The following is a 72,089-nucleotide window of genomic DNA, read 5'->3' as shown; positions in this document are numbered from 1 at the left end:
ATAGTCTCCATCATCCTTTCCTCACTGGGAAAATGCTCTAATAATGATGATCATCACACTTATATTTTCTTACAACTCAAGAATTACAACTCGATACTTAGAACAAGATATGACTATATGAATGCCTCCGGCGGTGTACCGGGATATGCAATGATTCATGAGTGACATGTATGAAATAATTATGAATGGTGGCTTTGCCACAAATACAATGTCAACTACATGATCATGCAAAGCAATATGACAATGATGGAGTGTGTCATAGTAAACGGAACGGTGGAAAGTTGCATGGCATATTATCTCGGAATGGCTATGGAAATGCCATGATAGGTAGGTATGGTGGCTGTTTTGAGGAAGGTATATGGTGGGTGTATGATACCGGCGAGAAGTGCGCGGTATTAGAGAGGCTAGCAATGATGGAAGGGTGAGAGTGCGTACGATCCATGGACTCAACATTAGTCATAAAGAACTCATATACTTATTGCAAAAATCTACAAGTTATCAAAGCAAAGTATTACGCGCATGCTCCTAGGGGGATAGATTGGTAGGAAAAGACCACCGCTCGTCCCCGACCGCCACTCATAAGGAAGACAATCAATAAATAAATCATGCTCTGACTTCATCACATAACGGTTCACCATACGTGCATGCTACGGGAATCACAAACTTTAACACAAGTATTTCTCAAATTCACAACAACTCAACTAGCACAAATTTAATATCACCATCTCCATATCTCAAAACAATTATCAAGTATCAAACTTCTCTTAGTATTCAACACACTCATAAGAAAGTTTTTACTAATCTTGAATACCTAGCATATTAGGATTATTTAAGAAAATTACCATGCTATTTAAGACTCTCAAAATAATCGAAGTGAAGCATGAGAGATCAATAGTTTCTATAAAACAAATCCACCATCGTGCTCTAAAAAGATATAAGTGAAGTACTAGAGCAAAACTATATAACTCAAAAGATATAAGTGAAGCACATAGAGTATTCTAATAATTTACGAATCATATGTGTCTCTCTCAAAAGGTGTGTACAGCAAGGATGATTGTGGTAAACTAAAAAATAAAGACTCAAATCATACAAGATGCTCCAAGCAAAACACATATCATGTGGTGAATAAAAATATAGCTCCAAGTAAAGTTACCGATAGAAGTAGATGAAAGAGGGGATGCCATTCGGGGCATCCCAAAGCTTTGGCTTTTAGGTGTCCTTAGATTATCTTGGGGGTGCCATTGGCATCCCCAAGCTTAGGCTCTTGCCACTCCTTGTTCCATAATCCATCAAATCTTTACCCAAAACTTGAAAACTTCACAACACAAAACTTAAAGTAGAAAATCTCGTGAGCTCCGTTAGCGAAAGAAAACAAAAGACCACTTCAAGGTACTGTAATGAACTCATTATTTATTTATATTGGTGTTAAACCTACTGTATTCCAACTTCTCTATGGTTTATAAACTATTTTACTAGCCATAGATTCAAAAATAAGCAAACAACACACGAAAAACAGAATCTATCAAAAACAGAACAGTCTGTAGTAATCTGTAGCTAGCGCAAGATCTGGAACCCTAAAAATTCTAAAATAAATTTCTGGACGTGAGGAATTTATCTATTAATCATCTGTTAAAAGAATTAACTAAATATAACCTTCCAAATAAAAATGGCATCAGTTCTTGTGAGCGCTAAAGTTTCTGTTTTTTACAGCAAGATTAACAAGACTTTCCCCAAGTCTTCCCCACGGTTCTACTTGGCACAAACACTAATTAAACACAACAAAAACAGAGGCTAGATCAATTATTTATTACTAAACAGGAGCAAAAAGCAAGGAATAAAAAATAAAATTGGGTTGCCTCCCAACAAGCGCTATCATTTAACGCCCCTAGCTAGGCATAAAAGGCAAGGATAGATCTAGGTATTGTCATCTTTGGTTTTAAGGAAGAAAAGAGCAAACTTGCTATCTATGGAATTAATCTTTCTATTTTGATAAAGCACATGGCTATTAATGGTAGAAGAAATATTAAGTATGTTACGGAAATTTGTATCTAAGCTAGACCTCATCTCTTTGATAGATTCGTTTTGGTAAGAGAGCAAAAGAGATGTAGATTCAACTTTCTCATTCATGGGGTGCCCAAATATGGTTTTCATCTTCTCATAAGTGTCTACGGCATCCCCTTCAAGAAAGCCTTCTTCAAATATGGAATCTAAGACATGCTTAAAAGAAGAAGGAAGGACAATATAAAAGCTTTTTAAGTAAATTTCAATTTGGTATTGAGGCACATAGCTAGCCCTGATCCTTAATAGTCTATACCAAGCATCTTTCAAAGATTCATCAAGTAAATAACAAAAAATTCTGGAATCATCTTCATAAAAATTATTAAGATTCTCATTGATAACTCCGGTAGGTTTTTCCATGGTATCCTTATTTATGAGCTTAGCAAGAATAGGAGGGTTGTCCAAAGTACTAAAACTCGGGAGAGAACCCCCAACCCTTTTTGATTCAGACATGGCGGAAGAAAGGCGAGCGAGAAAAAGAGAGGGCAAATAAAACGGCAAGGGTGAAGTGGGGGAGAGGAAAACGAGAGGCAAATGGCAAATAATGTAATGCGGGAGATAAGGGTTTGTGATGGGTACTTGGTATGTTGACTTTTGCGTAGACCTCCCCGGCAACGGCGCCAGAAATCCTTCTTGCTACCTCTTGAGCACTTGCGTTGGTTTTCCCTTGAAGAGGAAAGGGTGGTGCAGCAAAGTAGCATAAGTATTTCCCTCAGTTTTTGAGAACCAAGGTATCAATCCAGTAGGAGGCTACGCGCAAGTCCCTCGCACCTACACAAAACAAATAAATCCTCGCAACCAACGCGATAAGGGGTTGTCAATCCCTACACGGTCACTTATGAGAGTGAGATCTGATAGATATGATAAGATAATATTTTTGGTATTTTTATGATAAAGATGCAAAGTAAAATAAAAGCAAAGTAAAATAACTAAGTATTGGAAGATTAATATGATGAAGATAGACCCGGGGGCCATAGGTTTCACTAGTGGCTTCTCTCAAGAGCATAAGTATTTTACGGTGGGTGAAGAAATTATTGTTGAGCAATTGACAGAATTGAGCATAATTATGATAATATCTAGGTATGATCATGTATATAGGCATCATGTCCGAGACAAGTAGACCGACTCCTGCCTGCATCTACTACTATTACTCCACACATCGACCACTATCCAGCATGCATCTAGAGTATTAAGTTCATAAGAACAGAGTAACGCCTTAAGCAAGATGACATGATGTAGAGGGATAAACTCATGCAATATGATGAAAACCCCATCATGTTATCCTCGATGGAAACAATACAATATGTGCCTTGCTGCCCCTACTGTCACTGGGAAAGGACACCGCAAGATTGAACCCAAAGCTAAGCACTTCTCCCATTGCAAGAAAGATCAATCTAGTAGGCCAAACCAAACTGATAATTCGAAGAGACTTGCAAAGATAACCAATCATACATAAAAGAATTCAGAGAAGATTCAAATATTGTTCATAGATAAACTTGATCATAAACCCACAATTCATCGGTCTCAACAAACACACCGCAAAAGAAGATTACATCAAATAGATCTCCACAAGAGAGGGGGAGAACTTTGTATTGAGATCCAAAAAGAGAGAAGAAGCCATCTAGCTAATAACTATGGACCCGAAGGTCTGAGGTAAACTACTCACACTTCATCGGAGAGGCTATGGTGTTGATGTAGAAGCCCTCCGTGATCGATGCCCCCTCCGGCAGAGATCCAGAACAGGCCCAAAGATGGGATCTCGTGGATACAGAAAGTTACGGTGGTGGAATTAGGGTTTTGGCTCCGTATCTGATCGTTTGGGGGTATGTAGGTATATATAGGAGGAAGAAGTACGTCGGTGGAGCAACAGGGGGCCCACGAGGGTGGAGAGCGCGCCTGGGGGTAGGCGCGCCCCCTACCTCGTGGCCTCCCTGTTGGTTGCTTGACGTAGGGTCCAAGTCTCCTGGATCTTGTTCGTTCCAAAAATCACATTCCCAAAGGTTTCATTCCGTTTGGACTCCGTCTGATATTCCTTTTCTTTGAAACCCTAAAATAGGCAAAAAAACAGCAATTCTGGGCTGGGCCTCCGGTTAATAGGTTAGTCCCAAAAATAATATAAAAGTGTATAATAAAGCCCAATAATGTCTAAAACAGAAGATAATATAGCATGGAGCAATCAAAAATTATAGATACGTTGGAGACGTATCAAAGGACTCCTCCTCCTGGCGCGCCTTACAGGGTCGGCTGGCCTCCCCCTTGCTCCTTTATATACGGGGGCAGGGGGCACCCTAGGAAAGAGAAGTTGATCATTGATCTCTCCCAGCCATGTGCGGTGCCCCCATCCACCATAATCCACCTCGGTCATATTGTAGCGGTACTTAGGCAAAGCCCTACGACGGTAGCTTCGTCAACATCATCACCACGCCTTCATGCTGACGAAACTCTCCTTCGAGCTCTACTAGATCATGAGTTTGCGGGACTTCACCGAGCTGAACGTGTGCTGAACGCGGAGGTGCCGTACGTTCGGTACTGAGGATCGGTCGATCGTGAAGACGTACGACTACATCAACCGCGTTGTCATAATGCTTACGTTTAACGGTCTACAAGGGTACACGGACGACACTCTCCCCTCTCGTTGTTGTGCATCACCATGATCTTGCGTGTGCATAGGAATTTTTTTGAAATTACTATGTTCCCCAACAGTGGCATCCGACCCAGGTTTATGCGTAGATGTTATATGCACGAGTAGAACACAAGTGAGTTGTGGGCGATACAAGTCATGCTGCTTACCAGCATGTCATACTTTGGTTCGGCAGTATTGTTGGATGAATCGGCCCAGACCGACATTACACGTACGCTTATGCGAGACTGGTTCTACTGACGTGCTTTGCACACAGGTGGCTGGCGGGTGTAAGTTTCTCCAACTTTAGTTGAACTGAGTGTGGCTACGTCCGGTCCTTGTGAAGGTTAAAACAGCACTAATTACTTGACGAACTATCGTTGTGGTTTTGATGCGTAGGTAAGAATGGTTCTTGCTCAGCCCGTAGCAGCCACGTAAAACTTGCAACAACAAAGTAGAGGACGTCTAACTTGTTTTTTCAGGGCTTGTTGTGATGTGATATGGTCAAGACGTGATATAAGTTGTTGTATGATATGATCATGTTTTGTTGAAGTTATCGGCAACTGGCAGAAGCCTTATGGTTGTCTCTTTATTGCATAAGATGCAAGTGCCATGTAATTGCTTTACTTTACGCTATGCGATAGCAATAGTTGCAAAAGCAATAGCTGGTGAGACGACCATGTGACGACATGTTGATAAAAGATCAAGATGATGGAGATCATGGTGTCATGCCGGTAACAATGGAGATCATGACAGTACTTTGCAGATGGAGATCAAAAGCACAAGATGATGATGGCCATATCATGTCATATATTTGGATTGCATGTGATGTTTATCTTTTATACATCTTATTTTTGCTTAGTTCGGTGGTAGCATTATAAGATGATCTCTCACTAAATTTCAAGGTACAAGTGTTCTCCCTGAGTATGCACCATTGCCAAAGTTTGTCGTGCTGAGACACCACGTGATGATCGGGTGTGATAAGCTCAACGTTCATCTACAACGGGTGTAAGACAGTTTTGCACACGCAGAATACTCAGGTTAAACTTGACGAGCCTAGCATATGCAGATATGGCCTCGGAACACTGAGACCGAAAGGTCGAGCGTGAATCATATAGTAGATATGATCAACATAGAGATGTTCACCATTGAAAACTACTCCATCTCACGTGATGATCGGTTATGGTTTAGTTGATATGGATCACGTGATCATTTAGATGACTAGAGGGATGTCTATCTAAGTGGGAGTTCTTAAGTAATATGATTAACTGAACTTTAATTTATCATGAACTTAGTCCTGATAGTATTTGCATTACTATGTTGTAGATCAATAGCTCGCATTGTAGCTCCCCGTTTATTTTGATATGTTCCTAGAGAAAAACTAAGTTGAAAGATGTTAGTAGCAATGATGCAGATTGGATCCGTGATTTGAGGATTATCCTCATTGCTGCACAGAAGTATTATGTCCTTGATGCACCGCTAGGTGACAGACCGATTACAGGAGCAGATGCAGACGTTATGAACGTTTGGCGAGCTCGATATGATGACTACTTGATAGTTTAGTGCGCCATGCTTTGCGGCTTAGAATCGGGGCTTCAAAGACGTTTTGAACGCCACGGAGCATATCAGATGTTCCAAGAGTTAAAATTAGTATTTCAGACTCATGCCCATGTCGAAAGGTATGAAACCTTTGACAAGCACTTTGCCTAGAAGATGGAGGAGAATAGCTCAGCTAGTGAGCATGTGCTCAGAATGTCTGAGTACTACAATCACTTGAATCAAGTGGGAGTTAATCTTCTAGATAAGATAGTGATTGACAGAGTTCTCTAGTCACTATCACCAAGTTACTGGAACTTCGTGATAAACTATAATATGCAAGGGATAACGGAAACGATTCCCAAGCTCTTCGTGATGCTGAAATCGATGAAGGTAGAAATCAAGAAAAGCATCAAGTGTTGATGGTTGACAAGACCTCTAGTTTCAAGAAAAGGGCAAAGGGAAGAAGGGGAACTTCAAGAAGAACGGCAAGCAAGATGCTGCTCAAGTGAAGAAGCCCAAGTCTAGACCTAAGCCTGAGACTAAGTGCTTCTACTGCAAAGGGACTGGTCACTGGAAGAAGAACTGCCCCAAGTATTTGGCGGATAAGAAGGATGGCAAAGTGAACAAAGGTATATTTGATATACATGTTATTGATGTGTACTTTACTAGTGTTTATAGCAACCCCTCAGTATTTGATACTAGTTCAGTTGCTGAGATTAGTAACTGAAACGGGAGTTGCAGAACGAACAGAGACTAGTTAATGGTGAAGTGATGATGTGTGTTGGAAGTGGTTCCAAGATTGATATGATCATCATCGCACACTCCCTATACTTTCGGGATTAGTGTTGAACCTAAATAAATGTTATTTGGTGTTTGCTTAAGCATCAATATGATTTGATCATGTTTATTGCAATACGGTTATTCATTTAAAGTCAGAGAATAATTGTTGTTCTATTTACATGAGTAAAACCTTCAATGGTCTTACACCCAAGGTGAATGGTTTATTGAATCTCGATCGTAGTGATACACATATTCATAATATTGAAGCCAAAAGATGCAAATTTAATAATGATAGTGCAACTTATTTGTGGCATTGCCATTTAGGTCATATTGGTGTAAAGCGCATGAAGAAAATCCATGCTGATGGGCTTTTGGAATCACTTGATTATGAATCAGTTGATGCTTGCGAACCATGCCTCATGGGCAAGATGACTAAGACTCCGTTCTCCGGAACAATGGAGCGAGCAACAGACTTGTTGGAAATAATACATACTAATGTATGCAGTCCGATGAGTGTTGAGGCTCGCGGCAGGTATTGTTATTTTCTGACCTTCATATACGATTTGAGTAAGATATGGGTATATCTTCTTGATGAAACATAAATCTGAAACATTTGAAAAGTTCAAACAATTTCAGAGTGAAGTGGAAAATCATCGTAACAAGAAAATAAAGTTTCTACGATCTAATCGTGGAGGAGAACATTTGAGTTACGAGTTTGGTCTTCATTTGAAACAATGTGGAGTAGTTTCGCAACTCACGCCACCTTGGAACACCACAACGTAATGGTGTGTTTGAACATCGTAACCGTACTTTATTAGATATGGTGCAATCTATGATGTCTCTTATCGATTTACCACTATCGTTTTGGGGTTATGCATTAGAGACAGCTGCATTCACGTTAAATAAGGCACCATCTAAATCCGTTGAGACGACGCCATATGAACTATGGATTGGCAAGAAACCAAAGTTGTTGTTTCTTAAAGTTTGGGGTTGCGATGCTTATGTGAAAAAGTTTCATCCTGATAAGCTCAAACCCAAATCGGAGAAATGTGTCTTCATAGGATACCCAAAGGAGACAGTTGGGTACACCTTCTATCACAGATCCGAAGGCAAGACATTCGTTGCTAAGAATGGATCCTTCCTAGAAAAGGAGTTTCTCTCGAAAGAAGTGAGTGGGAGGAAAGTAGAACTTGATTAGGTAACTGTACCTGCTCACTTATTGGAAAGTAGTTCATCACAAAAATCTATTCCTGTGACTCCTACACCAATTAGTGAGGAAGCTAATGATGATGATCATGTAACTTCAGATCAAGTTACTATGGAACCTCATAGGTCAAGCAGAGTGAGATCCGCACCAGAGTGGCACGGTAATCCTGTTCTAGACGTCATGTTACTTGACCATGACGAACCTACGAACTATGAGGAAGCGATGATGAGCCCAGATTCCGCGAAATGGCTTGAGGCCATGAAATCTGAGATGGGATCCATGTATGAGAACAAAATATGGACTTTGATTGACTTGCTCGATGATTGGTGAGTCATTAAGAATAAATGGATCTTTAAGAGGAAGATGGATATTGATAGTAGTGTTACTATCTACAAAGCTTGAATTGTCGCAAAATGTTTTTGACAAGTTCAAGGTGTTGACTACGATGAGATTTTCTCACTCGTATCGATGCTTAAAAGTTTGTCCGAATCATGTTAGCAGTTGCCGCATTTTATGAAATCTGGCAAATGGATGTCAAAATTTTATTCCTTCATGGATTTCTTAAAAGAAGACTTGTATATGATACAACCAGAAGGTTTTGTCGATCCTAAAGGTGCTAACAAAGTGAGCAAGCTCCAGCGATCCATCTATGGACTGGTGCAAGCATCTCGGAGTTGGAATATGGTTTTATACAGACTTGCGGTGAAGCCTGTATTTACAAGAAAGTGAGTGGGAGCACTACAACATTTCTGATAAGTATATGTGAATGACATATTGTTGATCGGAAATAATGTAGAATTTTTCTAGAAAGCATAAAGAAGTGTTTGAAAAGAGTTTTTCAAAGAAAGACCTCAATGAAGCTGCTTACACATTGAGCATCAAGATCTATAGAGATAGATCAAGACGCTTTATAAGTTTTTTTTAATGAGTACATACCTTGACAAGATTTTGAAGTAGTTCAAAATGGAACAGTCAAAGAAGGAGTTCTTGCCTGTGTTGCAAGGTGTGAAGTTGAGTAAAGACTCAAAACCCGACCATAGCAAAAATAGAAAGAGAATGAAAAGTCATTCCCTATGCCTCAATCATAGGTTCTATAAAGTATGCTATGCTATTTACCAGTCCTATTGTATACCTTAGCATCTTTCTGGCAAGGGAGTACAATAGTGATCTAGGAGTAGATCACTGGACAGTGGTCAAAATTATCCTTAGAGGACTAAGGAAATATTTCTCGGTTATGGAGGTGATAAAAAGAGTTTGTCGTAAAGAGTTACATCAATGCAAGCTTTTTACATCAATCTAGATGACTCTAAGTCTCGATCTGGATACATATTTAAATTGGGAGCAATTAGCTAGAGTAGCTCCGTGCAGAGCATTATAGACATAGAAATTTGCTAAATACATACGGATCTGAATGTTGCAGACCTATAGGCTAAAATTCTCTCACAAGCAAAACATGATCACTCTTTGGGTGTTAATCACATAGCGATGTGAACTAGATTAATGACTCTAGTAAACCTTTTGGGTATTAGTCACATGGAGATGTGAACTAATCACACAAAGATGTGAACTAGATTATTGAATCTAGTGCAAGTGGGAGACTGAAGGAAATATGCCCTAGAGGCAATAATAAAGTTATTATTTATTTCCTTATATCATGATAAATGTTTATTATTCATGCTAGAATTGTATTAACCAAAAACTTAGTACATGTGTGAATACATAGACAAACAAAGTGTCACTAGTATGCCTCTACTTGACTAGCTCGTTGAATCAAAGATGGTTAAGTTTCCTAGCCATAGACATGAGTTGTCAATTGATTAACGGGATCACATCATTAGAGAATGATGTGATTGACTTGACCCATTTTGTTAGCTTAGCACTTGATCATTTTAGTTTACTGCTATTGCTTTCTTCATGACTTATACATGTTCCTATGACTATGAGATTATGCAACTCCCAATTACCGGAGGAACACTTTGTGTGCTACCAAACGTCACAACGTAAGTGGGTGATTATAAAGGTGCTCTACAGGTGTCTCAGATGGTACTTGTTGAGTTGGCATAGATCAAGAATAGGATTTGTCACTCCGATTGTCGGAGAGGTATCTCTGGGCCCTCTCCGTAATGCACATCACTATAAGCCTTGCAAGCAATGCAACTAATGAGCTAGTTGCGGGATGATGCATTACAGAACGAGTAAAGAGACTTGCCGGTAACGAGATTGAGCTAGGTATTGAGATACCGATGATCGAATCTCGGGCAAGTAACATACCGATGACAAAGGGAACAACATATGTTGTTATGCGGTTTGACCGATAAAGATCTTCGTAGAATATGTAGGAACCAATATGAGCATCCAGGTTCCGCTATTTTTTATTGACCGGAAATGTGTCTCGGTCATGTCTACATAGTTCTCGAACCCGTAGGGTCCGCACGCTTAAAGTTCCGTGATGATCGGTATTATGAGTTTATATGTTTTGATGTACCGAAGGTAGTTCGGAGTCCCAGACATAATCACTGACATGAAGAGGAGTCTCGAAATGGTCGAGACATAAAGATTGATATATTGGAAGCCTATATTTGGACATCGGAAGAGTTCCGGGTGAAATCGGGATTTTACCGGAGTGCCGGAGGGGTTACCGGAACCCCCCGGGGGTTAATGCGCCTTGTTGGGCCCTAGTGGAGAGAGAGGGGCCGGCTAGGACAGGCCGCGCGCCTCCTCCCCCTCTGTTCCGAATTGGACTAGGAAGGGGGCGGCGCCCCCCTTTCCTTCTCCTTCTCCCCCTTCCTTTCCCCGCCTAGTAGGAGTAGGAAAGAGGGGGGTCCTACTCCTACTAGGAGGAGGACTCCTCCTCCTGGCGCGCCTTACAGGGCCGGCCGGCCTCCCCCCTTGTTCCTTTATATACGGGGGCAGGGGGCACCCTAGGAAAGAGAAGTTGATCATTGATCTCTCCCAGCCGTGTGCGGTGCCCCCCTCCACCATAATCCACCTCGGTCATACTGTAGCGGTGCTTAGGCTAAGCCCTGCGACGGTAGCTTCATCAACATCGTCACCACGCCGTCGTGCTGGCGAAACTCTCCTTCGAGCTCTACTGGATCATGAGTTCATGGGACGTCACCGAGCTGAACGTGTGCTGAATGCGGAGGTGTCGTACATTCGGTACTGAGGATCGGTCGATCATGAAGATGAACGACTACATCAACCGCGTTGTCATAATGCTTCCACTTAACGGTCTACGAGGGTACACGGATGGCACTCTCCCCTCTCGTTGCTATGCATCAACATGATCTTGCATGTGCGTAGGATTTTTTTTGAAATTACTACGTTCCCCAACAGAAATTCCTATCTACCCTCAAGAACGCTTTGTTTATCATAAGAGACCGTTTTGGCCTGTCCTTTGCCTCAAAAGGATTGGGCTACCTTGATGCACTTTTGTTACTACTATAATTACTTGCTCGTTACAAATTATCTTGCCATCAAACTACTCTGCTACTTACAATTTCAGCACTTGCAGACATTACCTTACTGAAAACTACTTGTCATTTCCTTCTGCTCCTCGTTGGGTTCGACACTCTTACTTATCGAAAAGAGCTACAATTGATCCCCTATACTTTTGGGTCATCAAGGCTATTTTCTCGCGCTGTTGATGGGGAGTGAAGCGCCTTTGGTAAGTGGAATTTGGTAAGGAAACATTTATATAGTGTGCTGAAATTTATTTTCACTTGTTACTATGGAAAATAATCCTTTGAGGGGTTTGTTCGGGATATCTTCACCTCGTCCGGAACCACAATTAGCTACCCCTCAACCTACTACACCTACTGAAAATATTGAATATGAAATTCCTTCTGGTATGATAGAACAACTGCTAGCTAATCCTTATGCGGGAGATGGAACCGAACATCCTGATATGCACCTGATATATGTAGAACAAACATGTGGATTGTTTAAGCTTGAAGGTTTACCCGGAGACAAAGTTATGAAAAAGGTTTTCCCTTTATCTTTGAAGGGAAAAAGCATTGGCATGGTATAGGCTATGTGATGATATTGGATCATGGAATTGGAATCGTTTGAAATTGGAGTTCCACCAAAAAATAATCCTATGCATCTAGTTCATCGTGATCAGAATTATATATATAATTTTTGGCCTCGTGAAGGAGAAAGTATCTCTCTAGCTTGGGGGAGGCTTAAGTCAATGTTATATTCATGCCCCAAGCATGAGCTCTCAATAGAAATTATTATCCAGAACTTTTATGCTCGGCTTTCTCGTAATGATCAAACCATGCTTGATACTTCTTGTGCTGGTTCTTTTATGAAGAAGACTATTGAATTCTGGTGGGATCTTTTGGAAAGAATTAAATGCAACTCTGAAGATTGGGAACTCGACAAAGGTAAAGAGTCGGTATTAAACTTAAGTATGATTGTGTTAAATCTTTTATGGATACCGATGCTTTTCAAAAGTTTAGCACTAAATATGGACTTGACTCTGAGATAGTAGCCTCCTTTTGTTAATCATTTGCTACTCATGTTGAACTCCCTAAATAGAAGTGACTTAAATATCACTCACCTATTAAATAAGAAATTAAAGAACCGGTACCAGTTAAAGAAGAAACTATACTTTATAATGTTGATCCAGTTGTTCCTTCTGCTTATATTGAGAAACCACCTTTCCCTATTAGGATAAAGGAACATGCTAAAGTTTCAACTGTGGTTAACAAAAGCTATATTAGAACATCTATACCTGATGAACAAATCAAAGTAGAACCTAGTATTGCTATGGTTAAAGATCTCTTTGAAGAAGATATGGATGGGCATGTTATTTACTTTTCTCAAGAAGCTGCTAGAATTGCCAAACCTAATAAAAAAAGATAAACATAGACCTGTTGTTGGCATGCCCGTCATCTCAGTTAAAATAGGAGATCATTTTTATCATGGTTTATGTGACATAGGTGCTAGTGTGAGTGATATTCCTTATACCTTATATCAAGAAATTATGAATAACATAGCACTCGTAGAGATAGAAGAAATAGATGTTACTATTAAACTTTCTAATAGAGACACTATATCACCAATTGGGATTGTTAGAGATGTTGAAGTCTTGTGTGGGAAAATAAAATACCCTACTGATTTTCTTGTTCTTGGTTCCCCACAAGATGACTTTTGTCCCATTATCTTTGGTAGACCTTTCTTGAACACCGGTAATGCTAGAATAGATTGTGAGAAACAAACTGTCGGTGTTAGTTTTGGTAATGAGTCTCATGAATTTAATTTTTCCATGTTTAGTAGAAATCTTCATGAAAAATAATTGCCTAGTAAGGATGAATTAATTGGTCTTGCTTCTATTGTTGTACCACCTACAGATCCTTTAGAACAATATTTGCTAGATCATGAAAATGATTTACATATGCATGAAAGAAATGAAATAGATAAAATTTTCTTTGAACAACATCCTCTGCTTAAACGCATTTTTCCTATTGAAACTCTAGGAGGTCCTCCTGCACCTAAAGGTGATCCTGTGTTTGAATTAAAACAATTGCTAGACACTTTGAAATATGCTTATCTTGATGAAAAGAAGATATATCCTGTTATTATTAGTGCTAACCTTTCAGAACATGAAGAAGAAAGATCATTGAAAGTTCTAAGGAAGCACTAAGCTGCTATTGGATATACTCTTGATGATTTAAAGGGCATTAGTCCCACTCTATGTCAGCACAAAATTAATATGGAACCTGATGCTAAACCTGTTGTTGATCACCAACATCGATTAAATCCGAAGATGAAAGAAGTGATAAGAACTAAAATACTAAAACTTCTGGAAGTAGGTATAATCTATCCTATAGCTGATAGTAGATGGGTAAGTCCTGTTCATTGTGTTCCTAAGAAAGTAGGTATAATTATTGTTCCCAATGATAAGAATGAACTTATTCCACAAAGAATTGTCATAGGCTATAGAATGGTAATAGATTTTAGAAAATTAAACAAAGCAACTAGAAAAGATCATTACCCTTTGCCTTTTATTGATCAAATGCTTGAAAGATTATCTAAGCACACACACTTTTGCTTCCTTGATGGATATTCTGGTTTTTCACAAATACTTGTTTCGCAACCTGATCAAGAAAATACCACTTTTACTTGTCCCTTTGGAACCTATGCTTATAGACGTATGCCTTTTGGTTTATGTAATGCACCTGCTACCTTTCAAAGATGTATGACTGCTATATTCTCTGACTTTTGTGAAAATATTGTTGAGGTTTTCATGGACCACTTTTCTGTTTATGGGAAGTCTTTTGATGATTGTTTAAGCACTCTTGATCGAGTTTTGCAGAGATGTGAACAAAAAAATCTTGTCTTGAATTGGGAGAAGTGCCACTTTATGGTTAATGAAGGCATTTTCTTGGGTCATAAAATTTCTAAAAGAGGTATTGAAGTGGACAAAGCGAAGGTTGATGCAATTGAGAAAATGCCATGTCCTAAAGATATAAAAGGTATTCGTAGTTTCCTAGGTCATGCTGGTTTCTATAGGAGATTTATCAAAGACTTTTCAAAAAAATCTAGGCCTCTTACTAGTCTCTTGCAAAAGGATATTCCTTTTGTTTTTGATGATGATTGTTTATAAGCTTTTGAAACACTTAAGAAAGCTTTAATTTTTGCACCTATTATTCAACCACCTGATTGGAACTTACCTTTTGATATTATGTGTGATGCTAGTGATTATGCTGTTGGTGCTGTTCTAGGACAAAGAGTTGATAAAAAACTTAATGTAATTCATTATGCTAGTAAAACTCTAAATAGTGCTCAAAGAAATTATGCTACTACTAAAAAAGAATTCTTAGCAGTTGTGTTTTCTTGTGATAAATTTAGACCTTATATTGTTGATTCCAAAGTAACTGTTCACACAGACCATGCTGCTATTAAATATCTTATGGAAAAGAAAGATGCTAAATCTAGACTTATTCGATGGGTTCTCTTGTTACAAGAATTTGATTTACATATCATTGATAGAAAAGGAGCTGAGAACCCAATAGCTGGTAATTTATCTAGGCCTAAAAATGTGCTTGATGACCCACTACCTATTGATGATAGTTTTCCTGATGTGCAGTTAGCTGCAATAAACGTTTCTCATAGTACTCCTTGGTATGCTGACTATGCTAATTAGATTGTTGCTAAATATTTACCACCTAGCTTTACATACCAACAAAAGAAAAAATTCTTCTACGATTTAAGACATTACTTTTGGGATGACCCACATCTTTATAAAGAAGGAGTAGATGGTATTATTAGATGTTGTGTACCTGAGCATGAACAGGGACAAATCCTACGGAAATGTCACTCTGAAGCTTATGGAGGGCATCATGCTGGAGATAGAACTGCTCACAAGGTATTGCAATCTGGATTTTATTAGCCTACTCTCTTCAAGGATGCCCGTAAGTTCGTCTTATCTTATGATGAATGTCAAAGAATAGGTAATATCAGTAAGCGTCAAGAAATGCCTATGAATAATTCACTTGCAGTTGAACCATTTGATGTTTGGGGATTTGATTACATGGGACCTTTTCCTTCCTCTAGTGGGTATACACATATTTTGGTTGCTGTTGATTATGTTACTAAATGGGTAGAAGCTATTCCAACCAGTAGTGCTGATCACCACACCTCTATTAAAATGCTTAAGGAAGTTATTTTCCTAAGGTTTGGAGTCCCTAGATATTTAATGACTGATGGTGGTTCACACTTTATTCATAGTGCTTTTCGTAAAATGCTTGCCAAGTATGATGTTAACTATAGAATTGCATCACCATATCACCCTCAGTCTAGTGGTCAAGTTGAACTTAGCAATAGAGAAATAAAATTAATTTTGCAAAAGACTGTCAATAGGTCCAGGAAGAATTGGTCTAAGAAATTAGATGATGGACTTTGGGCTTATAGAACAGCTTATAAAAATCCTATGGGTATGTCTCCTTATAAAATGGTTTATGGAAAAGCTTGTCATTTGCCTCTTGAGTTAGAACATAAAGCATTTTGGGCAATAAAAGAACTCAATTATGACTTCAAACTTGCTGGTGAAAAGAGGTTATTTGATATTAGCTCTCTAGATGAATGGAGAACCCAAGCTTATGAAAATGCAAAATTATTCAAAGAAAAAGTTAAAAGATGGCATATCAAAAGAATCCAAAAGCATGAGTTTAAAGTCGGAGAATATGTTCTTTTGTAAAACTCTCATTTCAGATTCTTTGCAGGAAAAATCCTCTCAAAATGGGAAGGCCCATATGTCATCGAGGAGGTTTATCGGTCTGGAGCCATCAAAATAAATAATTCCGAAGGTACTAACCCGAAGGTTGTCAATGGGCAATGAATAAAGCATTATATCTCAGGTATGCCCATTAATGTTGAAAGTAATATTATTCAAACTTTGACGCTGGAAGAACACATAAAAAGAGTCCTTCCGGAACACTCCAGAATCATGAAAATAAGGAGGTACGTGATACGGTAAGTAAACGGGCTCCGAAAAATCCGCAAAAATATTTTTTATCAGTTTTGGAATATTTAGAATTTTGGAAATAAAGAAACTTCCAGGAAGCGTGCCCCGGTGGGCACAAGACACCAGGGCGCGCCAGGCTTGCCTGGCGCCCCCAGGTGGGTTGTGCCCACCTGGGACACCTTCCGTACTCTGTTTTTCTTCCGTATGCTTGTCCTCCAAGATAAAAAAAATCTATATATACTTCCCGAACCTGTTGATCACCGTATCGCAGAGAAATCCCCTGTTCTTTTTTCTTGTTGTTTTCTGTCAAATCTGTTGAGCCAGGCATCATGTCTTGTTCTTCCTCCAACAACGTGGAAGAGGATGCTTTGTTGATGAAGATCGAGCTGAAGAGAGAAGAGCCCGCGGAAGCCGTCAGAGGAGATGAGAGCAAGGAGATTACCTTAGATCAACCTCGGGTCTTCGAACAAGCGCTGCCAGCTGAGGAGGAGGAGGAAGATATTCTTAAACCTTACCTTACTCATCTTACTCCTGCTGAGATTGAAGCCTTTCGCATCATTGAAATAGTTCGCATACAAAATAAGTATCTCACTCGTGAGAATATTCTGCATCAAGAGCACATCACCCACCTCCAGAGTGTCATCTGTAGATTGGAGAATCTCTTGATCCTTAAGGATAGGATCGCTTCATCACCACCATCATCTTCTTCACCACCAAAGGAGAACTGAGTAGCGGGTATGGGCACTCCCCTTGGCTTTCGCCAAGCTTGGGGGAGGTGCCCCGGTATCGTATCATCCCACTATCTTTTTGCTTTTACTTATTTTAGTTTGATCTTTTGCTTTAGATGAATAAAAGTTTAGTTCGATCCTTTCTTCTTCGAGAGTTTGCTTAGTGATCTATCCTTGTAATCGTGTGCAAGTTATATAATAAAGTTTAATGTGAGTTTTTCCTTTCTTTACTCTCATGTTGCAAATAAAGAAAAGAAATAAGAAAGGAAAATATAAAGGAAATAAATCAGTAAAATTATATACTAATCCTATGGTAGGTGATGGCACCACATAAGGAAAAGTATAAGTAGAAAATTTTATTAGAGATTGAAAAACATAGCATTAGTCAATGATGCAATTCATGAAAGAATTAATAATGGAAGAGAAGATTCACATATGAATATACTATCCTAGAAATCTTTTGTGATTGTGAGCCCTCATCAAAATATTATATGCCAAAATTGTTGACGTTGGACAAGGAAGACAACGTAATGATTTATGTTTGTTCATATTCACATAGAAGTCATATTGTTATGGATCCTTTAACATGTGGTGCTTGCCCCCTATCTTTGCTAGCCAAAAATTCTGCACTAAGTAGAGATACTACTTGTGCACCCAAAAACCCTTAAACCCAAATCTTATTTTCAAGTGTCCACCATACCTACCTAGGGATTGAGGAAGATCCCTCAAGTGAGTTGTCATCGATGCAAAAAGGCAATAAAAATTGCTTCTAAAAGTGTGAGATCATTTAGTGTAAGAGAAAATTGAGCGTTGCATGAGCTTGTGATGGTGAAGAATAAAAGCGACAGACTGCATAATAAAGGTCACTATCATAAGGGGCAATGTAACGTGACGTTCTTTTGCACTAGGGGATTGAGCATACAAACAAATAAGCGCATGGAAACCTCTGCTTCCCTCTGCGAAGGGCCTATCTATTACTTTTATGCAAGAGTCAAAGTTTTTCTCTTTATTCCTTTTATTTTTCTCCTTTGGCAAGCATCATGTGGTGAGGAAAGATCTAGGCACATATGTCCAGTTGAATATGGATGGCATGAGTTATTATTGTTGACATCACCCTTGGGGTGAGTACGTTGCGAGGCGAAACCATAAGCCCCTATCTTTTTATGTGTCCGGTTGAAACATTTTGCTCATGTGTACGCGGTGAGTGTTAGCAATCATAGAAGACAATATGATGGTTGAGTATGTGGACTTGCCTAAAGGCTCCGACACGTGACCCTTCCTGAAAAGATGATGAATTGTAGTTGCAAAGTTGACTGAGAACATAGTTTGTTAGTTTCTAATAGAGTTTTTGTTTTATACTTCGATTGTGTGATGAACTATTACTTATTCATGAGAAGTATATGATAAAAGTCTATGATGAAAGTCCTATGTTTAATTTTGTTGTTGTTATAATAATCAACATGATGCTTCTATGTCCGTATTTTGTTTTTATCGACACCTCTCTCTCTCAAAGCATGTGGACATGTTTTTCGATTTTCGATTTTTGCTTGAGGACAAGTGAGGTATAAGCTTGGGGGAGTTGATACGTCCATTTTGCACCATGTTTTCTTACTATTATTTAAAATGATTTTATCCATAATAATGCTTTTTGGAGTAATTCTAATGCCTTTTCTCTGATAATATGCAAGGTATACACAAAGAGGGAGAATTTCGGCAGCTGGAAATCTGGACCTGGAAAAGCTACGTCAGGCCACCTATTCTGCACAACTCCAAACAAGCTGAAACTTCACGGAGAGTTTTTATGGATTATTTAAGAATTATTGGAGCAAATAACTATCAAAGGGGGCCACCAGGTGGGCACAACCCACCAGTGCGCGCTAGGGAGCCCAGGCGCGCCCTGGTGGATTGTGCCCTCCTCGGCCCACCTCCAGTGCTCATCTTTTGGTATATAAGTCATTTTGACCTAGAAAAAATCAGAAGAGGACTTTCGGGACGGAGCACCGCCGTCTCAAGGTGGAACTTGGGCAGGAGCACTTTAGCCCTCCGGCGGAGCGATTCCGCCGGGGAACTTCCCTCCCAGAAGGGAAATCATCGTCATCATCATCACCAACAACTCTCCCATCTTGGGAGGGCAATCTCCTTCAACATCTTCAACAACACCATCTCCTCTCAAACACTAGTTCATCTCTTGTGTTCAATCTTGTTACCGGAACTATAGATTGGTGCTTGTGGGTGACTAGTAGTGTTGATTACATCTTGTAGTTGATTACTATATGGTTTATTTGGTGGAAGATTATATGTTTAGGTCCAATATGCTATTTAATACTCCTCTGATCATGAGCATGTTTATCATTTTTGAGTAGTTACCTTTGTTCTTGAGGTCACGGGAGAAATCATGTTGCAAGTAATCATGTGAATTTGATATGTGTTCGATATTTTGATAGTATGTATGTTGTGATTCCCTTAGTGGTGTCATGTGAACGTCGACTACATGACACTTCACCATATTTGGGCCTAAGGGAATGCATTGTGGAGTAGCAATTAGATAATGGGTTGCGAGAGTGACAGAAACTTAAACCCCAGTTTATGCGCTATTCTGCAAGGGACCGATTGGATCCAAAAGTTTAATGCTATGGTTAGAATTTATTCTTAATACTTTTCTCATAGTTGCGGATGCTTGCGGTAGGGTTAATCATAAGTAGGAGGTTTGTTCAAGTAAGAACAACACCTAAGCACCAGTCCACCCACATATCAAATTATCAAAGTAGCGAACACGAATTAAACCAACATGATGAAAGTGACTAGATGAAATTCCCGTGTACCCTCAAGAACGATTTGCTTATCATAAGAGATCATTTTGGCCTGTCCTTTGCCTCAAAAGGATTGGGCTACCTTGCTGGACTTTTGTTACTACTATCGTTACTTGCTCGTTACAAATTATCTTGCTATCAAACTACTCTGCTACTTACAATTTCAGCACTTGTAGACATTACCCTACTGAAAACTACTTGTCATTTCCTTCAGTTCCTCGTTGGCTTCAACACCCTTACTTATATAAAAGATCTACAATTGATCCCGTATGCTTGTGGGTCATCAGTGTCCTGCGATGACTATCGCAGCATGTGTACAAGCCGTGATGAGGGGGTCCTTGGAGTCCCAAGTCCCAGAAACTTGCTAAGCGACCAAGTCTGAGTCGCCCATACATCTGACCCAGCTGAGGTTCATCTCCTTAGACATATGGAGTCCATGTAGCAAAGCTTCATACTCAGCTGCATTGTTAGTACAGGGAAACATGAGCCTCAAAACATAACAAAACTTATCACCCTCAAGTGCTTAGTGATATTACTCAAAAACCATCAGTCATTTTCTCAAAACACATATGTCCAAACCCTAATTTCCTATCTCAATCGCACCGAAAATATCCCATCCGGACCCACCGAGATGACCACTACCATTGCTACTGCCAAGCCCTAGCAATTCAGTTTGACCGAAAAGGATCTCGATCCCACCAAAGATGGCAGTGCCAAGTTTCTGTGATGACATTGTTTCACTTTGGAATCACCGAGTTGAAATAATCGGAAATTCCAAAACTGGGTTCTGCGCTAGCCATTGCACTTTGGTCCCACCAAGTTGTTCCACTTCGGCCCCACCAAAAACCGCACATTCTTATCTTTTACACTAATCGGTCTCACCAAGTTTAATATTCGGTCTCACCGATTTGGGTCACAAAAGTGTAACAGTTGGATTTTCAGTAAAGGCTATTTATACACCTCCACCCCACCTGCTCTCCAAGAGAGCCATTAGAACGAAACACACTTCCACCATTCATTTTGTGAGAGAGAACCACCTACTCATGTGTTGAGATCAAGAGATTCTATTCCTACCATTTGAACCTTGATTTCTAGCCTCTTCAAGTGCTTTCCACTCCAATCTTTCTCCTACCCAAGCCAAATCTGTGTGAGAGAGATTGAGTGTTGAGGAGACTATCATTTGAAGCACAAGAGCAAGGAGTTCATCACCAACACAACATCTATTACCTTTTGGAGAGTGGTGTCTCCTACATTGGTTAGGTATCACTTGAGAGCCTCCAAGATCATGTGGAGTTGAACCAAGGAGTTTGTAAGGGCAAGGAGATCGCCTACTTCATGAAGATCTACTCGAGTGAGGCTAGTCCTTCGTGGACGGAGACCATGGAGGAATAGACAAGGTTGCTTCTTCATGGACCCTTCGTGGGTGGAGCCCTTCATGGACTCGCGCAACCATTACTCTCCGTGGGTTCAAGTCTCCATCAACATGGACATATGATAGCACCACCTATCGGAATCACACCAAAATCATCGTGCCTTCATTGTGTTTGAAATATCGAATCCCTCCTTTACGTTTATGCAAAGTCTTTACTTTTCCTGCACAACTCTTAGACTTGCATGTGTAGGTGTATTTGACTTGGTAGAATTTCTAAAACTTGCCCATAACTAAAATTGGGAAAAGGATAAGTTTTTATTTGGTCAAGTACTCTAATCACCCCCTCTAGACATACTTTCGATCCTACATGTGGTATCCAAGCTCGTCTGGAGATCCTGTTCATCTCTACGCCGTAGTTCTTCTCTTTGTTCCACAGTAAGAGCTCGCGGGTAGTACTCGTCTTCGCCATGCGACGGGTTATCGCTTCCACCGCCGCGGGGAAATCCTGGTGGGCTATGATGGGAGCCAACCATGAGGACCTCTGCCGCGAGGTCATTGCTTTCACACTCGGAAAGCGTATTCGAATGACCAGTCGACAGATTGAATAGGCCATAAAGGGACTCATCAGGCTCAATCACCGCGATCTAAGGAGTGGATGTTTGACGTGCCACCGCGTGCTTTACCCACCGCTGGAGGCGCGAGCGACCGGATCGCTTGCGACGACGAGCAATGGGATGGGAAAATGCCACGGGAGCTGACCGATACTGAGTCGACGGCTCCCGCAAGAGGACGTTGCAAGCACTCGCGCGGAAGTGCACCGCCCTGCGAATAGGGAGCGCCTCGACATCGAGGAGGGCTTCCCGGAGCCAGTCCGAATCATCGGTGATGAAGGTGAACGCGTCGAGACAGATCTTGTGGCCTAAGGGCAATCCACCGCCGGAAACCATGTCGATGGAGATCGAAGATCGCAACCTCGCCGGAAGTCGCTTAGACGCCTGCCCCACGGTGGGCGCCAACTGTCGTGGGAACGAATCTGACAGTAGAGATGGGGGGTATGTAGGAGAGGGCAGTGCCTAGCTATGGCGAGGTTGTACACTCTGATTTATGAGTTCAGGCCCCTCTCGGAGGGGGTAACAGCCCTACGTCTCGGTGCCGCGGAGGCTTTGTTGATTGGAGTGTTGAGTTACAGGGGGTGCAAACCCTTGTGCAAGAGGGGAGGGGTGGCTTATATAGAGTACGCCGACTCCTCGCGGCCCTCGGTAACACAAGGGTTCAATGAGAGTATAATATCATGAACGCTGCTGGTAACACCTGCATTTAATGATCTTTAAGGTGACAGAGTGAATGACCGACCGTTGCTATCTAGAGGTGACCCTAGGTCTTCCGTCCTTCGAGTGGATTCTTGTATTCTGAGTGAATGACGACGGTCAAGTGGAATTTGGATGGTCGAGTGGATCTTCTGTCGAGTGGATTGCACTCTGAGGTGAATACAGTCGGTATCTTCTTTCTATCTTCGTAAGCCTTGGCTTCTCGTGTAGTGTCCTTGGGTAGGGCATATAGGTCAGGCGCAAGACCCTACCCTAGGTACATGTCATCGTCAATTAGCCCGCAATGTCACTTAGGGTTATCTCACTATGTGGGCTTACAAGGCATTGCATTGCAAGGGCATCTTCGACGCGAACCCTGAAAATGCATGCGTACGTTTGGACGTAGCTGTCTGTACATAGTTTGCATCCAACGCGGTACCGCATCGGCCCGCGAACTGGTGTGGACCTCCGTTTTCCTGTAAATCGGACACAAACCAGGGGGGCTTTGCGGGCGTCCAGACCGCTGTCACATACTCGCCTACCACCCCGGACCCACCCAAAAAACTCCCCGCCCCCACCCACTCCCATGCGCGAAGCGGTTGCCACACATTCATGTCGGTCAATGTGCGACGCTCTAGAGCGTCAACGCCACATTCATGATGGCTCAAAGCAGACGCGACCTCTCACTGGAGGCAACATTGAAGCGAGGCACTGACCGAGAGTGTTGCCCAGTCTCCACACTTGTTCTGATGTGGGATATGCATGAACAAACGTGACTGGACGGCTCCGCACCACATTCAAACCGTCTCTCGTCGTTCGCCTGCCAGCATTAAACAGGCATGGCGGACAAGAAACCCACTTCGGTGCCACATTGACACTGCCTGCCGCTTGGCCTGGTCGGCACACGCTATTTGAATGTCGCCTCCTCATTCGACACAACCAGCAAGAGGGATGTGGGAGAGCCTCTCGGCGGAGCAGAAGCAGAAGCTAGATGGCATTGCGGCCAGCTGGTAGGCCTGTCATGCGCAATATGAGGCCAGCCTCCCAGCAAACTCGTTGGAGGTTAACGACGAGTACTAGATGATGGAGGGGGCATCCAACAATAATACGATGCCCCCGTCAATCATGGTGGCAGACCAGCCAGCGTCGCTCTGTGTTGGCATTCCGGTAGGCACATGAGGACCAAGGCTACAACCTCCAGCTCCTCGACGAGCATTGGCTCGCGGAGGGAAAATCACCGGCGAACAGGCGAATGATGATGTCGTCGTGGCCATGGTCGCAGAGGACCTGGGCTTCTTGGATGAGCAGCGGGCATTGTACCAGTCCATGCGCAACACCCATGAGATCCGCCGCGAGCGATGGTGGCTGCGCATCCTGCGGGTGGAGAGATACGTCATGTCCATAGAGATCAGCGAGGAGGTGCAGGCGACCGCGGATGGCGCCAGCTCCGTGTCAGCCACGCCTCCACCACGGTTCGCACCCTGCCACCACGACCACGAGGCTGGCCCGTCCACGTATGATGTTGTCGACACGACAGACTCCAACAAGGAAAACTAGGACATGGGATGCTACCATGGCTTGGGTGCCACATGAGCCACTTATTCTCCCCCTCCTGCAAATTCACTTCTCGGGGCTCACGACCAGTAAGCTTGCTAGACATGGGGAAGAAAAGACGCCGCCACGCTCGACGATCACTTATATTAGGTTAACAAAGTCTCATACGCTTTTGTTGAGTTAAAATATGTAAAAAAATGTAATGAATTTGGTCCATTTTAAATGACAATCATGAGGTTTGCCATGAAAATCGTCTGGTTTGTTCAAATCACGTTTGAAATTTATGCGGTCACGGTTGGATGGTTGGCTCCTGTATACTGTCTGTGGGTGCGTCCGGACGCGTCCGTAGACGGATACAGTGTTCGTTTTTAGGGATCCTTGTTGGAGATGCCCTAAGATGGGCCTTGTGCTTGCCTTGATAAGTGTAAGTGTTCCATTTTCTAGGGAGGAACCTAAGCTAACATGCTGCTATGCCGAGCCTCACATGTACTTATAATTGTTTTTCTAGTAAGCAAATACTAAGATCCTTTAAGATAAAAACCCAACTATTGCCACAACTTCCTCCGGGGTCCCTTTTACTCCCCTATGTTACAATTCATGAACTTAGGGAACAGTCATTTCTCACTCCGGTCTCCCATCCTACATTCCTTGTAACACATTGTAGCACCTTAAGTGTTGCCCTATGCATCGTGTGCACTCGTACATAAGCTACAAAAGATTGCATAGAAACCAACATATAAAAGTTCAACCAATCATTATATTACCAGCTGACCAGTTGTGCCCTTGGCGCACAAAGCAAATGCAACCAAAAAGTGAAGGAGTTTTTTTCCAAACATATCTACAAAATACGATGACAATAACTATGTTCATGTTGTGTTATTTTACCGGGCATTGTTGGACGAGGGCTTCTCGGACGAAAACCGTGGTCGGATGAGCGTTGGTGACTCAGTGACCATGTAGTCATTGTTGAGTTCGACGGTGTGTTGTGGAGGATGACTGGAGGCGGAGGTGAAGGAGGCGGCGGAGCGCTGCGTCGGTTGCTATGTGTCGGGTTGACCATTTAGATGGCCGGCATAGTAGTACGGTGACTTGTACTGGGCGGGCCAGGGCTGTGATTGGCTGGGTGGCACCGGTACGGCGATCCACTGTGGAGGAGGAGCTCGGCGGCCCTCTCACTCAAGCTTGCTATTCTGTGGGTTTGGTAGGACGACAAAGATCGCGAAGGGCACTGACGGATCCATCGCAGCGGTGGTGGACGGTGAAACAGACGGGGACAGAGGAGATCGAGGCGCAACAGACAAGCTTTGACGTGAAAAGAATGGCAGGACTGTGAAAATGGATGGTCTCCAGCCTCCGAGTCAGATTTTAGGTAGCTCCGAGGTGTTGGAGTCCAACGTGGCTGACGCCCAGACTCCCACAGAGCTCCTCTTCCGATTTGGGACAGTCCATAGAATGTCGAACGTGCGGACTAGTTCTGCCCAATCCCGCATCGAATGATTAACAACGTTGGCCGACTTGATCCAAATATTTACGGATGTTTTGATGATCCGTGTTGGAGACGTAAAAAGAAAAAAAACTGGGTCTTGCGCACCAAAGATCTTTTTTTTGAGCATCGGTACAGACACAAATCCTCATATACACGCGCATACACTCACCCCTATGAACGCACACACGCACACCCTATTCCTATGAGCACCTCCGAAAGACTGAGCCAGCATATCATCTTGAGATTTACTAAGTCACCGTAGGCGCCTCGTCGTCGACGAGAACGTCTCGTCCCACTGAAAGCGTATCGCCGAAAATTCTGAAATAAATTCAGAAATAATGCGAGCACCAGGATTTAAACCCTGATGGGTTGGGAATACCACTGTCCACCTAATCAACTCAACCACAGGTTGATTCGCTTGCGCACCAAAAATCTGGGGGAGAAAGCACGATCGGAGATGATGTTTTCCACGACGACGCGTCTGGAAACGTGGACGTCGACCCGTGCTACCTTTGAAAACGATGGCTCTCCTCTTCCTCTACTCACGGCACCAGAGATGTATAGATTAGCTCATAGCTGGACGCGCTTAATCTAATCCGATCCGCGGGATACCCGGCAGACCCTCCAGGCTTTCCACGTCGATAATGACTGGATAAGGTTTCAATCAATCAACCAGAAAAAAATGGATAATACCCCACAGGGACCAGGACGGTTATTATTTACCCAAGTTACCAAACTGCCCTCGGATACAACCAGATAATAATCTAAGATAATAAACGGCCAACCTTTTTGCATTCTTTGCGATTTTTCCTGGATTTTATATGCTTTATTATTTACACTCCACGTAGGAAAACGAATGCCGAGACATGAAAACCATTGGCGGCCACCAAAAAAGCTCCGGGAATTTCCCACCAACCGACCGACCAAGGGGCCAAACGGGAAACCGAGCGCCCTATATCAGTTGACTTGCGGTGGCCATTCAGCGTCGCCGTGAGATCGCACCGCGGCACGCAGACAAAGGAGACGGGGACAGCACAGCCTCAGCGCACGGAAAGAGAGGGGGGAGAGATTCGCACGTCGCCGAGATGCTGGCCGTGTTCGACCAGACGGTGGCCAAGTGCCCGGAGGGCCTCCGCAGCCCGCCGGCGGCCGGTGCGGCGGCGGGGGGCGGAGGCGCGGCCGCGCTGATGAAGGGCTTCGCCGCCGCCAACGACGCCGCGGTCACCGTCAGCCTCGGCTCCGCCGGCGCCCTCGCCTACTCCTCCGCCAACAAGAACCCCCTCGTCCCCAGGTACTGCTCCGTTATCCGCTAGCCTTGCTCAATAACACTACCAGTAAGCCGGTGCTTGTAGTGCTGTCGGGTGGCGCTTGATCCGGTGACGCGATCGCTTCGCTGGGACTTTGGAGGTTCCCGTTTGGGCCTGCGGAGATCTCCCTTTCTCGTTTGGTTTCTCCGGGCCAGGCCAGCCAGAGATGTAGCTTTCAGCGGCGTGCTGATTTTGGAGCTTTCCGGCGATTTCTAGTCTGTAGTCGGGGGCTCCGTGGCGTAAATTCTAGGCCAGACTCTTCATCAGATCTGCAACATAAGTTATGTGACAGCACCATTATGACGCGTTATTGACTTCTGATTTAATCATTGTTTCGTATATATGTTCAGATCCTGTCCAAATTAGGAACGGCTTAACTGAGTTAGTTTCCTCCGGCTGCTGAGCAGTCATTTATTTGATCATTTGAGTAGGCTTGTAGATTGGGGAACCTATTCTGAGCTGTGCTTAGTGGCACCCAGAGAAACAATCTAGCGAACGCTTAGCTCTAGCCCAAGGTTGCAAGTACTTCTGAATGTTATGCGCTTAAACAGTCAAAGATCCAGCTTCCCATTGGAGCTGGCTTGATTCCTGCTGTTCTTCTGGGTCCAACCGTGTTATTCAACACCGATGATTTTGCTCCAGCGTGAAGAGATTCAACAATTCTTGTGATGTGAGGAACTGGAGTCTTGCCTGAACCCTTTATGTAGATATAATATGCCATTATTTTTCCTACACTATGTTTTGCATCCCTGTCTGGCGATTCGTCATGAAAATGGGAAGTAACATTGAAGTTTCTGATACTGCACATGTCCATCTTACCATTGTCCACAGTTGGATTACGTGTCAATTGATACTTGTTAATCAACTGTTATTTGTCAGCCGGCCCACCGGTGATGGTGGTGACTATTGCTCTTTTTTATACGGTACTAGCAACATGTCATGTGCAACGAACGCGCATACCACTTGGGAGCTGAGCCTCATTAAACTAACTCATAAGTGAAGATCAATTTTTCTTTCGACAGGGAAGCAACTTTTACTTAACTATCATGCTTGCTGACAACATACTTGTCAAACCTACTAGCAGTATTGGGCTGCCAAGTTGAATAACATAATGAAACATTGATGTGACTCCAGTAACATCGTTTTGTTGCCTTTGTAGAAAAAATTTCACATGATGGTGTCTTTTTAGGCATGTATAGTGATTCCAACAAATAGCAGTAACATGGAATTTCTTTTCTACCTTATTAGTGATCCTGAGAATTGTTGTTCTATCTGAGTATATTGACCTGACTCTGTATTTTTGTCTTTGCACTTGTATCCAGGATGTTCGGTTCTGTAAATGACATATTTTGCCTGTTCCAAGGACATGTTGAGAACATTGGCAACCTGAAGCAACACTATGGTCTGAGCAAGACAGCAAATGAGGTTACCATCCTGATTGAGGCCTACAGAACCCTCCGGGACAGGGGCCCACTCCCAGCTAGCCAGGTCGTGAGAGATCTCAGTGGAAGGTTCGCTTTCATCCTCTACGATACCGTGTCGAAATCCACCTTCGTCGCTGCTGTGAGTAGATCATCTCTCTTCTGAAAGGATGTAAATTTTTAACCCGTAGTTGAATATGGTTTTGAGTTACAACCGCTTTTCTTGAACAGGATGCTGATGGCAGTATCCCCTTCTTCTGGGGAGTTGACTCTGAAGACCACCTTGTGTTCTCTGACGATAATGAGCTTCTCAAGGCAGGCTGTGGAAACTCATTCGCGCCATTCCCCAAAGGTACACTACAAAGAGCAGCGTTGCCACAGTTCACCCTTCTCATCTTTGTTTGTATCCCTATAATTCAGCTGCGGCACTAATCATCTTGACACTACATTTTCGTTGATCATCAGGCTGCTTCTACACCACATCTGGAGGGCTGCAGAGCTTCGAGCACCCGCTGAACGAGCTGAAGGCCGTGCCACGTGTGGACAGCCAGGGCCAGATGTGCGGCTCCACCTTCAAGGTCGACAGTGAGGCCAAGAAGGACTCGGGGATCCCTCGCGTCGGTAGTGCTGCTGATTGGTCTAACCACTTCTAGCTCGATGACCCTTGTTGTAAACTGCCAATCTTGACACTGAATCGCTGAGACACCGCACTGCATCTGCATTTTATTTTTGAGCAGTTTACAACGCTCTAGACAATGCTGTTTCAATAAATGTACTGTCTGATGGGTAATGATACTGCTGTAAGTTTACCGATACTCGAAGAAACTCTGATGCCACCACCTGGTGGTAGAGGTTTATCAGCCCCCCTATATATGTCTCAATAAATAAAGTTCAGTGAAGGCTTAGTTTGTTTGTCTTTTGTATCGTGTTACTAGCTTGCAGCTAGTGTTTTTGTTTTAGGCAGTTTTTCATGTACTTTATGTTGTACAGTAAGGCTCCGCTTGGTATGGGTGTAACATTTTACATCCGTATTTACTTTACAGGTGTATTTCACAGGCCACAACGTGATTTCCGCCTGGAAAAAGAACGACGGATAGAGGTCTGTATATTTTATCGCTCTGAAACGATGATCCAATCAGGGTGTAAATGATTTCCATCCACTTTGTTTCATGATCAAATTGGAAGGAACAGACATATTATCATTCTGAAACCACTGTGACAAAACCTGAGAGGAGGATCATTTCAAAGTCTAGAATCTCTTTTGGACTCCACAATGAAAAATTGATTGCCTTCATGATTACATGGAAATGTTGCGTAGCAGCATCCACATAGACTAGGCCAAGTACTTGTATATAGTATAAATAAACGACCAATTCCTAAATAGAACAGTAGGTCTTGAGGATCCTTCTTGCCAGATCAGTTGCTCCGCTTTCCTTGTAGATCAGATGCAGATTGAACGCAGCCTCTCTCCGGAGGTCGCAGTAGCCAGGCCTAAGAGCCTGGTGCTCATGGAAATCCTCCTCGAATGGAAGCTTGGGTATGGGGTGATCTTCCACCTCCATGGCTAAAACCTTCTCGTAGTAGATGGCCGCCAGGGTTTTGAGCCCGACATGGTGGTAAGCCCGGGCTATGTTGTACAGGGCCTCCTGCCTGTTGCTGCCGATGCACAGGCACTTGTAGAGGAACGCAAACGCCTGGACGATGCACTGGTTCTTGTTCTGAAGCCTGAAGCCCAGGGAGAGGTTAATCAAGGACGAACCAACGCAGAGATTGATTAGAGGATTCTCCGAGTCCAGCTTGTACGCTTCCAGATAATCCCGAACAGCGGACTGGTGTTGACTGATAGCAGTAAATCGATGCCCAGATATGATTTTAGGGGGCACACACTTGGGATCCCTTCTTGCCCGAAGAAGAAACTTAAAATGACCTTTCTCTTCTGCTCTTGATGTCACTTTGTAGTAGGAGTTCCATGCGGAGATGGATTGCGGGTGCTTGTGAACTACATAACGGACATAATCAAAACCAGGACTGGGATCTGGAGCTCTGTATGCAATTTCAGCGCCCAAGGACCGGAGTTCCTCCTTGATGTCATCAGAGAGGGGGTCATTTCCAAGTTTAAGAGCATGATTGATAATTTGCAGCGCCTCAAAGTATCGCTGAAGCAAAGTCAGTGTTCGACAGAGATCTAACACAAGCTGATGGTTCTCCACATTTGTGAGCAGACCAGGAAGAGGAGGTTTCTGCTTTGCTCTCCGTGTATCATCTCTTATCGTATCTTCATTTGACTCTGCTGCCCTTTTCTCTAGCAATTTCTTTGCTCTGTTTGCCTTCACTAACTCTGCAGTTGATGCTATAGGCCTGCATCCTTGAAATACGCTGTCTTGACGCGCTTCCCCCAGCACTTTAGTTCTTTCCTGCAGAACATCATTTGTAAGCTTTCTATTCATCTTGACCTTTCGATTAGCATACTCGATATCCAGTGTCTCGAGAATGGGAAGAAAAATGGTTTTCACAAATTTCTCCATCATGCCTTTGTTGTAATAAAGTTTGGCAAGCTGCATCTTTACTTCCCCATGAAGCCACCAAGGTTTCTGATGATCCGGGATATCAGCGGACTGCAACTCTGGATTTTCAGGAGGAGAAAGCACAGTGATAGCTTTATCACTCTTATCCTCGTCAACGAGAAGAGAAGATAAGGTTATCCGTACATCGACATTGTCCTCCATCCCTTCTAAAGCTTTATAGAGGTAATGAATAGCTTTTCCTTTGTCCCCCATTACCATGTAGCATCGAGCAGCTTCCACATATGAACTACCATCATTGTGAACAGCAACGTCTTCCATAACCGAGTAAAATTTTAGTGCATACTCATACTGCCCCAAACTTTGAAGAGTGCTGGCGACCTCCTTAACCATATCAGCATTCTCTTTTGAACGCCCCAGATGCACATCCTGAAGGAACACCTCAGCATGTTTCATATCTCCAAGATAAGCATGGCAGATTACTGCCTTCGCCTGCAATCGTACTGGTAATTTGTGTCCAGATCCCAACACCAGCTGTGCCTTCTTGATCTGCCTAAGAGCTTCACCATGGGCATCATTTCTCAGACGAAGGGATATCAGTAAATCAAGAAGGCCCCAGTCGATGTTTGAAGTTTGAGCATTGATAAAATCCTCCAACAAATCAATCGCCTTATCAATTTGACCAGAGTCTCTGTACATCTGCGCCGCCGCTCTACGAGCGACGGTGTTGGAAGGATGGATCCCGACTATCTGCTCGTATATCTCCGCGGCCTTGTGGCAGTCACCAAGGGTGCGATATATGTTGGCGCAATCAAACTTGAGCCCCACATCCTCCGGATCAGCCCTCATTGCCTTGATAACACAGTGCCTTGCCAGAGCAGCATCCTCCTTCTTCAGAGCCAGGTCGATGAGCTTCTTCCACAGCGACACGTCCTTGGGCGAGACGTAGGCGGCCAGCATCACGAAGTTGATGGCCTTGTCGATCTCGCCATTCTCCTTGTAGATGCTGCCGAGCAGGTTGTACGAGTTGGGCAGGTTGGGCGCGATCCGCACGATCTCGTGCAGGATGGGGATGGCCTCCTTGAACCTGTTCTCGGTGAAGAGCAGGGTGGCGTCGCCCAGCTTCTTGATGACCTCGGGGCTGCACCGGTTCCTCCGCCCTCTCGCCCGCCCCTTCCTCTTGCCGTCCTTGGACCGCCGCCGCTTCTTCCGCCGGAGGCCGAACCCCTCCATCAGCTGGTCGAAGAGGTTCGCCGACTCCGCCTCGGAGAGCTCGCCCTGCTGCCTCCGCTTCTTGGAGGGCTCGTCCCCCTGCGGCGGCTCCTCGGGGAGGGCCTTCCGCTTGCGCGACAGCGCCGCCAGGGCCTCGAAGTCGCGGATGCTGACGGTGGCCACGGCGCCGCCGGGCCCCCGCTCCGCCATCTCCACGCACTGCGCCGCGTCCGCCGCGTCGCCGAACTCGTACCCCTCCTCCTCATCCTCGTCGTACTCCTCCCCGTCCCCGTCCTCCTGCTCGTACGCCTCCTCCTCCGCCCCCGCCGCCGCCGCCGCCGCCGCGCCTTCCTCCTCCGTCGCCGGCATCTCCGAAGCACGGGCCGAGGAAAGCGGCAGAAGGAGTCGCTCCTGCCGGCGGCGAGAGCCGGGGACTAGAGCAGCGATGTGGATCACCCAAAACCTTGGAAGGAGAGTGGGCCTCTTTCAAAGTGGGCCTTGAGCCCTTGAACACACAGGCTCGGGTCCGACCCGGACCGCGACCGCGACCGCGACCGCACCCGAGCCTGACGGCGACCCCGTCCGAGCCGCACCAGCTTCGTCTTCTCGGAGAGCGCGGGGTGACCGCGTGGCCGCCTTCCATTTTACCCCTCGAGACAGAAGCTAATCAGAACCCGGTCCAAATCTCAGCATTAGGATGGCTTAACTTATACAATTCCCACCCGCCCGCTCTCTCTCTCTTTCCCCTCTTCCCCGTTCACACTCTCTCCCCGCCCCCCGTACGAAACCCTAGGCCGCGCCGCCCCAAAACCCCGCGGCGGACGGTGGCGCCCGCATGGACGCCGCCGCGCCGGACCCCGACGCCGGCGGCGGCCTCCCGCCGCGCGGATCCGACGCCGCCGACGTCGCCGGCAACACGTGGGACCTCGCCCCCTTCTCGCCTCCGCCCGCCGCGCTCCGCGGCGGCGAGCTCTACATCTACCGCAACGCCTACAACCTGGTCCCGCGCTCCATCGGCGAGTGCCGCGGGGGGCTCAGGGCGCTCAAGTTCTTCGGCAACGACGTCGAGGTGCTGCCCCCGGAGGCCGGGGACCTGGACGGGCTACAGAGCCTCCAGCTCAAGGTCTCCGCGCCCAGGGTGTCCGGGGCCGTGCTCCGGCGGATGCGGGCGCTCAGGGAGCTCGAGCTCTCCATGGTGCCGCCCAGGCCCTCCGCCTGCTCCATACTCGTCGAGATCGCCAGCCTCAAGTGCCTCACCAAGCTCACCATCTGCCACTTCTCCATCAGGTATGCTGCACGACAACACTACCTCAATTGACAGCTGCCTGCCTGCCTACCTGCCCACTGGTAATTTTGCTACAGTGCGTCAAATTGCTTATGGTTAATTGACTGTTCTCGTGCCTAATCAGCCAAATGCTAGCGTTCCGTCTGTGATTGGCGGCGTAAGAATGCTTTTTTATGTGTTTTCTAGTGCCATTTTATGTTTATTTCAGCAGCACGACCCCGGGAGAAATGGATGTGTATAAGAAACCTTTAGCAGGCTAGCTTCTAAGTATAAATCTATGCTGGTTTGGTGCAATTTTTCCATGCCAACTGTCCAATAGCTTCTGGCAACCATGATGCTTTTGCCATGTGTTAAATCAGGTTGAATTGTTTGTTGTGGCTACTTTTAAGTTTTATAACCTGCACATTAGCTGCTACCATTATGTCTGCGATATTTGCTATGTCTCTACAGTTGTTTATAGAGGTCATTGGTGTTCGTAGGAGCATTCGGTCTACCCACCTTACTTTAACTAGCTGTTCTGAGTCGTGTCCCTAGTTTGGCAGTGCAGGGGCATTTGTCAACTTTGTTATGCAGTTTGATTATAAATGGTTGTTGTAGCCAAGTTACTTTGTCTCAACACTGAAGATGTACTGATCTGATGGTTAGTGCAGATGTTTAAAAGTTCAAATGCTTAAATGATGATTACATGATTTTGTAGTCGAAATTTAGTTGTAGCAAAACTCTCAACTGGTAGCATATCGGTCGGGTGCTGATTAGGGATAAGTTGGCGAATCGCCCTATTAACTGATTGGATGATGATTAAATGATTTTGTGGTCTAAATTTAGCTGTAGCAAAATTCTCAACTGGTAGCATATTGGCCGGGTGCTGAGTAGGGATAAATTGGCGAATCACCCTATTAACTGATTGAATGATGATTAAATGATTTTGTGGTCTAAATTTAGTTGTAGCAAAATTCTCAACTGGTAGCATATCGATCTGGTGCTGAGTAGGGATAAAGTGGCGAATCGCCCTATTAACTGAATTTATCGGTAGGTTTACTAGGGCCATATCTGTATGTCCCAGCCTACATAGCAACATGTTGTAGTAGAAGCAACCGTAGATTGCTACAAATGCCAAATGCACCACATCAGCACATACTAGATGTCTAGATACTACATAGGAGGGTAGCAGGGCGCATTGTCAGCAGCAGGAGTACAACACAGAGGAGAGAACTGAGTTTACTTGCTGCCTGGGGACACCATGCACAGGAGGAGCAGACAATGAAGCATCTCGGGGGGGAATGCTGGCTGCCCGGGGAGGGGACAGCGCCGGCGACTGCCCGGGGAGGGGACAAAGCCGGCGACTGCTTGGGGAGGGGACGAAGCTGGCAATTGCTTGGGGAGGGGACGAAGCCGGCGATTTCTTGGGGAGGGGATGAAGCCGGTTGCTGCTCAGGGAGGGGACGGAGCTGACAGCTCGTCAGGGGCTGCTCAGGGAGGGGACCAGGGATTGGCCTGCGCCGGCTTCTGCTCGGGTAGGGGAGGGAGCCGGCGGGAGCTGCTCAGGGATGGGACGGCTGCGTTAGCTGCTCTTCCACGAGTGGGAGAAGGGAGGGGGTTGTCTAACCTAATGCCCGCACAGCTGTGAAAGAAGGGAGGGAACGGGCCACTTTTGGGCCAAAAATTCCCTAGCAATTAATCGGCCCAGACCGATAAATTGCCCCAAGCAGTTAATGGCGCGAATAGGGCCTTTTCATATCTGGAGGTGTCCGAGTAGCGATTAACTGACCGAGATGCCGATTAACTGGCTCTGGCTGATATGTGGAACAATGAAAAAAATGCCGATACTGATGTGGTATGTGGTATGCACCTCTTAAGAGGCATATTTTCAATATCCGATTAGCAAGCGACAATCTTCAGCATCTCTTGAGTTAACAGAAGTTGATATTCTTGATCTAGGCTATTAGAATCTTTGTCGACTGTGGACACTTGAACCAAATATGGGGAACTTGTATGGTGTTCCTGATGATGGTTTCTATTTTATGCTATATTGACTTATTTATTTCAATTGTTCCCTGGAAAAGATGGTGGTTTCACATTCCTTTTTAAATATCTTTAGGTTCCTCCCCCCTGAGATTGGTTCCCTCAGGAAGCTCCAAGAACTTGATCTGTCTTTCAACAAGCTGAAGAACTTGCCTAACTGGATAACTGAGTTGCGGGCCCTGAAATTCCTCAAAGTGACTAATAATAAGTTGGTAGATTTACCATCAGGGATCTCTTCTTTGAGATGTCTTGAAAGCCTTGACTTATCGAACAATAGATTGACATCCCTTGGATCAGTTGAACTTGTCTCTATGCTTACACTGCAGTATCTTAATCTTCAGGTATGTTCTCATCAGAAGTTTTGCTTTCCACCTGTTCCTAATTATTGCTATGTCTTGATCATGTTGACATAATTTACATTATCTTCAGCAGTGTTGATTCTGATCTTTGTTGTCTTGTTTGTATTTGTCATTTGTCATTTTGGTGCTTATTCTATGGCATTCATTCACTTCTGGAACAAAACATTCAACATTTGTCAGGACCTGATTAACAATTATACTTGGAGTGAGATTAGTGTGTCATTTTTGAGGAAAATGATTATAATCGAATCAACATGCGATCTTTCTAAATGTAATGAAAATTAGGGGAAGGAGGGTGTTAGCAAGCAGAACAACACTTGCATGGGGGGTGTTTGCCAGAGAGAGAAGTTGTGGAGGTGTTAATATTAGCCATTCATTTTCTTACTAACTTTTTTCATGAGATACTATATGACTTACTCATCAAGTCTATCGATGATGTATTGTGGATGTTTTCTTATGTCTTCTATTTATGCTTAGAAATTCAAATATCAGATCCTGATAGTTTTCTTTTTCTATCTTCAAGTTTAATAGGATTTCCCATTCTTTTATGATACCCTCTTGGGTATGCTGTGACATGAGGGAAAATGGTGAAATTCCTTTGAAGAGTGACAAGCTACAACGTCTAGGTATCGCAAATATAAACAGATCAGCAGAACCTAGACCTGCAAGTCATGCTTGCAATGGCGTGCTCTCATGCTCACCCACAGATATTTCCCCCAATTTAAAAGCTCATACCGCACAGAAAATGAAGAAGGGCTGGAAGCGACGGGATTGCCTGCAACAGCAGGCTCGCCAGGAGCGTTTGGAGTCCAGCAGGAGCAGGCTTTGTGAAAATGACATTGATGAAATGGCTGTGAACATGACTGAAGATGATATGGAAAACAGGCCAGTGATGAAAGACATTGTTGAAGAAAGTTCAGCACAGGATTTGAAAGAAACAAGTTCTATATCTGAAGACCTATCTTGCATAATCGATTATGACTCAGATGGGCTTATAAAAGATAGTGGCATGATGCTTCAGGACCAATATGACGATGGAAAAACTGGAATAAATATGAGAAGTTGTCATGACAACAATTCTGGTATCAGCACCGATCCAGCTTGTTTGGGCAGTATTGAAAATGAACTTGAGGATACTGCTTCATCGACCCGCAATGCAGTTGATGTTGTTGAAGAGAACACTTCAGAGGCATGTAAGCTTACACTGAAATCTAAAAGGCATCCTGATATGGACAATAATCCCAAACCCAGCAAATGCCCAAGACCAATTGATGAATCCTCGAAGTTATCCTATAAGTACAGCGTGGAGTCATTTTGCAGCATAGATGACCATTTACCGGATGGATTTTATGACGCGGGACGAGATATGCCGTTCATGCCATTAGAGGAGTATGAACGGAGTCTCGGACTGTATGCACGTGAAGTTATTCTTTTGGACAGGTTAGTGCACATTCCTATCCGTTGTTTGGTAATTTGCTTTTTTATATGCTGTATGCTCTTTCTGATTGGTCTATTTGAGAGCATAGGATATGTTTGCAATCTGCCTGACTTTTTTTTTTGCTTCTTTCTCTTAAGAGAACAAGATGAAGAATTGGACGCAATTGCTTCTTCAGCACAACTGTTGTTATCCAGTTTGAAGAGGCCAAGTTATTCCGAAACAGATGAAGATGCAGGTCAGGACTTGCTAAGGGCATCAGTTCTTGCTTTGTTTGTCTCTGACTGTTTTGGAGGTTGTGATCGAAGTGCTTCTCTGAGGAGAACACGGGGAGCTATTGTTAGCTTGAGGAAGGAGCAACCATTCATTTGTACTTGTGCTGCCGGTAGCATGTGTGATAGCAATGAAGCATCAAAACAAGCCAGTACTCCTCCTGGGCACTTCAATTTTACTGGTCTCTGTGATAAATCAATACACATCATCAAGGAAAGGAATAATTCAGGCATTGTACCAATAGGGGCATTGCAGTTTGGTGTTTGTAGGCACCGAGCTGTCCTAATGAAGGTACCTTGTTGTTCTGTTATCTGACTTATGTTTTATGTTTATCAGTTGAGGCTTTGACATGGCTACCTTATCTATTGCAGTATTTGTGTGACCGGGCGGACCCTCCAATTCCTTGTGAGCTTGTGAGGGGGCATCTTGACTACACGCCTCATGCTTGGAATGTTGTCCCTGTTAGACAAGGGAATATCTTGGTAAGGATGATTGTTGATGCGTGTTACCCCACAAACATAAAGGAAGAGACGGATCCAGAGTACTTCTGCAGGTGAGTGCCTTGTGATCGTATAGGGAAAAATACTGACTCCACTTTACCTTGAATTTATGGTAGCAACTAACTTGCACTATGCTGGTTCTGTCATATTGTCATTATATTGTTACTGCTGTTTCAGTGTTATGTCAATTTTGTGATCAGGTCAAAAACATGGCCTACATAAATGCCATATGTAGTTTATACTGTATTCATGTGCTATGTACTACTCCCTCCGTTCCAAATTACTCGTCGTGGTTTTAGTTCATCAAATTTGAACTAAAACCACGACGAGTAATTTGGAACGGAGGGATTACCTCCGTCCTGGTTTACTAGTTCTCCTCGTACTTTGGGTTAAAGTTTGATCATATATTTGACCAACAAAATGTTAATGCATGTCGCCAAAAAATATTATTTTGGATTCATATTTGGATGTAGTTTGCAATGATATTATTTTTGCTACATATAACTTATATTTTATTAGTTGAAATCATGGTCAAAGTATGACCCAAAATATGAGGGGGACTAGTAAACCAGGACGGAGGTAGTTATCTAACTTTATTATGACTTAAATTGCAAAAGGTCAGTAATATTGTAATAGTATGTGTAATAAGATGAGAACTTATAATGCCAATTGCCGATGCCTTATGTGTGCGATTGCAAAATTGGATATTGTGAAATATTGTACGATATGTAGCTGTCAGGCTGTCAGGATATGCTAGTACATCGTGTCTAATCACTCTGTATTGGTATGATATGGTATGTTATGTCTTTCATTTCAGTTATTGCGTTGTTCTTGCATACTCTTTTGTTTGTTATTTTGTTTGCCTGATATTAGGGGGCGTTATCTGCTGATCTAGTATTTAAATTTTAATCATGCTGCTTCATGGAGGTGTTGAAAACAAAAGTACTCCCTCCGTTCCGAATTACTTGTCGCAGGTATGGATGTATCTAGATGTATTTTAGTTCTAGTACATCCATTTCTTCGACGAGTAATTTGGAACGGAGGGAGTACATGCTACATGCTTATTCAGTGATTCTTCCTGACTACAAAATTATTTCGTTACTAATTATGTGCACGTGGTTTTAGGTATGTTCCCCTCAGTCGACTGCACGTTGCGCTTGATGATGAAGGCTATACACCTCGGTCTTCCTTCCCTTCGGTCTCACTATGCAAAGAAATTGAAGCTACAGCTTCTAGCGCTGTCTACCACTGCAAAATTGGTTCAGTTGATGCAGCAGCAAAGGTTTATTTTTTTTTTGCCTTCTAAATTTCTTCGGTGCCTTTACTATGTTTCATGTATTTACTTGGCGTTGGTTTCAAATGCAGATACGGTACCTAGATACCCGGCGTGCTTCTAATGATGAAGTAAAAAAATTTGAATACAAGCTTCTTGGGGAAGTAAGAATGATGAATGCTCTAAGGAAGCACAGATCCATAGTGGACATATATGGTCACCAACTTTCTTCTAAATGGGTTCAAGATGATAGTGATAAGGAGTACAGGATAATGCAGTCTGTAATTTTAATGGAATATGTGAAAGGAGGTTCACTGAAGGTAAATTCATTTGTTCATCGTTATGAGCCTTCTTGTATTCGTTGATGTCTTTTTTGTTTTATATGTTCTCAGTGATAACTGGATCTTTTAATTTCAAATTAGGGCTATTTGACAAAACTACTGAAAGAGGGCAAGAAACATGTACCTGTGGACCTGGCATTTTACATTGCTCGAGAAGTTGCTTGTGCTTTGTTGGAGATGCACAGGAAGCTAGTTATTCACCGGGATATAAAAAGCGAGAATGTTTTGGTTGATCTGGATTCGAAGAGGAGTCATGGGACACCAGTAGTCAAACTCTCTGATTTTGATAGATCCATTCCTTTGCATTCTCTATCCCATACATGCTGTATAGCTCACCTTGGCACATATCCACCCAATGTTTGTGTTGGGACACCTTGTTGGATGGCTCCAGAGGTTCTTCAGGCCATGCATGAGAAAACCCAGTATGGACTGGTAAGCATTCATTTAAACATTGCGCTGTCCTTTTTTTTTTGCTCAACTCATATTGAACAGCTCTGAACAGTACTGTATGTACTACGGAGTAGCTCGGCCATGTTTCTGATTGAAAATTCCAATATTTGGTAGTTATTATCATGATGTGTTACTGGAACACTAATTTTTCTTCATTGCTTGCATTAGCTAATCTTAAACATTTATACTTGTGTGTGGTAATGTGCATTGCCATGTATCCTGTGTGATGATTGTTACTCTGATTGCTGACTATCCTGTGTACAGTAATGTGCATTGTCATGTTATTGGTTAGTGTAAAGCCACTTGGATTTCAGTATATTATAAACTATGTTAATATCAGCAAATAGGCCCGTAGCTACCTACCAGATTATGCTAATTAGATATAGTCCTAGCCCCAACCAACACCCCAAAATAAAGCGGTATTGATGCGGTTAAATATGGCTTTTGATGCAGGAAGTGGATATCTGGTCATATGGATGTTTTATATTCGAGATGCTTACACTTCGTATACCCTACGAGGGACTACCAGATTCAGAAATATATGATCTCATAAAGGTAAGACCTCTACATCAGAAGTTGGCTCTTGTATATTTTGTATTTGCTTATTGTTTTGGGTAAACATATACGAAGTAACATCTTGTGAATTCTATGTCATCAGAGGAAGAAACAAAGGCCAAGGCTAACTAAAGAATTAGAAGCGTTCTGGACAGTGGACGAGCCAATTACGAGGCTGAAGTTGGGGATCACATCTGATGCTCATGCAGAGAAACTGAGATTTCTAATTGATCTATTCTACCAGTGCACCAGAGGAACCGCATCTAGGCGCCCCAAGGCCGAGCAAATTTACAATTCGCTTTGCTCCTTACCCACATGCTATGACCTGAGCTGAACCTGTGGACCCTGAATGAGAAAGCTGATGGTGAGGCAGCCTTGCTGCCAGATAGGCTTGACAGGTTAAACCGGGCGCTTATAGCAGGTCGCTGGATCTGGCCAGCGTCTGAGTTCCTCGGGGCTCGGACCAGAACACTCCGCATTTCACTGATGTTGGTCTTCTGGTGGTGGCGGAAAAAGTCAAACCAAGGCGAGGGGTGACTTTGGCCGCGGAAGCTCCTCCTGGGTCAGTTTTGTAGCTGCACTGCATGCTGGCTCACCTGTTGTAGCAGTCTCCATCCTGGTCGTGTGTGTATGTGTATGTCATGTAATTTTCTTCTTCATAGTAATTTCCAATTTTCCATAACTTATATTATTCAGTTGAGTCTAAGTTATCGATTTTAGGTCAAGGCTCCATTTTTATGTATGTGTACGTAAGATTGTTGGTCCAGCGGTGATCCATGTAACCTTAGAATGCTGAGTTGTGTAACAAACGGGAACGGTTGCTACTTTTCTTAACGAGGCTGTGTGTTATGATTTCCCTGCCAGCAGTTGTATTGGTGGTTGTCGTCGGCAAAAACGTTACAGGCGCTGTGGCTGTGCAAAGTCAAGATTTTCATCAGTATATTATTAGTAGTATTACCTATACAGTGTTAGTGCATGGTATGCACTTGGCGTAAAAGATTGGATGCAAAGTCTCGGACGTACTCCTAGATGGAATGGCACTTTCTCTCTTTAATGCGGATCTTGCAGGCCAAATCTTGGAAAGTGCGGCAGCACGCATCGACGTTGGATGCTCAAGTCAACCGGACATTTCCCTACGTGCTCCTGTGCACTCGAGAGATATATTACGCAGACACTGCAGTTGTGGGTGGACAAGTGCCATAATCACAAGCCGACAAGTGTTTGTCCAGACTGTTTCTACCAGCAGTAGAATTCTCACCTGCAAGCTAAAATGTACTACAGCGCAGCATCGTTTTTTTTTCTCTGTTGCGAAGAAGCATCAACTTCGCCTGCTGCCGCTGATCTTGACCGGTAAATTAGCGGCACGCCCTTGACCAGATGCAGGGCAGCACCGCTGAACCGATCTACCCCCAGCTGGCGCGTGCACGCACGTCTGCCTAGCTTGCTCCTCCTCACAAAAATGAAAACCAAATGTTTTATATGCGGCCCGCGTCTGATTTTGGCTTCTCGAGGGCGGAGGTGTCCGCGGGCTAAGACAAGATCGGGGGGTGGCGCTGGTTTAACTATGATCCCCTGTCCGGGGGGACCAGGCCCGGCTCCCTCCATCCACGGCGCGCCACGACAAGGCCGTGCATGTGAGGCCTTGTGACTTTGCGCCCATTGGCCGCACGACTGCCAGTCCAGTCCAGTCCAGTCCAGTCCAGCTGCATGCATCGGCGATGGGCAGGCGCTCCCGTCCGTCTCGGATCCGCTCCGCCGGGAGTCAGCGACAATGCCGCGCGGGAGCACGAGCCCAGTCTTGACCGGCCGGACGGCCCCCATGTGATCCCTCCATCAATCTTGTATGTAGCGTCGTCTATATAAGCATGCACGGGGGTATCGATCCTCCATGGATTCGAAGCTAGCTAGCTAGGGCGGTAGTTAGTTCGAGTGCCCAAGAGAAAGCGTGAAGCTGCCAGCATGATCTAACTCTTGAAGCTGTGGTTAGATCGTGCTGTGACAGTTTCACTCTTTCCCTGTTGGGCACATGACAGAGAGCGACACCGCAATCCGCAGCTGTGTGTGTGTGTGTGTGTGTGTGTGTGCAGGTTGCGGGCATCGACGCAGCACCAAAATAAGGTGAGCACATCCATCCATATCTTCTCTTCTCTTCTCTCCCTCCACCGTCCCGCCGGCATATACATCGCCCTCCCCAAGTTGTCAATCGCCTTGCCTAGTAGGCTTATTCAAGCCAGAGGGAAGGAATCGTTCATTCCAATGTCGATGCTATCGTAGTAGTAGTAACAGCTAGCCATTTGTTGGAGATGTTTCAGACATTCGTCATGCTTGGAATCAGCCGGTCATCCTCGCAAACGGCATCATTGCTCCTTCCCATTCTCCTTCGTAGTACTACAGCTTCTCCAGGTCCAGGCGCGTGGCTCTATCAGCTCTTGGTTAGCTACTGCTTCAAGCCAAATAGTCCACGACTATGTACGTCCATTCAGATTCATATGTGTAAAGACCTTTAAAGCAAAGTAATATGAGAAAAGCATATGCTTTGTCCATGTTCTTATCAATTAGTACAGATTTGATCCCTCAACTTCAACCAAAAATGTCACATCCTGACCTTTTCATTCCGGACAAGTTTCGTCCCTCCAATTTGAAGCGGTGTCTATGTTTGACCAATCTTGCCCACATGGTAATATTCTCTCTTATTCATCTATCTTTTTTTTCCATCACAATATCTCTGGTGGGAAATTTTCCCCAACACTTGGCGCGCGCATGCACTTTCGACACCTCATCCTCAGGCGATAAGCCACCAGCGAGAAGCACGTCAGGCTGCTGCCAATGCAATGGTACTTAGATGTTATCTAAACTTCCTTCCTTTAATGAGTTAGCAACTAAAGTTTCTCATGCATTGATAGGCTTCTTTCAGTTAGATGTTTTGCCTAGGTTCACGTATTTGTCATTGTTTTTTTCCGGGGTCATCACACTTAGACTACCCGCAGTGGGAGTAACATAAGTAGTAACATCACACTTATCTAGGCAAAATAGATGATGTGGCATGTAATTAATGAAGAAAGAGAAGCATGTAGTAACATAGCTAGTTACTGTAACATCACACATATCAAGAAAAGATGAGTCTATAGCCTAATAAATAAATTGATGTATAACACAATACATATGTTACTACCCACTGTGGAGGTAGTAACAAGTAACATATGCATGTTACTACTCTAAGTTACCCCCATTGTGACTAGTCTTATCTCTCTTCTCTTAATTAACTTGTCACATCAGATTTTTTCGCTTACATGGCAGGCTTAGCACCTGTACAAGGTGGAGCATTGGGAGGGGCCTCACTGTTGGACCGTGTGCATGTCCCTTGACAAAGTTATTGTTGTGTTTTACTGAATTTAGTGATCCATATTGGGAAAATGCTTATGGCCGACTCAATTTAGTGGTGGATTTGGACAGGTACCCGCTACAGCTATTTTAGAAAAAGTAGCAGTGGCAGGCAAAAATGACCACCCGCCACTCATAATTTTTTACTACAAATTTGCGTGTGGGATAAAAGCAGCAGTGACGTCCTGTGCTTTTTGATGACCGAAAAATCAGTTAATGCTTGAAAAATAGTAAAACAACACAAAAAGTGCCCAAATTTGAGCATGGCATTTTGGATGGTGTGTATTACACATAGAAAAATATTGAAGTCGAAATGGTGTAGAAAAATCAGTTAATGATGTAGAAAAGAACATTCAGGCCTCAGTAAATGCAGTTGCCAGGTCTTTAGTTGTGGCCGGTGTCGGGCCGCACCCGTCACTGCTCGACCTACGTGGAGAACATTTAGAAACCCCCAAAACTTCTTCAAACCAGATTCATTCCCCCACTAAAAACACGTCGTTGCCCTCCTCTCCGTCACAGCCGTTCTCCGTCTGCCATCGCGCCCGCCTTCCCTGGCCCTGACGCCATAGCCTCCTCCTCCAACAGCGGAGGCCTCCCCCCGCCGCCGCCGGCGCCACTCCCACTTCCTCCGCCTCCTCACTCTTCAGCGGCTTCAATCTCCAGGTCAATGGAGTACCAACCGCTATTCAAGACGGTGTGCCATGGGTGGTCAGGGAGGTTTTTGCCCAACATGAGTGGCATCATAATCTCTCGATCGATCCATCACCTCATTCGATGTGGGCATAGTGCCAGTCCTATATGACTCTACTTTTGCCGATATGTCGTTCTTTTTAATGTTTGGCAGTTGTTAGTGTTTGACTGCGTGCATCTTAATTAAGTAGAGGTCAGATGATGCTCATCATGCTTTGTATCATTTGATTCTATAGTTTTTAGTTCATAAAAATGCCCTTCATCAAAAAAATACCTGGAATCAAATTACCGGCTCATTTTGAATTGCTTGTTTTTTTTTGAAGTTTCATGGTTTCGTTCAGAGTACAATCACCACAGAAAGATCAAAGATGAACGTGTTCAAAACTTAACGAACCTATCACCTCTCCTCGGCTTGATCCCGGCGGACCGTGCGCCTCCGGGGACGTCGACGTCGACGTCAGCGTTCCACATAAAGTGGTCTGATGATGACCAACGGCAGGTCTGGTCTCTAATCTAATCTGCGTGTTCACCTAGGAGTCCGAGTTGATGATACCTAACCCAACTCGGAAAACGGCAATTAAGTCGCAACGAAGCACTCCTTCCATAAAAAAATAGAAACCCTGAAATCACAACTCGATCGACTTCAAGGTTCAAGTTGCCGCCGTCGCGTCGCGTCGGTCGATCGACAAGCATTAGCGATGGGACAACGTCGGCGGCTGCTGGAGCCAGATGGCGGCGGCGGCGGCGGCGGCGAGATCCCTAGCGAGTTGCTGCAGGAGATCCTGGTGAAGCTGCCGACGAAGGACGTCGCCCGGTCCCGCTGCGTCTCCAGGCTGTGGCGCGGCGTCGCCAGCCACCCCTCCTTCCGCAGCCTCCACGCCGCCACCCACGTCGCGCCCGCGGCGGAGGTCCTGCTCGTCTCCGAGACGCGCGAGCCTGACGAGGCCAGCTTCTTCCTCACGTCCTCCGGCAAGGCCACGGCCATGCGCTCCGTCGCCATCCCCGGCGACTACGGCCTCGCCAACGTCTGCAACGGCCTACTCTGCTTCGTCCACCGCCACAATGCCGACGCGCCGGCGGTGGTCTGCAACCCCGTCACCGGCGAGACGCTGGCGCTCCCGGAGCCGCCTCCGCTCGCCGCCGAGGGCGAGGCGCAGCACCTCTTCGCCCTGGGGTTCAGCCCGCCCACCAAGGAGTACAAGCTGTTCAGGCTCGCGTCCACGGTCGTGGACGTGTACACCCTGGGCGACGCCAGAGGCTGGCGCCGGCACGCGCACCTCTCGCTGCCTCATCCAACCAAGATCACGGCATGGGCGCCACGGCTGATCGGCGGCAAGCTGTACCTGCTCACAGCTGCTTGGAATCGAGTCTTGGTGGTCGACGTGGCTACGGAGACGTGCCGAGCGCACCGTCTCCCGGCGCAGATGATCATCGCCTATGATGAGCGTATACCGCGGGTGGGCGCCTTTGAGCTCGACGGCCGGCTGTGCTTCGCGCTGCACACCGACAGCACGCCCACGGCCATCCAGTTTTGGGTCATGTCGCCGCCGGAGGACGGGAAGCAGCTGCGGTGGGATCGGCACTACTGCTTTGAGATCAGCGAGGCTTTCAACCACTTGGGGCCTTGGAGCGCATGGGTTGACGGTGGCGAGATGCTCTGCTACATGCACGGCGACACTCTGCACATGTATGACACGAGAGGACGCTCGCCGCCGACGGTTCTCGGCGACGTTCAAGGGTTGCAGTGGGACCAGCGGCTCCACATCCCAGAGTTCCCATTATGGTGGGAAACTTCGAAATGTCAATGGAACTTCCACGGGGGTTACCGTCCCACCCTTCTCTCGCCTCTCAGCTTTGCATTGCCGCCTTCCCAAGACGATGTGCAAAAGAAAAGGAGCGAAGGAATATAAACAAAATAGTCAACACAAGCTTTCGGCGGTGACCGACCTGGATGTCTTTGGACTAGTCGCATGTGAAGTTGGTGCTACCCTCGTTGTTAGCAGTGAGTGTTAGTTGTGTTGTATTTATAATTCTCTTCTTATATAAAGTTAGAGCAACTTTAATAGGGCGACCCATTTCGTCCGTCCACGTCCGTTTAGATCAGCGCGGACAAAAATGACGGTCCAACACGCCGATCGAAACGGACGCGCGTCCGTTTTTCGTCCGTGGGCGACCCATTCTAGGCCCAAAATTGAGCCGGATTTGCGTCGGCGCGGACACGAGATGGACGCGCGCGCGCCTACTCTCCCCGGGCCCGCCGGTCCCTCCCAATTTTCTCCAAAAATGCTCCCATCCGCGCGCGCCCCCGCCCCCAACCAGCCATGGAGGGCGCCATCGACCTCGACCTCGACACCGCAGCCGGCCTCGCCTCCCTCGCCTCGTCCGGCGCCGTCGCCCCCTCCGGGAAAGGCAAGCCTCGTGCCCCGCGCAAGACCGCCGCCGCGACCAAGCCGAAGAAAGCGCTGACGCCCGAACAGCGGGCAAGGGAGTCGGCCAAGAGGAAGGGCCGGAGGCACGCCACGGACGCGAGGGATGAGGCCGCCACGCAAGCTGCCGCCGCCGTTGCCGCCGCGCAGCAGTTCACCAACGCCCGCGTCGCCGCGGCAACAAGGGAGGCACTCTACATGCTAGGGGTAAACCCTAGCCAACACAGCGTCCTCCAAGCCGCCGTCGCCGCGGCCAGCACCGGCTCGTCGGCGTTTCCTCGGATGGTGATGCCCGACTCACCCCGTGCGTCGGCTTGCAACCCGGTCCCCGGCTTCCACGTCTACCCGCAGGCCTCCCGCCTCTTCGGGGAGTGCTCACCGGACGTGAGCGTGGTCGCGCCTTCCACGCCCGCGCCCGCGCCCATCGACCTCAACGCCAACCCGGTGGTCGGTGGCTCGTCGTCCGGCGGCACGAGGAAACGCGCGCGACAGACGCCGGCCAGCGGGCTCCCGGACGCCCGTAACCTGTTCGAGGAAATGTCGTCCGCCGTCGACGAGGACTACATGCAAAACCTCATCTTCGAGGGTTGTGCGCCGGGCGCTGGCTACGATCCCGAGGAGACACAAAGCCAGGACGGTCGCGGGGCGTTCACGTCGGTCGCTGGCTATGATCCCGATCAGGCGGCCTTCATGTGTGATCAGGTCGGCATCGACCTGGACGGCTTCGCCCTCGACCACGTGTTCCCGGACGACTATGAGCTAGAGGAAGAGGACGAGTGCGACATCGAAGTGGAGCCTTTGTTCGAGGACGTGCTCGCCAACCAAGCCGCCGATCCTAAGCCGAAGCGCAAGAGCAAGTGCACGAAGGCGTACACAGCTGCCCATATGCTTGCATGGAAACATTTTGTAGGCATTTCAAGCTTTGGAGGCATTCAAGGTTCAACACAATGGCAAGTGCTTCAACCTCTCCCATAGCTATCGGGTCATCAAGGACGAAGAGAAGTTCAAGGCGCAATATGCCGCCCTCAAGGCACGTGGGGGGAAGAAAGCTATGGAGGATGTTGGGGAGGGCGAGCCGGCACGGCCGAGGGGGAAGACCAACTCCAAGAAGGAGGACAAGTGAGATGCGCCACCAACGCCTTGATCGCAAGCATGGACGACATGATTAACAAGAAGGACTCAAGGAAGGAGGAGCGCCGACGTTTCAAGGCGGAGCAAATGGATGCTTTCATGGAGATCCAAAGGAGGAGACTTGATCTTGACGCCGAGAAGCAAGCCAAGATGTTCGAGCTCGAGGCGGAGAAGCAAGCCAAGATGCTAGAGATCGAGGCCGCCAACGCCAAGACAAAGGCGAAAGAAGTGGCTCTTGCAAGCATGATGACCGGGGTGGAGATCATGAAGGTGGATCTCAACACCGTGTCGCCAAGGAAGAGGCCGTGGTTCGAGAAGATGCAGGCCGACATGCTCAAGTTCGACGACGAGTGATCTATGGCGTCGAGGGCCATCTTTTTTGTATGCCGGCAGGTGTGCCGGCATGACCACGGGAGCCGCGATGGCGTGGTCGAACTCAAGTCCCACCCTTTTTGTGTGCTGGCATGTGTGCTGGCCGGCCGGCGAGTGCGCCAGCATGAACTATGGTATTTTTTGAAGCCGGCATTGTAGCCGGCGCTGGCATGGTGCCGGCATGAGACATGGCTGCTGGCATGATCGGCCGCGGGCCTTTTTTATTTAAAAGTTGAATGCGGACATGAAATGGGTCGGCGTGTTGGGCGCACTGCCGATCCAAATGCAAAACTGGATGGACGCCGGGCGGACGGCCGATCCAAACGGACAAAAAACGGACAAATGCGCCGTCCGTTTGGGTCGCCCCATTGGAGTTGCTCTTATGGTACGCATTTTGTGTACTTTCGAAAGAAAAGCCAACACAAGCTTTCCTCATCATCTAGAGTTTATTTAGGGCACATCTAGATATGCTCTAGTTATTGCTCATTTAAGTGATTCGATCAAACTTGAAAGGACAAAAGGCAAAAGAAAAATGGTTGCACGAATCTTCACATAAAATCAATGGCATAAATAGGACTTAGGGCTCATTCGGTTTGGAGGAAATCAAAACGTAGGAATTAGGAGTAGTATAGGAATATGATAGGATGACACTTGCCATCCTAAGGAATTGACTTGCCTCGTTCCTGCGCGTAAAATGAGCTTTGAGTGGATGTGTAGTTTCCTCCAAAAACACGGAAAATGAGTAGTATTCCTACGAAATTCCTGCACGCATTTCCTACAAACCGAATGCATACATAGAAAATTTTCCTCTGAAATCCTTATTCCTATGTTTTTCCTACGAAAATCCTCCAAACCGAATGAGCCCTTAGACATGCAATACTTAAGGCACATCTAAATGTGCATTAACAAAACTGTTAATGCTATGGGAAAGTTTACCTAGTTACACTTTCCCAGGATATATGGCTCGTATTTGTCTTTTTGTAAGTTTTTTTCTTTTGCGGCAAAAACCAACCTATTCATCAAACACCATAGCGGTGCAAAGAACATCAAAACTAACAAAAGTTACATCCATGTCCATGGACCATCTAACGATGATTACAAACACTCGAGCGAGCCGAAGACACGCCGCCATCGTCGCCCCTTCTTCACCAGAGCAAGCAAACCTTGACACCTAGCAGATCTGCGGCGGCACCGGCGAGAGGCGGGAAAACCCTAGACACCTGGGAGCCTTTCTTTCTTTCTGGTAAGAGCAGTTGCGGAGCTTGCGATTAGTCTAGACATGCCATCAGATGAAGTTTACTTTGGTCTACGGAAAACCACAAGAATCGTATTTTTGGATAAACTTCAAGTGCAATATAAATGTTAATGTTCAATGGACAGTTTGGAAATATGCACCAGAGGCAATAATAAAGTATTATTATTTTATTTTAAATTTATAATTAATGTTTATGTTCTATGCTATGAAAATTGCAATGGTTCTCAAGTCTGTAATAACTACGAGTCTCAGAGGAACACTTATCTGCACGTGTAGAATAATAAACGGTAAAATAAATTCCTAGTCCTGCCTATAAAATAAGTTCAAGTGTTGCATGATGTTTCCGTTTTCCTGATCATGGGCGTACATTAAGCGGAACAAAGGATGTCGACAACTTTGAGGGCACGATGTTGGAAGAACATGTGTGTTGCATTGACCCAAGTTGATGTTATACTATGAGATCCTTTCATTGCAATTTCATAGTTAATAACACAGTAAAGTTAATGTTTGCATAATTTCTTAGACCATTAGAGTATCAAGGCACTTCATACTAGACGATGCACTTTGAGGTTGTTCTAACATCAAACATAACAAGATGATTCATCGAAACATATGACAAGGGACTACATAGGTCGAGACTAGGATTGGCTCCTCCGACAATGAAGGTATATTCTTAGGCCCCTTTTGGTGTGGCGACATCCACCATCGTTTATCGAGTCACAGTGTGACTTGCTCACAAGGATGTCTGAACACGAGAACGAGAAAAGAGAACAAAAAAAAAGATAACGAGAAAAGTGGCATAGTGATCATGTGTTGAGTCACGGATGCTGGCATATCTCACATATGTTAACTATAGGTTCGTACGATAAAGATTCATGTAGGTACATGGGTCAATATGGATGTCCACGATTCCGTTATTAATAATTGAACAAAAGGAGTTTCGGTCATATCTATCACCTACGTCTGCACATCAGACTGTTCGATATGAAGCGGTGAAAGCAGACGTCCAAGAGGACGCTCTACATGTGCTACACGAATGGCCACTGATGATGCTAGCCACTCGTTGTTGCTGCGAGACGGCAATATGTGGTGAATTGGTCGGACGGCACGGCTAGTAGGAAGGCCGGCGATGCTACGCATGGGGGTAGGAGATGGGAATGGGGTGGAGCGATTCGGGGATGCGTCAGGATGGGGGAGTGGAACTATTCCGTGGGAGGCCAATCGGACAACATAGGCGCACATATCGGACAGCTTGCTAGGCGGCTGATCCCTCGATTAGTGGATTTCTATTTCCTACACGAGCTCTACCTAGCCTACTATGTCCCACGTGGTGATTTGCGAACTAGGCGTAACTCGGATGGTTAGGTTTCTCTTGGTGAAACCAGTCCATCAGGGTTCAAGTCTTAGACTTGGCACTCATGCTTGCATTTTTCTGGATTTATTTCGAGTTTTTTGTGATGTTCGTTTAATGGAAGGACACGTTTCTGTCGACTACAAAGACGTCTGCGGTGATTTTGTCAATCTCAAGATGTTGTGTCAGCTCATTATTTTGAAGATGCTCACAGAGACAAGTGTATACGTGTGTACGTGGACATCAGCATTTCCATTGTGTTTAAAAACATAGGGACAAGTGTATACGTGTGTACGTGGACATCAGCATTTCCATTGTGTTTAAAAAAATGAAATCAGTGATTTAATAGGAGGTCAATTTTGGCGGGGTTTTTTTTTTTGGCAAGGCTGGTGGGGGCAGCAAACCAAACAGAATGCTCGCCATGCTGAACAGTGCTAAACCTGGGCTCCATGTTGGGCGCACCTACGCACCGCTCGTAAAATTTACCGTTGCTGCGCCTGCCCAGTTCTACATGTCCGCATCATGCTGATGTCCCCTATGTTTTCTAGTTTTAATTCATATTATTTTTATCTTGTATTTTTTTACTGTTTGTTTTTGAAATATTCTAAAAATATATATATTACAAAAAAACTTTGCATTAAATTTAAAAAAAAATCATTCATTTGAAAAATGTTAAACGTGTATAGAAAAATGTTAATCATGTGTACAAAAGATGTTTTTGACACTTTGAAATTGTCGTAGTTTTGAACCAATGTACATGACATTTCAAAAAGTGTATCAAATGTAAAAAAATCTTAGTAATTCAAAACAATGTACATTGCATTTAAAAAGTTTTCAAGAGTTTCCAAATGTGCTCATGAAAATTTCCAAAAAATTGTATACAATTTAAAACAATTTACACACTGTAAATAAATGTTTCCTACCATTAAAATATGTTTCTGACATTTTAAAGAAAAATTCTTTAATTCAAAAATGTTTGTGACATTAAAAAAATGTTCTGATATGATTAATTTTTTTTATTTCCATTAAAAATGTACATGAAATTTTAATTAAATATTGGGGTGTTTCCAAAAAAATATGTGAAGATTTTGAAACTGTTTATGCAATGTAAACAATGTTCATTTACTTAACAAAAAATTTATTGCCAATAAAAATGTACAACGTGTATTTCATAAATTTACCTTGTATTCAAAAACACGTACTTTCTCTGTCCCAAAATATAAGACATTTTTGCAACCTATGTTGGATTGCAAAATGTCTTATATTATGAGACGGAGGAAGTATTATTTAAAAATGTTTATCATGTATATAAAAATGTACAACATGTATAAAAATATGTCTCATACGTGTGCGAACAATGAACATTGTGCACTTAGAAAAAGTAGACATGTCTTAAAGAAACAAAAAAGCAAAGAAAACGAAAGAGTATGAAGAAAACCAAGAAGGAAACAAAAGCAACCAAATATAACAAAGAAATAAATAAATAAATAAAACCAGTGAAAAAGCAAAGATAAACAAAGTATAAGGAGGGGAAAAGAAAAGGTGAAAGAGAAAGAAAAATCAAAGAAAAAAAAGGGATCCCGGAGAGCGGACCTACAAGGACACATGAGCGACAGCGAGCGGTGCGCTAATGGGCTGGCCCGATTCGCTTGCCCGTATGTGTTAGGGAACACAGTAATTTCAAAAAAAATTCTACGCACACGCAAGATCCATCTAAGTGATGTATAGCAATGAGAGGGGAGAGTGTTGTCCACGTACCCTCATAGACCGTAAGAGGAAGCGTTATGACAACGCGGTTGATGTAGTCATACGTCTTCACGATCCGACCGATCCTAACACCGAAGATACGACACCTCCGCGATCTGCACACGTTCAGCTCGGTGACGCCCCACGAACTCTAGATTCAGCTGAGGTCGAGGGAGAGTTACGTCAGCACGACGGCGTGGTGACGGTGATGATGAAGCTACCGGCGCAGGGCTTTGCCTAAGCACTGCAACGATATGACCGAGGTGGAAATCTGTCGAGGGGGGAGGGCACCGCACACGGTTAAACAATCAACTTGTGTGTCTATGGGGTGCCCCTCCCCCGTATATAAAGGAGGGGAGGGGGGGCCAGCCGGCCCTTCATGGTGCGCCTCAAGGGGGGATTCCTACTCCTACTAGGAGTAGGTTTCCCCTCTTTCCTAGTCCTAATAGGAGGGGGGAAGGGGAAGAGGAGAGGAAGGAAAGGGGGGCCGACCCCCCTCCCAATTCGGATTGGGCTCGGGGGGCGCGCCCCCACCTCTTGGCCGCCTCCTCTCTCTCCCACTAAAGCCCATGTAGGCCCATATAGCCCTCGGGGGGTTCCGGTAACCCTCCGGTACTCTGGTATATGCCCGAACTCACCCGAAACCTTTCTGATGTCCAAACATAACCTTCCAATATATCAATATTCATGTCCAGAACATTTCAAGACTCCTCGTCATGTTCGTGATCTCATCTAGGACTCTGAACTACCTTCGGTACATCAAAACACATAAACTCATAATATCGATCGTCATTGAACATTAAGCGTGCCAACCCTACGGATTCGAGAACTATGTAGACATGACCGAGACTCACTTCCGGTCAATAACCAATAGCGGAACCTAGATGCTCATATTGGTTCATACATATTCTGCGAAGATCTTTATCGGTCAAACCGCATAACAACATATATTGTTCCCTTTGTCATCGGTATGTTACTTGCCCGAGATTCGATCGTCGATATCTTAATACCTAGTTCAATCTCGTTACCGGAAAGTCTCTTTACTCGTTCCGTAATGCAACATTCCGCAACTAACTCATTAGTTACATTGCTTGCAAGGCTTATAGTGATGTGCATTACCGAGAGGGCCCAGAGATACATCTCCAACAATCGGAGTGACAAATCCTAATCTCGATTTATGCCAACTCAGCAAACACTATCGGAGACACCTGTAGAGCATCTTTATAGTCACCCAGTTACGTTGTGACGTTTGATAGCACACTAAGTGTTTCTCCGGTATTCGGGAGTTGCATAATCTCATAGTCAGAGTAACATGTATAAGTCATGAAGAAAGCAATAGCAATAAAACTCAACGATCATAATGCTAAGCTAATGGATGGGTCTTGTCCATCTAATGATGTGATCGCGTTCATCAAATGACAGCACATGTCTATGGTCAGGAAACATAACCATCTTTGATTAACGAGTTAGTCAAGTAGAGGTATACTAGGGACACTCTATTTTGTCTATGTATTCACACATGTACTAAGTTTCCGGTTAATACAATTCTAACATGAATAATAAACATTTATCATGATATAAGGAAATATAAATAACAACTTTATTATTGCCTTTAGGGCATATTTCCTTCACTATGCCCAATTCGCTGGGAGTAGCAGCACCCAAAGAGCAGAGGTTGGTGTAATTGATATGATGATATATTTTTATATTATTAATATATACTGCTTTCGTGAAAAGTATCTGATGCAAGCACTCACACATGTACTAATATGTATTCACACATGTACTAAGTCGTCTGATGACCGTGCATGATAGTGCAGATTGAATGCTACTACTTGTGAGGCAAGCAAACTCATCGGTCGGTGGTTGGGCTTAGCGCGTATGTAGTATTGTGTTACCAGTATGTATCATGATTTTTTCTTCTAAATGTTAACAAATTGATCCGTGTTCATTGCCATTTCCATGCAAGCACTCACGGATACATCGGATGTCGCGCTTGAATTTTGAAGTGTTGCTCCTACCACCTTCCATAGGGAACGATTGAAAACGAATGAACGCCTCACTGCACACACCCTTTCGGAGCGAACTGCCTGATTTTTCTGTATGTTTAAATCCATGCCTAATTTTCAACAAATGGTTCTGAGAGCACGACAAGTGCTGTTTTTTTTAGGCCTTTACGCATTGCAACTATGTCAACTATATAGCATGATAAAATCATTGTTTTCAAGTTTTTCACATCGTTCCTTCACAGTACCTCCCTGTCCGTAAACTGAAGTTCGGACTATATTAGCATTTTTATCATGAATCAAATTGGGAATGACTAGAAATTAGCCAGCTGAGTTTTTCATTTGCGGCCAGTCGATTTCTGAGCCATTGAATGCGAAATCAAAGGCTCACAGTGCTTCTTCAACCTCCACCTCCTTGAGCCGCCAGCCACCACCGACCTCTCCGTCAGCCCCCGCCGCCCCGCCCTCCCTAGAACCACTCTCCATCGCTGGTCCTCCGGCACCCCGGCCATCCCTCTAGGGCCCCCGCACCAAGCTTTTTCTCCGGCGAATCACCACGCCACCGTCCCTACCCTGAACCCTAAGCTTGTTTTATGGAAGTTTCATGGTTTCGTTCCGAGTACAGTCACCAAAGAAACATCTAAGGTGGACGCTAATATGTCTCCGTCGTATCTACTTTTCCAAACACTTTTGCCCTTGTTTTGGACTCTAACTTACATGATTTGAATGAAACTAACCCGGACTGACGCTGTTTTCAGCAGAATTGCCATGGTGTTATTTATGTGCAGAAACAAAAGTTCTCGGAATGACCTGAAACTTCACGGAACGTCTTTTTGGAAATAATAAAAAATCCTTGCAAAAGATGAAGACCAGGGGGCCCACACCCTAGCCACGAGGGTGGGGGGCACGCCCCTACCTCGTGGGCCCCCTGGAGCTCCTCCGACCTCAACTCCAACTCTATATATTTACTTTCGGGGAGAAAAAAATCAGAGAGAAGGATTCATCGCGTTTTATGATACGAAGCCGCCGTCGAGCCCTAAAACCTCTCGGGAGGGCTGATCTGGAGTCCGTTCGGGGCTCCGAAGAGGGGAATCCGTCACCATCGTCATCATCAACCTTCCTTCATCACCAATTTCATGATGCTCACCACCGTGCGTGAGTAATTTCATCGTAGGCTTGCTGAACGGTGATGGGTTGGATGAGATTTATCATGTAATCGAGTTAGTTTTGTTAGGGTTTGATCCCTAGTATCCACTATGTTCCGAGATTGATGTTGCTATGACTTTGCTATGCTTAATGCTTGTCACTAGGGCCCGAGTGCCATGATTTCAGATCTGAACCTATTATGTTTTCATCAATATATGAGAGTTTTTGATCCTATCTTGCAAGTCTATAGTCACCTACTATGTGTTATGATCCGGCAACCCCGAAGTGACAATAATCGGGACCACTCCCGGTGATGACCGTAGTTTGAGGAGTTCATGTATTCACTATGTGTTAATGCTTTGGTCCGGTACTCTATTAAAAGGAGGCCTTAATATCCCTTAGTTTCCGCTACGACCCCGCTGCCACGAGAGGGTAGGACAAAAGATGTCATGCAAGTTCTTTTCCATAAGCACGTATGACTATATTCGGAATACATGCCATTACATTGATGAATTGGAGATAGTTCTGTGTCACCCTAGGTTATGACTGTTACATGATGAACCGCATTCAGCATAATTCTTTATCGATCCATTGCCTACGAGCTTTCCATATATTTTTCTTCGCTTATTTACTTTTCCGTTGCTATTGCTATCATCACTACAAAATACCAAAAACATTACTTTTGCTATTGTTACCTTTTGCTACCGTTACCACTACTATCATATTACTTTGCTACTAAATACTTTGTTGCAGATATTAAGTTTCTAGGTGTGGTTGAATTGATAACTCAACTGCTAATACTTGAGAATATTCTTTGGCTCCCCTTGTGTCGAATCAATAAATTTGGGTTGAATACTCTACCCTCGAAAACTGTTGTGATCCCCTATACTTGTGGGTTATCAAGACTATTTTATTGCGCCGTTGCCGGGGAGCATAGCTCTATTCTTTGAGTCACTTGGGATTTATATCTGCTTACCATCATGAAGAACTTGAGAGATCCAAAAACCAAGATTTATCCCTCAACTACGAGGGGAGGTAAGGAACTGCCATCTAGCTCTGCACTTGATTCACTTTCTGTTTTGAGTAAGCTTGCGACACCTAAACCTGCTTCTGCTATTCGTTCTGATATGTCGCATGTTATTGATGATGTCACTTCTACTATGCATGATACTTATGATGAAACTACTTCTATGCTTGATACTACCGTGCCACTTGGTGAATTTCTTGATGAACAACTTGCTAGGGTTAGAGAGAATGAAATTATTGAAACTGATAATATTGACGAAAGTGATGATGAAGACTCTCCCCCTAATCAATATGAATCACCTGTTATTCCTGAGGGTTATGTTTTTGAAAAAGAAGCTGCTCTAGCTATTTTAGCTTGCAAAGATAGATACGAGCTCAAGAGGTTATTAGCTAAATGGAAGCAGCAATCTCTTAATGCTAGAATGAAACCTGATCCTGCTTTTGCTACTTCACCTATCTGTGTTACTGATAAGGATTATGAATTCTCTGTTGATCCTGATATAATTACTTTGGTTGAATCTGATCCTTTTCATGTCTATGAATCTGAAACTATTGTGGCACATCTTACTAAATTAAATGATATAGCCACCCTGTTCACTAATGATAAGAGAACTCGTTACTTCTATATCCTTAAAATATTTCCGCTCTCATTAAAGTGTGATGCTAAGATATGGTTTAATTTTATTGATCCTGGTTGTGTGCGTAGTCCCCAGGATATGATTTATTACTTCTCTGCTAAATATTTCCCTACTCATAAGAAACAAGCTGCTTTGAGGGATATATATAATTTTGTGCAAATTGAAGAAGAGAGTCTCCCACAAGCTTGGGGGAGGCTTCTCAAGCTACTTAATGCTTTGCCTGATCATCCTCTTAAGAAAAATGAAATACTTGATATCTTTTATAATGGACTAACCGATGCTTCCAGAGATTACCTGGATAGTTGTGTTGGTTCTGTTTTCAGGGAAAAAACACCGGATGAAGCTGAAATTCTATTGAATAATATGTTGACAAATGTAAATAATTGGACACTTCTTGAGCCAGCTCTTGAGCCTATTCCTAAACCAACTCCGAAGAAGAGGGGTATTCTATTTCTCAGTCCTGAAGATATGCAAGAGGCAAAGAAATCCATGAAAGAAAAGGGTATTAAAGCTGAAAATGTTAAGAATTTACCTCCTATTGAAGAAATACACGGTCTTAATTTACCGCATGTTGAAGAAACATATGATCTTAATCCATTACCTATTGAAAAAACACATGGTCTTGATAACCCGACACAGGTAGTAAAGGTAAATTCTCTCTATAGATATGATAAAGCTGAAATTCCATTTACTAAGTTTGCTAGCTAATGCTTAGATGAGTTTGATAATTTTATGGTGAAGCAAGAATATTTTAATGCTTATTTTGGTAGACAATTGGAATACAATTCAAATATGCTTGAACACTTGGGTGATTATATGGCTAATGTCAAAGGTAAACTTAAACTTATTAGTAAACATGCTTCTATGGTTACCACTCAAGTAGAACAAGTACTTAAGGCTCAAAATGATTTGCTCAATGAATTGAATAGTAAGAATAATGATTATGCTCTTAGAGTGGCTACTAGTGTTGGGTTTCGTAGTAATTTTAAAAAAATTCCTACGCACACGCAAGATCATGTGATGCATAGCAACGAGAGGGGAGAGTGCTGTCTACGTACCCACGCAGACCGACTGCGAAAGCGTTGACACAACGTAGAGGAAGTAGTCGTACGTCTTCACGATCCAACCGATCAAGCACCGAAACTACGGCACCTCCGAGTTCGAGCACACGTTCAGCTCGATGACGATCCCCGGACTCCGATCCAGCAAAGTGTCGGGGAAGAGTTCCGTCAGCACGACGGCGTGGTGACGATCTTGATGTACTACAGCAGCAGGGCTTTGCCTAAACTCCGCTACAGTATTATCGAGGAATATGGTGGCAGGGGGCACCGCACACGGCTAAGGAATAGATCACGTGGATCAACTTGTGTGTTCTTTGGGGTGCCCTGCCTCTGTATATAAAGGACTAGAGGGGGGGAGGCTGGCCGGCCAAGGGAGGGCGCGCCAGGAGAGTCCTACTCCCTCTGGGAGTAGGATTCCCCCCCAATCCTAGTTGGAATAGGATTCCTTGAGGGGGGAAAGAGAGAGAGGGGGCCGGCCACCTCTCCTAGTCCTAATAGGACTAGGGGAAGGGGGGGAGGCGCACAGCCACCTTGGGCTGCCCCTTTCTCCTTTCCACTAAAGCCCACTAAGGCCCATATAGCTCCCGGGGGGTTCCGGTAACCTCCCGGTACTCCGGTAAAATCCCGATTTCACCTGGAACACTTCCGATATCCAAACATAGGCTTCCAATATATCAATCTTAACGTCTCGACCATTTCGAGACTCCTCGTCATGTCCATGATCACATCCGGGACTCCGAACAACCTTCGGTACATCAAAATGCATAAACTCATAATATAACTGTCATCGTAACCTTAAGCGTGCGGACCCTACGGGTTCGAGAACAATGTAGACATGACCGAGACACGTCTCCGGTCAATAACCAATAGCGGGACCTAGATGCCCATATTGGCTCCTACATATTCTACGAAGATCTTTATCGGTCAGACCGCATAACAACATACGTTGTTCCCTTTGTCATCGGTATGTTACTTGCCCGAGATTCGATCGTTGGTATCCAATACCTAGTTCAATCTCGTTAGCGGCAAGTCTCTTTACTCGTTCCGTAATACATCATCTCACAACTAACATATTAGTTGTAATGCTTGCAAGGCTTATGTGATGTGCATTACCGAGAGGGCCAAGAGATACCTCTCCGACAATCAGAGTGACAAATCCTAATCTCGAAATACGCCAACCCAACATCTACCTTTGGAGACACCTGTAATGCTCCTTTATAATCACCCAGTTACGTTGTGACGTTTGGTAGCACCCAAAGTGTTCCTACGGCAAATGGGAGTTGCATAATCTCATAGTCATAGGAACATGTATAAGTCATGAAGAAAGCAATAGCAACATACTAAACGATCGGGTGCTAAGCTAATGGAATGGGTCATGTCAATCAGATCATTCAACTAATGATGTGATCCTGTTAATCAAATAACAACTCTTTGTTCATGGTTAGGAAACATAACCATCTTTGATTAACGAGCTAGTCAAGTAGAGGCATACTAGTGACACTCTGTTTGTCTATGTATTCACACATGTATTATGTTTCCGGTTAATACAATTCTAGCATGAATAATAAACATTTATCATGATATAAGGAAATAAATAACAACTTTATTATTGCCTCTAGGGCATATTTCCTTCAACTAGAACTGGTAGAATGACTCAGGAACCTCTGTATCCTGAGGGCCACCCTAAGAGAATTGAGCAAGATTCTCAGAGAAATAATATAGATGCACCTAGTTCTTCTAAAAGGAATAAAAAGAAAAATGATAGGATTTTGCATGCTTCTAGTGAACCTATTGATGAAACACCTGAGAATCCAAATGATATTTCTATTTCTGATGCTGAAACACAATCTGGTAATGAACCTGAAACTAGTGATAATGTTAATAATAATGTTCATGACGATGCTCAACCTAGTAATGACAATGATATAGAAATTGAACCTGCTGTTGATCTTGATAACCCACAATCGAAGAATCAACGTTATGATAAGAAAGACTTTGTTGGTAGGAAACATGGTAAAGAAAGAGAACCATGGGCTCAAAAACCCATGCCTTTTCCTCTCAAACCATCCAAGAAAAAGGATGATGAGGATTTTGAGAGCTTTGCTGAAATGATTAGACCTATCTTTTTGCGTATGCGATTAACTGATATGCTTAAAATGAATCCTTATGCTAAGTACGTGAAAGAAATTGTCACTAATAAAAGAAAGATACCGGAAGCCAAAATTTCCACCATGCTTGCTAATTATACTTTTAAGGGTGGAATACCAAAGAAACTTGGGGATCCAGGAGTACCCACTATACCATGCTCCATTAAAAGAAATATGTTAAAACTGCTTTATGTGATCTTGGAGCCGGTGTTAGTGTTATGCCTCTCTCTTTATATCGTAGACTTGATTTGAATAAGTCGACACCTAATGAAATATCTTTGCAAATGGCTGATAAATCAACTGCTATACCTGTCTGTATTTGTGAGGATGTGCCTGTTGTAGTTGCAAACGTTACTATTTTAACGGACTTTGTTAATCTTGATATTCCCGAGGACGATGTTATGTCTATTATTCTTGGAAGACCCTTTTTGAATACTGCAGGGGCTGTTATTGATTGCAACAAAGTGTGACGCCCCCGATTCAATCGTACACTAATCATACACGCAAACGTGTACGATCAAGATCAGGGACGCACGGGAAGATATCACAACACAACTCTACAAATAAAATAAGTCATAAAAGCATCATATTACAAGCCAGGGGCCTCGAGGGCTCGAATACAAGAGCTCGATCATAGATGAGTCAGCGGAAGCAACAATATCTGAGTACATACATAAGTTAAACAAGTTTGCCTTAAGAAGGCTAGCACAAACTGGGATACAGATCGAAAGAGGCGCATGCCTCCTGCCTGGGATCCTCCTAAACTACTCCTGGTCATCGTCAGCGAGCTGCACGTAGTAGTAGGCACCTCCCGAGTAGTAGTACTCGTCATTGACAGTGGCGTATGGCTCCTGGACTCCATCGACTGGTCGCAGCAAACGGGTATAGGAAGGGGGAAACGGGGGAGCAAAGCAACCGCGAGTACTCATCCAAAGTACTCGCAAGCAAGGAGCTACACTACATATGTATGCATTGGTATCAAATGGAAAAGGGGTATCATATGTGGACTAAATTGCAGAATGCTGGAATAAGAGGGGGATAGCTAGTCCTGTCGAAGACTACGCTTCTGGTCACCTCCATCTTGCAGCATGTAGAAGAGAGTAGATGGTAAGTTCACCAAGTAGCATCGTGTAGCAATATCCTACCCGGCAATCCTCCCCTCGTCGCCCTGTTAGAGCGATCACCGGGTCGTATCTGGCACTTGAAAGGGTGTGTTTTATTAAGTAACCGGTTCTAGTTGTCATAAGGTCAAGGTACAACTCCAAGTCGTCCTGTTACCGAAGATCATGGCTATTCGAATAGATTAACTTCCCTCCAGGGGTGCACCACATTTCCCAACACGCTCGATCCCCTTTGTCCGGACACACTTTTCTGGGTCATGCCCGGCCTCAGAAGATCAACACGTCGTAGCCCTACCTAGGCACAACAGAGAGGTCAGCACGCCGGTCTAAATCCTATGGCGCAGGGGTCTGGGCCCATCGCCCATTGCACACCTACACGTTACGTACGCGGCCGGTGAGCAGACCTAGCAACCTCCATTACAAAGGAAGTTGCGTTACGCGGTCCAACCCGGCGCACGCCGCTCAGTCGCTGATGTCATGAAGGCTTCGGTTGATACCACGACGTCGAGTGCCCATAACTGTTCCCGCGTAGTTGGTTAGTGCGTATAGGCCAGTAGCTAGACTCAGATCAAATACCAAGATCTCGTTAAGCGTGTTAATTGAAGTATCCGCGAACGCCGACCAGGGCCAGGCCCACCTCTCTCCTAGGTGGTCTCAACCTGCCCTGTCGCCTCGCCTCAAAGTAACAGTCGGGGGCCGTCGGGAACTCAGGCCCACAACTACCTAGATGGAGCCACCTTCCCCTTCAGCCCCCACATCAGAATCACTTGCGGGTACTCAACGAGCCGACCCGACTTTAGTCACCACTTGTATAGTATGTACATATGTATGTATTTACCCGTGATCAACACCCGACGTGATCACGGCCCGATAGTATAGCATGGCAGACTGACAAGACTGTAGGGCCACTAATGATAATCTAGCGTCCTATACTAAGTATTTAGGATTGCAGGTAAGGTATCAACAGTTGTAGCAACAATGACAGGCTATGCATCAGAATAGGATTAATGGAAAGCAGTAACATGCTACACTACTCTAATGCAAGCAGTAGAGAGAAGAGTAGGCGATATCTGGTGATCAAGGGGGGGGCTTGCCTGGTTGCTCTGGCAAGAGAGAGGGGTCGTCAACACCGTAGTCGTACTGGGTAGCAGCGGCGTCGGTCTCGGTGTCTAGCAAGAGAAGAGGGGGAAGAAACAATAAATATTAAGCAAACAGATGCATAGAGATGCATGACATGACAAGTATCGGTGTTAGGGGTGCCCTGACACGGTATGAGGTGGTACCGGTGAAGGGGGGAAACATCCGGGAAAATATCCTCGGTGTTTCGCGTTTTCGGACATATGAACCGGAGGGGGAAAGTTGCATGTTCGCTATGCTAGGGATGCGTGGCGGACGAACTGGCTGCATATCCGGATTCATCTCGTCGTTCTGAGCAACTTTCATGTAGAAAGTATTTTCATCCGAGCTACGATTTATTTTATATTGATTTTAAAAGATTTAAATCAATTTTAGGATTTATTTAATTAATTTAATCAACATTATCCACAACAGTACATGCTGATGTCAGCACGACATCAACAGTCAACAGAGGTGTTGACTAGGTCGCTGACGTGTGGGTCCCACTGTTCATTGACTTAGTTAACTAAACAAGATTAGTTAAGTTAATTAAAGTGATTAGGTTAATTAATTAGGCTTAATTAGATTAACTAACATGATTAATTAAGTTAATTAATTCATTAATTCATTAATTTAATTATTTGATTATTTACTTATTTATTATTTTTTAATTCTCTTTTTTAACGTTCTGGGGCTAGGCCCCACATGTCATTGGGCCAGAGGTCATAACGGGTTCGGGCGCTACCCGGGCGGAGGCCAAACCCACCCGGGTGCGGGACGACGCCGGCGCGGAGCCACCAGTGGGCGCGCGTGGGCAAGCAGAGGGGGCGGCGCGGCAAGTGCGGGCGCGCGGAGGGGGGAAGCAGGGAGGCAGCGGCGGAGGGAGAACAGCGGCAGGGGCGGCCAAGGCGCGTCCACGGCGAGGCTTGCATAGGCGGTCGCCGGCGATGAGCAGCTGTGCGCAACGGGGAACGATGTGGGTGCGCGCGAGGGGGCAATGGGGCGCGGCGGTGCGGTGAGCAGAGGCGCGCGATGACAGGGGAGCAAGGGGTCCGCGTGCGCGGGCTGGTAGTAGCGGACGCCGGTCGACGAGCAGAGGTAGGCGGTGGGCGAGGTCATGGCCGCGCGGGCCGATGGCCTCGGCGAGTAGCGACGCGGCCAGCGGGAGCAAGGCGCAAGCGGCAACTGCGACGGGCGGCAGAGAGCATGCGGGAGGGGAGGCGTGGCCCCGGGCGGTGCGGTGAGCAGTAGGGCCGGGCGGAGCCGGGTGCGGTCGGCGCGGGGCTCAGGGGGAAAGCAACGCGCGCGGGCGGCAGAGGCGACACAGCTGCGGGGCTGGCGAACGAGGGCGCGTGCGCACGGGCGAGGCGCACGCGAGCGCGGGCGCAGGTCGGCGCCAGCGAGCGCGCACCGCGCCGGAGCTGGACGGCGGTGATCGTGGCGACGAGCGCTTACAGAGGAGGAGGAGGGAGGTGGCGGCTCACGGGGGAGCGGGAGAGGCATGGCAGCGGGCTAGGGGGCGACCCGTGAGGAGGAGGACGGCGAGGGAGAGGCATGGACGGGGAGGCAGTCCGGCGAGGTCCTCGGGCGGCGGCAGGGTCAATGCGCGACGCGGTCGGCGTGGCGAGGTCGAGCCCCTCCCCGATCTAGATGGGATCGAGAGAAGAGGGGGAGAGATGTGGGTGAGTGGGGGGGAGTGTGCGGTAGGGGTAGTGTTTAACCAGAGGGGGGGTTATGGAGAGTGGGGTGGGGCGCGGCTGGGTTGGCCTGGTTGGTCCAGCGGCCAGCTGGGCCATGGCCCAGCAGGTTTTTCCCCTTTTTTGTTTTAGTTTTTCTTTTTCTGTTTAAATTTTATATTTTAAATACCTTAGTTTTATAAATTACATTAGTTGTACCTAAATTAGTATTAATAAATATGCCACCACCACAATTAACTTGGCACCTAAAATAAAATAGTTTGTGATTGCTTAATATTTTAAAAGCTTTTAAATAATTGGTTTTGTTACTGTTTGGTTCATTTTAGAGTATTAAAAAACTTTATAAAAGTGGGGTTTCTTGACCACAGTTACCTTTGCATTATTTGACACAACTCGAACATTTTAGTTTTAAAGCTTGAAAACTTTTGTTGTTTGCCTTTAATTCAAATTTAATTTGAATCGTCTTTGAATCATCGCGAGACCGACAACAGTAACCGTAGTGACGTGGCATCATTAGCAGGGAATTACTGTAGCTGAATTATCCGGGTGTCACACAAAGGCAATGTCACTTTTCATGTTAGTGGTAATGAGCATACGGTACATTTTCTGAGGAAACAACCTCAAGTCCACAGTATTAATTCTATTGGAAAAATTCCATCAATTATTTTTGGAGGTTTTGAATTTCCTCTTCCTACTGTCAAGAAGGAATATGATATTCTTATTTTTGGGGATGTGCATATCCCCGTTGAGGTAACCTAGTGTTATTCGAAAATTCTCCAGTTCCATGTTATTCGGAATGAGTTTGTTAACAAGACCTGATCAACCTTGTTAATGGATTCCTTTTGATGATCATGAGATGGATGAATTTAGAAAACACAACTCTCTGTACCCTCCTTTTACTTTCTGTTATTTATACTAAATAAAATAAAAATAAGTATTTTCCGTCTGTTATCTGATTTATCCATGCAATATAAAAATACCCCAGAAATAAAAGTTCTCCAAATGCCCTGAAATTTAAATATAGTTTTTTTCTGGAATATTTGAGAATATTTGGCACTGAGAACACAACACAGGGGGCATCCACCTGGCCACGAGGTTGGAGGGTGCGCCCTACCCCCTGGGCGTGCCCCCTGCCTCGTGGGCCCACGGTGGCCCTCCTCCACTTATTCCTGCACCCACACACTCCTTCTTCCTCCCACAAACACGATTATCCAGTTCAAACCCGAGTCCAAGCTCATTTTGCTGCCATTTTCGATCTCCTTGCTCAAAGCACCTGTAACGCCCCGAGACCGATGTGCCAGGTGTCTGCCAGTTATTCGCTGTCGTTGTCATGTCATTCGCTTGCGTGTTGCATCTTGCCATGTCATCATGTGCATTGCATCATCATGTTTTCAAAACTTGCATCCGTCCCGGTCTCCTCGTTCCGTCCGTTGTCCGTTCTGAGCCCAGACACACTTGCACGCGCCCGCGGCATGTATGAAATAGTATTTTATAAGTGGCCGGAAAATGTTCTCGGAATGTAGATAGACTGCCTATCAAGTTTCATCGCATTCGGAGATCGTTTGATGCCTCAACGGATAACTATAGCGGCAATATAGTCGGTCTAACGTCGGACGTTTTCGGTCTCCGAAAACAGTCGCGGGCCTCCCTCTCTTCTCTTCTCTTAGTTCGAGACCGTCTGCACAGCCCACTACCTACCGCCAGGTCCAACCTAACCTCTCTCGCCAGCCCGCGGCCCTCCTCGCGCGCGTCCGAAAATTGTCCCGGACCCGACCTGGGCAGTCGTCACCGTTGTGTCCAGATCATCCCCAAACATCTACAAAATATCACTGTTTTCTTAATTGGGCTCCCTATCTATTTTTCTCGGACCGTCTGATTTCAATCGGAGGGACTAGATCATCCCTCTCCTTTCATCTACATGCTATAAATAGCCCCTAACCCTAAATTCCAGGACTTTTGTCCCCTCTAACCGCCGCCACCTATAGCCTCCCTCATCCACCTTGGGATCCTCCCAGATCCGATCCACTAGCCCCCTCGTTCTGCGAACCAGCGTCAGCCTCTGCTTCCCTTCGATTTCAGTTAGCGGCCAACCCATCGATCCGCTGCCTCCCTCGAGCTCCAACAGGACAGCGCCCCTGGATCCCCTGCCCGAGCTCCTCCTCGCGCGCCCGTCTCCTCGGCTGATCTGCCTCGCCACCGAAGCTTCTTCGCCCGAGCACCCATGGAGAGGGCCTCCCGAGCCACCTCGTGCGGCTCCACCTCGAGGTCCCAGCTCTGCTGGACCCGCCGTCGTCTTCTACCCAACAGGTCGCTATCACCTCGCCTCCTCTTCCTGTCCTCCTGTTCATCTTCCCCTCCGTCTATCATCTCTCCTTTTCACTCTGACCAGGAGACAACCAGGAGCCGCCATGGATGGCTGAGCCCCTTGCCGAGCTCCTCAAGTCCCGCAGCGGCCTCGACTCCTCTGCTTCGGCCGTCATCGCCGGAACGCGCCACCACAGGGCCGCAGCCGAACCCCATGGCGCCCGTTGTCAGCGACTCCGAGCGCGCCCGAGCTGCTCTTCCTCCCGCTGGCCTCCTCTGCGCGCCAAATCCGTCGCCGTCGTCCAAGTTCCTCGCCTTCAGCCTCTGCCTACCCTGCTGCAAGCAGCAGTTCGGGATCGAGCCGTGCTTTCCCGCCGTGCCTCCAGCTAACCCCCGAGCGAGGGCCTAGAGCCAGGGAACCTCTCCGCCGCCTCTACCTCGACCCCCGCCCAGATTTCGTGCCGCCCCTCCGCCACGACACCGGCCCCTGCCCGACGGCACTGCGTCTCCCTGTGCCCGCAACTGCGCCGCGGCGGCTCTGCTTCTTGTCGAGAAAGAGGACGCCCTCTCTGCTCGAGTGTTGACCGCGCCCCGCTCAAGCGCTACACACCAGGCACGCAGCGAGGCCGGCCCTCCACCTCGTTCGATCCAGCCTGCCAGCTGCCTCCTCTGACTGGGCCGAAGCCCATGGTGAGGCCACCCAGTGTTTTTTTCCTTCTGATGGGCTAACAGTTTCGGCCCGCATCTGTTTTTTTCTATCAGCGATTTTTCCTATATTTCCAGAAAACTGCCAGTTTACAGTTTAGTCCCTAGACAACATGCATATAATAACTCACAGACCATGCATCGGATTAAAACAAACTTAATATGAAACTTGCTTAGAATTTCATCTAGTTTAATAATATGCAACTTTCATCTATGTTTAAAATATTTAAGATGCTGTTTGTTTAAATTTGCTTAAATAACTTGCTAAAATGCTTTAATTCATAACTACATAACCGTAACTCGGAATTTAATAATATTTATATGTAAATGGGGTAGAAAAATGCCTAGTTTAACATGGTGACCTTTCTTTGCATGTTTAACAACCCTAAAATTGTGTTTAGGGCAGAACAGTACCATAACCAAAAATATGCACATGAGGATTTTTCCGGACTTGTTGTTTGTTGTTCTGGCCTCATTTAAACTTGCCTAGATAGATAGTTTCTTTATGCTTCACCTCTTGCCATGCTAACAACATTTAATCTTGTTGGGTACTTAAACGAGATCGAACTAAATAATGGAATGTGGTGTTTTGTCAATATGCATCCCGATGCATATTGAGCTCCACTTAATTCGTTGGATTGCTTGTGCACTTTGCCATGCCATGTATCATTAAACCGGACATACATCATACTTGGTTGTGCATCATGCCATGATCATGTGTTGGTTGTTTACTATGTTGTTTGCTTTCTTTCCAGTGTACTTCTTCATTCCGGTAACGTCGCGTTTGTGAGGACCCGTTCGACTACGTCCGTTTGTCTTCTTCATAGACTCATTCTTCTTCCTTGCGGGATTTCAGGCAAGATGATCATACCCTCGAAATCACTTCTATCTTTGCTTGCTAGCTGCTCGCTCTTTTGCTATGCCTATGCTGCGATACCTACCACTTGCTTATCCTGCCTCCCATATTGTTGAACCAAGCCTCTAACCCACCTTGTCCTAGCAAACCGTTGTTTGGCTATGTTACCGCTTTGCTCAGCCCCTCTTATAGCGTTGTTAGTTGCAGGTGAAGATTGAAGTTTGTTCCTTGTTGGAACATGGAGATGTTGTTCCTTGTTGGAACATGTTTATTTGTTGGGATATCACAATATCTCTTATTTATTTAATGCATCTATATACTTGGTAAAGGGTGGAAGGCTCGGCCTTATGCCTGGTGTTTTGTTCCACTCTTGCCGCCCTAGTTTCTGTCATATCGGTGTTATGTTCCCGGATTTTGCATTCCTTACGCGGTTGGGTATAATGGGAACCCCTTGACAATTTGCTTTGAATAAAACTCTTCCAGCAAGGCCCAACATTGGTTTTACCATTCGCCACCTAGCCTTTTCTTTCCCTTGGGTAGGCCTGCCCAAGGGTCATCTTTATTAAACCCCCGGGCCAGTGCTCCTCTGAGTGTTGGTCCAAACCGAGCGATGTCCGGAGCTACCAGGGGCAACTCTGGGCTGGCCCACCCGACGTCTGGCTCATCCGGTGTGCCCTGAGAATGAGATATGTGAAGCTCCTATCGGGATTTGTTGGCACATCTGGGTGGCTTTGCTGGTCTTGTTTTACCATTGTCGAAATGTCTTGTAATCGGGATTCTGAGTCTGATCGGGTCTTCCCGCTAGAAGGAATATCCTTCGTTGACCGTGAGAGCTTGTGATGGGCTAAGTTGGGACACCCCTGCAGGGATTTGAACTTCCGAAAGCCGTGCCCGCGGTTATGGGCAGATGGGAATTTGTTAATGTCCGGTTGTAGAAAACCAGAAGTTGATCTTAATTAAAATACATCAACCGCGTGTGTAACCGTGATGGTCTCTTCTCGGTGGAGTCCGGGAAGTGAACACGGTGTTGGAGTTATGCTTGACGTAGGTTGTTCTAGGATCACTTCTTGATCATAGTTGTTCGACCGTGCTTTTGCCTTCTCTTCTCGCTCTCATTTGCGTATGTTAGCCACCAAATATGCTAGTCGCTTGCTGCAGCTCCACCTCATACCTCTTACCCTACCTATAAGCTTAAATAGTCTTGATCGCGAGGGTGCGAGATTGCTGAGTCCCCGTGACTCACAGATACTTCCAAAACCAGTTTGCAGGTGCCGTTGAACCGAGCAGGTGACGCAACCAAGCTCAAGGAGGAGCTCGTTGAAGATCTTGTCCTTCATGTTGTTTCGTTCTAGTCGATCAGTAGTGGAGCCCAGTTGGGGTCGATCGGGGACCTTGTTGCATTTGGGGTTCTTCTTTTGTTTTGGTTCCGTAGTCGGACCTTGATTGTATCTGTTTGATGTAATGCTTTATTCATGTAATTGTGTGAAGTGGCGATTGTAAGCCAACTATGTATCTCTTTCCCTTATGTATTACATGGGTTGTGTGAAGATTACCTCACTTGCGACATTGCTTTCAATGTGGTTATGCCTCTAAGTCGTGCTTCGACATGTGGGAGATATAGCCGCATCGAGGGCATTACAGCACCTCTCACAAAACTGCTTGGGGGGATTGATCCTTGGTATGTCACTCCTCCATTGGTCCAATTAGTTTTTGTTCTAGTGCTTTATTCATTGCAAATTTGTGCTGCCTAGGTGACCCCGTTCTTGAGCTTGCATGTCAAATTTATATGGTTCCAAGTAGTCTTGATGCATGATATAGGCTCCAGGCACTTGTAGGAGTAGTTGCTATCAATATTATTGAGCTTGGTTCACTTATGTTTGAAGTTACAAAAAATTTCAGAAATTTTTCAGAGGAAGAAATATGCTTAGGAAAATGTACCAAGGTGGTTCTTCAAGGAAGAAGGACCCAGGCTTGCAATACGTGATGCTGATGATGAGCCACCAAGGGACGCTACAGTGCGGCCCTGTGAATGGCCTTCAGAAAACTTTATGGATCGAGCAGAAATCAAGGAAGAATTTAACGCATATTTGCGTAACGCTGATCTTGTGAGCTTCGAGGCAGAATAATGCCGCCAGTACCACTATCTCACTAGTTCCTTTGTGAGGAGGTTTGAATTTTCATCTTCACGTAACTCCAACTGTCCAGTTTGATCTTTATGAAAAATCTTATACTATGGACTTAGAGGGATTTACTGCTGCTTGCAAACTTCCACAATGGGGTAGTGCTAGTGAACCCCGTAAATCAGAATTTAGAAATTTTCTTGCCAGTATAACTGTGGGGGAATCTAGAGATATAGCACAAGCTACCTGATGTCTACTACACAACCTTATTCTTGTAGACGTTGTTGGGCCTCCAAGTGCAGCGGTTTGTAGGACAGTAGCAAATTTCCCTCAAGTGGATGACCTAAGGTTTATCAATCCTTAGGAGGCGTAGGATGAAGATGGTCTTTCTCAAGCAACCCTGCAACCAAATAACAAAGAGTCTCTTGTGTCCCCAACACACCCAATACAATGGTAAATTGTATAGGTGCACTAGTTCGGCGAAGAGATGGTGATACAAGTGGTATATGGATAATAGATATGAGTATTTGTAATCTGAAAATATAACAACAAGGTAATTAATGGTAAAAGTGAGCATAAACGGTATTGCAATGCGTTGAAACAAGGCCTAGGGTTCATACTTTCGCTAGTGCAAATTCCCTCAATAATGATAACATAATTGGATCACATAACTATCCCTCAACATGCAACAAAGAGTCACTCCAAAGTCACTAATAGCGGAGAACGAACGAAGAGATTATGGTAGGGTACGAAACCACCTCAAAGTTATTCTTTCCAATCAATCCGTTGGGCTATTCCTATAAGTGTCACAAACAGCCCTAGAGTTCGTACTAGAATAACACCTTAAGACAGAAATCAACCAAAACCCTAATGTCACCTAGATACTCCAATGTTACCTCAAGTAT

The 72,089-nt window shown here is 45.1% G+C and overlaps 4 protein-coding genes across 4 annotated transcripts; 3 read left to right on the top strand and 1 right to left on the bottom strand.

Moving 5' to 3' along the window:
• Positions 1-26,909: 26,909 nt before the first annotated feature.
• On the top strand, positions 26,910-29,567 carry LOC125510570 (stem-specific protein TSJT1-like). The gene is made up of 4 exons (XM_048675786.1): positions 26,910-27,225; positions 28,564-28,804; positions 28,894-29,014; positions 29,128-29,567. The coding sequence occupies exons 1-4, from the start codon at positions 27,020-27,022 to the stop codon at positions 29,313-29,315; spliced, it is 756 nt and encodes a 251-aa protein (XP_048531743.1). The 5' UTR covers positions 26,910-27,019; the 3' UTR covers positions 29,316-29,567.
• Positions 29,568-29,864: 297 nt separating this feature from the next.
• On the bottom strand, positions 29,865-33,003 carry LOC125510568 (general transcription factor 3C polypeptide 3). The gene has a single exon (XM_048675785.1). The coding sequence runs from the start codon at positions 32,763-32,765 to the stop codon at positions 30,039-30,041; it is 2,727 nt and encodes a 908-aa protein (XP_048531742.1). The 5' UTR covers positions 32,766-33,003; the 3' UTR covers positions 29,865-30,038.
• A 118-nt stretch (positions 33,004-33,121) lies between these two features.
• LOC125510567 lies at positions 33,122-41,745 on the top strand. The gene is made up of 10 exons (XM_048675784.1): positions 33,122-33,683; positions 35,780-36,044; positions 36,586-37,502; positions 37,638-38,061; positions 38,142-38,323; positions 39,396-39,552; positions 39,636-39,863; positions 39,966-40,316; positions 40,788-40,889; positions 40,993-41,745. The coding sequence occupies exons 1-10, from the start codon at positions 33,232-33,234 to the stop codon at positions 41,221-41,223; spliced, it is 3,309 nt and encodes a 1,102-aa protein (XP_048531741.1). The 5' UTR covers positions 33,122-33,231; the 3' UTR covers positions 41,224-41,745.
• Positions 41,746-42,808: 1,063 nt separating this feature from the next.
• On the top strand, positions 42,809-46,889 carry LOC125505965 (F-box protein At5g65850-like). Its single transcript, XM_048670858.1, has one exon. It carries the CDS (start codon positions 45,659-45,661, stop codon positions 46,868-46,870), a length of 1,212 nt encoding a protein of 403 aa, XP_048526815.1. The 5' UTR covers positions 42,809-45,658; the 3' UTR covers positions 46,871-46,889.
• The last annotated feature ends 25,200 nt before the right edge of the window (positions 46,890-72,089 follow it).

This window comes from Triticum urartu, chromosome 5 (assembly GCF_003073215.2).
Source record: "Triticum urartu cultivar G1812 chromosome 5, Tu2.1, whole genome shotgun sequence".
NCBI classification, from domain to species: domain Eukaryota; kingdom Viridiplantae; phylum Streptophyta; class Magnoliopsida; order Poales; family Poaceae; genus Triticum; species Triticum urartu.
This window is presented reverse-complemented; position numbering and strand designations above follow the sequence as displayed.

Excerpts from the sequence above, each read along its gene's own strand:
- LOC125510570 (XM_048675786.1), top strand. The coding sequence starts at position 27,020 with ATGCTGGCCGTGTTCGACCAGACGGTGGCCAAGTGCCCGGAGGGCCTC. Across the intron at positions 28,805-28,893 it reads AATCCACCTTCGTCGCTGCT|GATGCTGATGGCAGTATCCC; the intron begins GTGAGTAGATCA and ends TTTCTTGAACAG. Across the intron at positions 29,015-29,127 it reads ATTCGCGCCATTCCCCAAAG|GCTGCTTCTACACCACATCT; the intron begins GTACACTACAAA and ends GTTGATCATCAG.
- LOC125510568 (XM_048675785.1), bottom strand. The coding sequence starts at position 32,765 with ATGCCGGCGACGGAGGAGGAAGGCGCGGCGGCGGCGGCGGCGGCGGGG.
- LOC125510567 (XM_048675784.1), top strand. The coding sequence starts at position 33,232 with ATGGACGCCGCCGCGCCGGACCCCGACGCCGGCGGCGGCCTCCCGCCG. Across the intron at positions 38,324-39,395 it reads GATCCAGAGTACTTCTGCAG|GTATGTTCCCCTCAGTCGAC; the intron begins GTGAGTGCCTTG and ends ACGTGGTTTTAG. Across the intron at positions 40,890-40,992 it reads AAATATATGATCTCATAAAG|AGGAAGAAACAAAGGCCAAG; the intron begins GTAAGACCTCTA and ends CTATGTCATCAG.
- LOC125505965 (XM_048670858.1), top strand. The coding sequence starts at position 45,659 with ATGGGACAACGTCGGCGGCTGCTGGAGCCAGATGGCGGCGGCGGCGGC.